The 72,089-nt window shown below is 36.9% G+C and overlaps 2 protein-coding genes across 2 annotated transcripts; one reads left to right on the top strand and one right to left on the bottom strand.

Annotated features, from left to right (window-relative positions):
- The first annotated feature begins 1,063 nt into the window (after positions 1 to 1,063).
- Positions 1,064 to 19,206, top strand: LOC113061653 (homeobox protein aristaless-like 4). Its single transcript, XM_026230963.1, has 4 exons — positions 1,064 to 1,697; positions 12,280 to 12,590; positions 17,727 to 17,855; positions 18,499 to 19,206. The coding sequence occupies exons 1-4, from the start codon at positions 1,370 to 1,372 to the stop codon at positions 18,814 to 18,816; spliced, it is 1,086 nt and encodes a 361-aa protein (XP_026086748.1). The 5' UTR covers positions 1,064 to 1,369; the 3' UTR covers positions 18,817 to 19,206.
- Positions 19,207 to 25,270: 6,064 nt separating this feature from the next.
- LOC113061652 (tetraspanin-18-like) lies at positions 25,271 to 70,843 on the bottom strand. The gene is made up of 9 exons (XM_026230961.1): positions 70,439 to 70,843; positions 41,874 to 41,953; positions 31,141 to 31,236; positions 28,607 to 28,801; positions 28,154 to 28,228; positions 27,963 to 28,061; positions 27,642 to 27,818; positions 26,517 to 26,600; positions 25,271 to 26,148 (listed from the first exon to the last, which is right to left on the bottom strand). Exons 2-9 carry the CDS (start codon positions 41,874 to 41,876, stop codon positions 26,101 to 26,103), a joined length of 777 nt encoding a protein of 258 aa, XP_026086746.1. The 5' UTR covers positions 41,877 to 41,953; positions 70,439 to 70,843; the 3' UTR covers positions 25,271 to 26,100.
- Positions 70,844 to 72,089: the final 1,246 nt, after the last annotated feature.

Genomic DNA, 72,089 nt, shown 5'->3' with positions numbered 1-72,089 from the left:
AAATCAAAAAGATCTTAATCTATTATAATAAATGGTCATGGGAGTCGTTTTGCCTTTGTCAAATAAGTTTAGCAAAAAAAAAAAATAAATAAAAAAATAAACTCATAAACTGATTAGAAAAGACATTTTCCAGAATGTTTGTGAAAACAATATATTGTAATGGTTAAATCTGTTGTTGTTGTTGTTCTGACAATGTCTGTGTGCTTGTATGGTCTAATTTTAATAAAGTAAAAAAAAAAAATTACAGACTTACAAAATAAATATAGGATAAATATTGCTGAAAGTAATAAATATTGGTGCACACTTTCTTTTAAAATACAATGGTTCTTGTAGTTCAAATAATGCATAGCAAAAGCAATGCAAAAAATCACAGGTTCAATTCAATAATATGGTCTCACATATTATGGCTTTCTTATTCTAAAATTTGCCACTTCATTAGAGAAAAAACTGGTCATATCACTCATTATTTTCAGTAATTTGGGCACTTGTAATATTAAAACAGAAAAATACAGAAAAATGTTTACATTTGATTAAAACATGCAAATACATCAATGCAAAAAAAAAAAAATAAAATAAACAAATAAATAAAAAATAAAAAAAATAAAGTCTTACAACTTAAGTGACCTCAGGAAGGTGGTCATCATGTATGATTTCACCCTTTTAACTTACTCTTACAACTCACCTGCACAACTCTTCCCTCTAACATCCAATAGTAACTCTCATTTAATTGAAATAGTAAACTTGTAATTGCAAAATATTACAAAAAAATTATAACTTTTTCATCCTTATAGGACTTATAATCTTATAATATATATATATATATATATATATATATATATATATATATATATATATATATATATATATATATATATATATATATATTCTACCTTACAACATTACTGTAAAGCATTTTGATTGAGTAATAATGGAATTGTTACAAATATTTTCGTTTAAAATGTTTGTGCATGACATTTACTTGATCCTTTTATTCGTATACACTGTCAGTCAAGTCAAGGCCTTAATTGCATTACTGTCATGCGTTGTTTTCCTCACGTGCTTGTTAGAGGCAAAAGCTCATGTTCTCAACGGTCTGACCTCTTATCATGACGGGACCAGCAGACACCAGGACAACATCCTCCGTCCAGAGCTCTCTCTCTCTCTCCTCCAAAGCCTAAAGACGCTTTCTAGCATTCTCTTTTGACTAGTTTCTGGAAAACATCTGAATCATTTTAACCAACTCCAGCTGTCGCCCCGGTGTGGGTGTGTGAGAGAGTGCATGGCCGTCTGTGAATGAGAGGAGACTCGAGCGAGAGTGACGTTTAGATTTACAAAAAAAGTTAGGATATTTTGCCTATTTTTTGTCGGTATGAACGCAGATACGTGCGTCTCATACTGCGATATGACCTCCATGGATTCATATTATTCTCCATCATCAGGACAAGGAAGAGTCCAACAGGCCAGTCCTTACAGGACGTTCCAGCCGAGCGACTCCAAATACAGTCCCACGTTCCTGCCCGTTAAAGGTCAAACTTACGGGGACAAGCCGAGAAGTCCTTTCCACCAGGAGTGTCCTTCACTGGACGATAGCTCACCCGAGAGCGCCTACAGCAAGTATCTTTTCATGCAGAGACCCACATGCAAAACTCCCCCTGAAGACGACAAACTGGAGGACGGCGAGCTCATCTCCTGCTACGGTGAGTGGCGTCTACATTTATCAGGCTATATCTTCAGACATGACAGTCAGTTTGCTTCAGTTTCAACCTGATGAGTGTCAGTGCAATTTAATAATTATGATAAAATCAGAACATCTCCACGTTAAGGGGGAAAAGAAGGCCTTTTACAATGTGAGTATAGCGTATAAACTTTAATTTGTTCGCACATTTGTTCCATAGTTTACATTAACTGTTGAACCCTCTGTAAAAAAAAAAAAATAATAATAATAATAAAAAAAAACGTGTGTGCTTTAAATATTTAGTTAAAATCAAAAAGATTTGCTGAAGTCACAAACTTCTATTTTTTATTTTTAACCGCTTTATTAGGATATAGTAAGGAGATAATGAGAGTTAATTTGAAACTATGAATGTTAACAATATTTTTTACTTTGTAATGGGCTGAAAATAATTAAGCTCGTCAGAAGAAAAAAAAAAACTTATAATAGACCTGCTTGTCCGCAAAATCTAAAATCCCTGTAATTGACATAATCGCAAAACTGTAAAGGAGTTTTCTACATGAAACCTTTTGTATTTATTAAATCGAATAAAGGTGTTTTTATTTCGCTCAAATTTTTGTGTTTTGTGACTGACTAGGATTTAAGAAATTTAACTCTTCTGTTTAATGCAATGAGCTGCAATTGAGGAAGCGTAAATTCACTAAATACATGTTAAACATAATTAGGCCTGATTAATTTATTTAGTCACATATTAAAAAATAGACTTTGCCTCGTGAGTGATTTATCTGGTAATTAGGCCACACACAGTTCTGAAGCCTGCAATTAGCCAAATGCACATTCATGATTGCCTGAAATTTGTCGCATCTAACATTTTTTTTTTTTTTTTTCATAAAAATATATACCTAGTTCGTCTGGTGGTCTCATAAACAATCAAAGCAGAAGTCATGAAAATACAAAAATGTATACAGTATCTAAAAGTCAGATTATCATCATTTTCTTACAAACAGTGGTGGAAATCCATCTCTGTGGTTGTAAATCACTATTTAGTATGTGTTGACCGCAGGCCAGTGAAAAAAGACACCGACTGTATCATCAACGCATAGTGTGCTAGGTAAGGCAGGTTTTTTTATTGGCCTTAGAAAAATTACCATGTAGTCTGAATTGTTTATTATGACATCTTAAGACAGTTTAAATTAAATGATGGCTTTTCTGACAACAGTTAATACAAATAAATAAACATAAACATGAATAAACAATTAATTAAATATTCATCTTGTATTTGTATCTTGCATTTGTATTTGTCTGCACAGGACCTTTAAATATTGCTTATATTTGGTTACAACTGCTATTTGAACAATTACACTGATTAATTATATCGAAAACATTTGTAACATCCAAACCTTTCGGGTCATTGGGAAATTATAATGTATCCAGGTTGTTATTAGAAATGCCTCTACTTTCAAAGCAAAACAATCAGACAAATCACACACACACACACACACACACACACACACACACACACACACACACACACACACACACACACACACACACACACACACACACACACACAATACTATCAACAGCCTGGGTTTTTCTGCTCTTTTATTAAACATATTATAATAAAATATAAACAAATAATATTCTCTATTTTCTGCAACCACATTTGAAGAGACATAAACACACAGTTAACAAATTGTTAAACTCTTATTTGGCATATAGTTGACTATATTTTGAAGCCAATAATTCCATCCCATAGAAGTAATTTAAAGTAAATATATATATATATATATATATATATATATATATATATATATATATTTTGTACATAAAAATCTGTGATATTTGGGGATATTTGTAAATAAATAAATGAATAAATAATTTTTTTTTTTGTAAAAGTACTTTTACAGGATAACTGGACACGGATGTAAAACATATTGTAAAATTTTCAGAAAAATAGCTTGTCAAATTGTTAGTAATACCAAATTCCTGGGTAAGCATGAAGATATGAGATAATCACTAGCATCTCTTTCATGAAGATATTATTGTTAGATGATGCACAGACAGTGCTGTACTTATAGCGTTTTTCCTGTCTGCGGTTTGAGGAGAATGAACACTGTGTGGTTCCTACACCATTCTTGGAGCGTATTGTGGTTTGTGCTGTAGATGTCAAGGGTAAGCTCCAGCCTTAAGCATTGAGGAACTGATTGACCAGTTGGAGAAAATTGCGAAGCTGAGAATCTAGACAAACTTTTGTTCAACATAGAGAAAAGGGAAGATGTGTGTCCACTGACTCAAGATAGCATGCCTTCAAGTGCGGGTTGTAAACTTATCTTGTGATCATGCCACCTAGATCCGAAATATGAGAAGGTGTTCAGCTCTTTCCAGCCAATCAGAGTCCTGTAAAATACAGTAACAGTAACACTGTTTGTCATGGTTAAGAACAATTATACATGGCCAAAACTGGTTTAAGGAACTTTTGTAATTGTACATAAGAACTGACTTGAGTATCTAGTAGTTTAATATCATCAGTCTTATTGTAGCAATACTTCCAAAAGAAGGTTAATCCTCAACTAATGCTGTAATCAGACAGTGCTTTTAAAATCAGTTCAAAATGTTATACATTTTTGGAAATATTAATGAAGTACCACACCAAAGCAAGAAACCTGCTGTGATTCATGGCTTGCAGCAGTAAAGCATTATTCAGAGGTAGATGTGTGCTATGGACTCCTAAAGATTTCATTCATGCTGTTTTGCTCAGCACAGTCAGTTCCACTGGGAGGCCTAAAACGACAATCCCTGACTGGTTTACATAACCTTTCCATACAAAATGACATTTGCAAATAAACCAGCATTCAACGATAGATGGGATATTAAGTTGGCTATTAAACATCTGCTGTAGCGAGACAGTCTCTGCAGAGCTTGGATCCTGAAGGTTGAACACATTGCACTTTTTCTTGTTATGTTGTTTGATTGTGTGGATAACAGTTTTCAAAGTTGTGACATCATGGATAAAATATTTCAATTAAATTAGGCATTGTATAAAGGAGAATGAAGTTCTTGCTTTCTGTCATTGCTGTAACCCTAAGCTGTAATCATTCGACATGAAGTTACATCCTTACAACTGGTGTTTCACATACGAGTTAAGCTTCTTTTTTGTGTGTGTATTTGAAGAGGAAAAGGGAAAAAACAATAGAGGTTTTACTCATTATTTATTATTCTTTAAGTGCGGGCATTCATTTCTTCATTTGCCTTATAATAATGTAAATGTCTACAGCATTCTTCAGCAGACACAATGGTATCAAAGATGATTGTAATTTTAATGGTAAAAGACTGTAAAAATGTAACAACCTGTTCCTATTTGAACGGTCTCTCCCCATTGCGTTAATCATGCTATGGGGAAACTTTAGTCTGATACCGAAGCCTGATTTGATCATGTTCGTTAAGCTGCATGAACCAATGCTGCTTCAACCCACCAAATGGAGTGGAGCCGACTGCTAGTATAAGTTGTCTCTGAGTGCCATTTCATCAGAATTTTCTTCTTCAGTGATGAAGATCATCTCCTCGCTGACTCTGCATCGGCCTTGGGGTTAAAAGCCTATGCAGCGCATTCATCTAAGCCCTGCAGGACCGTAGCCCTAGCAAACATGTCTTATTGACATTCACTGACAAGGTTGCCTTTTTAGACTCCACTCAGTCTCTCACAAGGACTGTTTGGCCTGCCAAGCCAAGCCAAGCCAGTGCCGCCTCAGCCCCAGCTCAAGTCTGAGCCTGGGCTTTAGCAGCGCCCCAGGACAGCAAAACCCTACCTGTTTTCTAGACGTCAATGTGCCCAGTACAGACTGATCTGGAGCCTCAGAAGCCTGATCCAAATGCAGAGAGGTAGAGGAAAGGGTCAGTTCTCGCCGAGGATTGAACTCCTTTGAAGAAGTCTAACACCCGCTCTCCACTCCTCTTCTCAACACTGAGCAATGGAAGCTCCATTCAAGTTGGGCTCATCCTCCCCATTCAGCATATGCCCAAACAAACTAGTGCTGTGATAGTGGATCCACATACTCAAAAGGGCATTTCTCCTCTCCTCATATTAACACAAATGTCAGTTCCCCAGGCCTGTGCAGCAAACTGCCACTCGAAAAGCCATCCGTTCTTTAGGGTTGGAAAGCTTTGCCAGATGTGTCAAGTTGGGTTCTTAACATCATAGAACAAATGAACTACCTCACCTTGACCGCATCACCTCAGAGGTATTATTCAACCTACGATGCTTACGTTCTCGGGTCTGAAGTGCAATCACTGCTTGCAAAAAGGAGCCGTGGAAAAAATTCCTTTAGTGAACAGCTAGTCAGGATTTCACAGCTACTTCCTTGTTCCTTGTTATTGATATATCTATCTATCTATATATATATATATATATATATATATATATATATATATATATATATATATATATATATGCAAGATGTATATACCTGTATGTGCAAGATGCTATACTCAGTGCATGCAATGAAGACCATATTTACATCCTCTTCTTGGGCTATTTTAAGTTATAGTGAGCATCTGAGAGTGAAATCTTGGAGACAGAAAGCTGGCTCAGTTCTGTGGGATATGGGAGTCATGTGTGAGGTCTTTTATCAGGAGCTCAGATTTAACGGAAACACTGTCCTGCTTTCCCACAGAATCCACATTCCTGTGTGGCTCGCAGGCATTGATCTTCAAACAGGAACATCTGGAAGATTTGCTTCTGCATAGATACCTGTATTTACAACATTCAGTATTGTGAATTACCCTTTAATGAGATTAATGAGTTTTTTGAGGTCATATTTCTTTAGACAACTTAGATTAGAACTTTCATGTTTAAAATGAGAACCTTATAGAAAATAAAATTTCTTAATTGGTATTTATCATTTCATAATGAATCCATATGGATTTAATATCCACAGAACTTTTTCACTGAACAAATGGTTCTTTAGTGGACAAAGTTTCTTCAGAATATTAAAGTGTTCTTTACACTATAAAAACGGTTATTTTAAGAATATTTCACTGAAAGTTATAGTTTTTTTGCAATCACACTTTTGACGTTTTCTCCTTGTTTCTTGCAGTGATTAAATAGCCGCTCCTAGCAAACATCTGACCTCTGCTAATTCAAAGACAGACTTAATGTTCTCATGCGAGTGACTGCAACAAGCATGTACTCGAATAAAAAAATCTACCTGGGTGTGAATAGATTTTTTAAAAGTGGTATTGCTATAACAACCACTTCGCAGAAAGGAAATGAGGGCTTTTGCAATCAGTATTGAAGTTGACCTGTAATTTTTATTTATTTATTATTATTATTAGAGTTATTTCCAAAGGGGAAATTTGCTAGTATGTCTTTAGGAAAATGATTAGTGTATTTAGTTATATATCTTTTGTGTATTTAGTCATCTATTGTCACTTATAGTTAGAATTTGAGCTTGTAGGCAGGCATTTGGTAGTAGTAATATATACTTGTAGAGTTCTTGTGTTTCAAATAATAGTGTTAACAAAGCCAACATCATGGGATTGATTTGAATGCATGAACTTGATGAAATGTATACCTTGCATTGCAATGCAATTCACTTTGGATAAAAGCATTTGCCAAATGCATAAAAGTAATCTAATGTTAAATGGGCTGATTGCACAAAGGTTACAAGTTATATCCTCATAAAGTTGATACTGTATTTACAGAGATTCCCTTTCACTAGTGCACCCTTGAGCAAAATATTTCATCCCAAGCTACTACAAGGGAACAGTCTCTGTACAAAATGTGCTGAAAGTCACTGTAGCTAAAGGCACCTGCTATATAACGAGTAACCATTGTGCAAAGAAGCTAAGCCAAGGCACTGTTGAATTCTGTTGAAGTGCTGAGGTATTGTGTCAAAGAGTGCTGTTATATATAAGTGTAAATGGCCAGGTACAGACTATGTAATGCAAATGTAGGCTTTCTGCAATGTTTGGAATAACATTTTTTGCAACTTTGTAAAGAACAGTATATAATGAAATGTATATCTCCATGTCTTTAGTTAGATTCTGCGTTCTATATACTGTAGCAAACAGAAACAACAACACAGAGCATCTCTAAAATCCCCAAACATTTGGACAGTTACCAAGCCCAGACTATTGCTGTCAATGCAAAAATGGCTGCCAAAACCAAGGAGCTTTGGCTCTGAAATGCAAAACATGCAATGGCACTGCTTAAAAACTTTGGTGGTACGCAGACTCAGCATAACATGGGCTACAAAGCCAAGGAAAGACAGCAGGGTGGGACTCAAAGTGCTCACCACAGCAATTATGATGAGTTCTCTGCCAAACACAGAGAGACAGAGGAACAGAGTTATCACAAAATGGTATGGCAAAAAAAACAAAAAAACAAACAAAACAGAGATGCTTAAAGAGCCACACAGATGTGAACTCAAAAATTACCTGTATTACAGTGTATAATGTAACTGTCCATCGGTGTAAACAATGTGCAAAGTAATTAAACCAAAAAGTACACGATTTATAAAGTTATTGGCTTCTAAAGTAAAGGAGTCGACTCTGAATCGCTGAAACGAGTCGTTATAGATTTCAAATCTTTTGCACATCTCTATGTACGTCACTAGAACACTTTGCATAATAATCTCTGTCTACCGTCTTGGGAGAAACGGAACTCTTGGAATTGGAACAACCATTCAAAACTGACTATGTCAGTTGACCGATCAGAACACAGTATGCTACCGAAAGGTGGGTTTTAAGGAAACTGAATCTTTTGAACAGCTTCGCGCGAACCGTTTGGGGATCTCTGAGAATTGAGGTAATTTTAAAATGATATTTTGACAAAATGACAATGTTTTTTAACCTTGGATGGATTTAAACCTGTTGTACAGGACTTATAAACAGTGATAGGAAGCTTAGAATTTTCATCTTACTGGCTCTTTAAATCAGAGCCCACAGGACAAAGTCTGTTAGATCATGACCTTATTTTATTTTTATTTATTTGTTTTGCACTTAAATGTAAAAAAATCTATTTAAGTCAATTTAATTATATTAGAATATTTGTTTAATAATATATATTTCTATTGGATATATATTCAATATAGCATACAGTATTTGGATATAATGCCACAAGGCCTATGGCAATCCACAAATTAGCCTCTAATAAAGTTTTATCAAAAGCTATAAAGAATGCTTGGTTACCAAGACAACAGTGTCATATATGTATGAACACTATGTACTGTATTGTGTTCATTATATATTGCAAAATACTGTTGTTGAGATGGGATATGGATAAGATTATGGATAGTTTTCATGCTATGGTTGAGTTTAAAGGTGGGTTAAGTATGGAGCCAGAAGAGTCTCAATAAAGATAAATGCACACACTACAGTCACATATGCACACATAGGATTCATACATGCACACACATAATTCATAAATACACACACAGGATACACAAATGCACACAAAATTCACAAATGCACACACAAAATTTAAAAAGCACAGAAGATTTACAAATGCATACAAAATTCAGAAATGCACACAAAATTCTGAAATACACACACAATTTAGAAATGCAAACAACATTTACAAATGCACTCAAGATTCACAAATGCACAGGACAAGATTCAGAAATGTATTTCTGATGCACACACACACATATCTTGATTTACAAACTGCTTGCGGTCTGTGAACTTCACTGCATTTTAAACAGGGAATGATCTGCAACCAATCAGATATCTCCCTTGTTTTAGCCAATCACAAGAATGCACCCCACGTGGGGGATTGTTTACTTATAAGCCAATCACATGAACGTGTTCACACAGCAATTGTATTAAATTGTATGAAAATACAGATGTTTAGATTACAATTCAGGTTTATTTTTTAATATTTTTTACTAAATATAAATTTAAAAATGTCTCAATACATATAGCCCAGTGACTGCAGAAAAAAAGTTAACCATGGATTCATAAATTTGCAATAGGCAATTATTTCATTTTATTGAAATATTTTAATGAAAGTAAAAAAAAAAAAAAAAATGTTTAAACCTTTTTGAATATTTAAATATATCTAAATATTCTTTTGGATGCAATATAGAAGTCACTTTTATTATAATATTCAGTCCATACCTGTCAAGTATCCCGTTTTGGCCGGGAAAGTCACGTATTTTACCCTTCTTTCCCGCCGTCCTCCCGTATTAGTATTTTCCCGTAAATCTCCCGTATTTTAATTCTTTAATTTTAACCTGCGTTATTAATAAAATAATAATAAAAAAAACCCATTCCCAATCTGAGCTCTGTTATAGTCTCGCGATAACTGCCACCTGCAGTAGCCTGTCGCGAGGGGTGTGTGAGGTCAGATGACATGAGTTATAACTCGGGAAAAACAACAACAAAAGAAAAAACAGAGACGGATGATGGATGCTACGATAGAGAGTGAAGGCACACCTTCCAAAAAACCAAAACCCATGTGTAAATACCGTGATAAATGCGACAGCGAATTTACTTTTTTAAAGAATGCAAAGTCTGCAACAAATTTGTACAACAACTCACTAAAAGAGTAAAAGAAAAGTTATGTGAAATGAAAAGAAAAACTGTAAAAAAAAAAAAAAAAAAAAAGCAATATGAAATTAAAAGAATGTGTGGAATGAAAATAAAATGTAAATGTAAAGACAAGCAATGTAAAATTAACAGAAAATATGCAAATAAGCCTTTAAATAAATGCTCTTCATATATACCGTTTTGTGTTTTCATTTGGGCTATAACACCTGTCTTAAAATGTAAGGGATACTGGAGCTTTGTTGGGGTGGTGGGACTGCTCGCGGTGGGCGCCGGAAAATTTCCCTTATTTTCAAATTCAAAACTTGACAGGTATGATTCAGTCCCTACATGAAGAGAGAGTCAGTGGTCCGCTGCGAGAGGAAAGTGGCTCTCTGGCTGCGAAAAAGTGGGTCTCCGGCTGTCGTTCGCTTAGGAAAGTGAGTTGATCGCTGCGTGAGGAAAGTGAATCGTTCGCTCAACTTCGCTGCTTGAGGAAAGTGAATCGTTCGCTGAGGAAAGTGAGTCGCTCGCTGGGTGAGGAAAGTGAGTCGTTCGCTGCGTGACTCGTGAGGAAAGTGAATCGTTCGCTGAGGAAAGTGAGTCGCTCGCTGGGTGAGGAAAGTGAGTCGTTCGCTGCGTGACTCGTGAGGAAAGTGAATCGTTCGCTGAGGAAAGTGAGTCGCTCGCTGGGTGAGGAAAGTGAGTCGTTCGCTGCGTGACTCGTGAGGAAAGTGAATCGTTCGCTGAGGAAAGTGAGTCGCTCGCTGCGTGTCTCGTGAGGTAAGTGAGTCGCTCGCTGGGTGAGGAAAGTGAGTCGTTCGCTGCGTGACTCATGAGGATAGTGAGTCGTTCGCTGCGCTAAGTGGGTCGCTGGCTGCGCAAAGTGAGTCGCTGGCTGTGTGAGGTAAGTGAGTCGTTCGCTGAGGAAAGTGAGTCGTTCGCTGCGTGAGGAAAGTGAGTCGTTCGCTGATTGGCTTATAAGTAAACAATCCCCCACGTGGGGTGCATTCTTGTGATTGGCTAAAACAAGGGAGATATCTGATTGGTTGCAGATCATTCCCTGTTTAAAAAAAGGCATTTGTGTGTCGAGCCAAGTCAAGGGAGTCTCAAAATTCACACACAAATGCAGTGAAGTTCACAGACCGCAAGCAGTTTGTAAATCAAGATATGTGTGTGTGTGCATCAGAAATACATTTCTGAATCTTGTCCTGTGCATTTGTGAATCTTGAGTGCATTTGTAAATGTTGTTTGCATTTCTAAATTGTGTGTGTATTTCAGAATTTTGTGTGCATTTCTGAATTTTGTATGCATTTGTAAATCTTCTGTGCTTTTTAAATTTTGTGTGTGCATTTGTGAATTTTGTGTGCATTTGTGTATCCTGTGTGTGTATTTATGAATTATGTGTGTGCATGTATGAATCCTATGTGTGCATATGTGACTGTAGTGTGTGCATTTATCTTTATTGAGACTCTTCTGGCTCCATAGTTAAGGGGTAAGGGAAGGGTCAGTATTGTAATAATAAATGCAGTAACAGTATTTTATTTAAATATACAATATGTGCTATTAAAAACATGTATATACACAATGTTTGCATTATATCAAGTAATATATTTCAAGTAATTGAAATGGTAGTACATAGAACTAATAATTACTATACTATTATACTACTATATTCATGGACCAGAGAGCCTCAGTAGAGTGTGATTAGAATAGGCATGTTTTGATTATTTACTTACAACCCTGGAATGTTTGGATACAGATTCAGACATCCAACACGGAGAACATAATTTCAACTCAGCAAGGCTTGTTATACATTAGAGGTCCTTGAAACTGAAGGACGACAACAGAACCCTCTTTATGAAGAAATAAAGAATATTTGTATAGGGAGTAGTTTTTGTAAATGTGGTTTCAATTTTAATTTGCCTCCGCACTTCAGACACATGATCGACACAGCTTCAGTTTTCTGTAAAGATGGTAATGGGTTGAGAGAAGCAGGACAACATAAACACTCGTTCTTCTCTATTAAAGAGCCAAACACAAAATCCACAGTTAATGAATTGAAATATGTCCTTCCCCAGGTAAAGATGGCACTGGACTGACAGACACGGAGATGCCTCAGTCTGCTGATCCCACGGGTATTGATGGTAGTTACATCAGTGTGAAAGACCCCGGGGTCAAAGGTCAAGCAGAACAGGCTGTCTCTCAGCTCAGCAGTCTGGACAGACCTGAGGCCGAGAGCAACAAAGGCAAAAAGAGACGGAACCGCACCACCTTCACCAGCTATCAGCTGGAGGAGCTGGAGAAGGTTTTCCAGAAGACACATTACCCTGATGTCTACGCTCGAGAACAACTAGCCCTCAGGACAGACCTCACGGAAGCAAGGGTGCAGGTAGGCCTGGTCAGCGTATCCTTGTAAGAATTTGATATATTTGCTGTGTAAATTACAGTAAAATACAATATTATACAAAATAATAAAATATTATACTGAAATAACATTGAATACTTTTAATAATATTTCTAGTGACCGTACAGTGGTGAAGTGGTTTGGAGAATGGACGAATGGATAATATTTTATAATAATAAGTCTTATTATTATTAAAGCTGCAGTCGGTAACTTTTGACGCTCTAGCGGTTAATAAACAGAACTGCTTGCGTCTTGCGGAAGAACATTGTAGCCGGAACTACTTCTCTCTGTTTATGTCTATGAAGAATCACAAAGGTACTGGGTTACTCCGCCGCGGTACCCCCGAAGCAATCTAAAATAGTCCGAATATAAACACTTATTATAGGTGCACCCTAGTGATTCAGGACAAGCTAAAAACACGGTTTGGAAAATTCATTCATGGTGTACTCACTTATTATATACATTTTGTAAATTTTGAACACAAACAAAGTTACGGACGGCAGCTCTGATTGGTTGTTTCTTAACGGGAGCGATGGATTTCTGCAAATGGCAACAGGACCACTGGGAGGAGCCAGAGGAGCTTGATTTTTTCACAGATTATCTGTCTCATATTCTTCTATCAGGACATAATGACAGGTTTAACAAATATGTAAAAAATACATTTTTACAAAAGTTACCTACTGCAGCTTTAATGGTGGTGGTGGAATATTATTATTATTATTTGGTAATACTCTCATTAAATCAATAGAGTGTTTTCTAATAGCTCCATTTAATTCTAGCAGCTCCGTTTAAACATTTTTAAAATCTTTTCCTCAGAATTCTCCCCTAAAACATGCCACAAATCTGTAGATCCTGCTCTGCTGAGAAAAAAGGCTTTGCAAGACTCTCTTTGCAAGATCTCAACTCTCGCATCATGACAGAGAAGCTGGACCCAAATACTGTTTCCAAAAGTTCTAGTCCCTGTTTAATGTACCTCTCCACACCACAGTGTTTAAGGATGTTAAGAAGAGTTAGGGAAGAAAAAAAACACACAGTCTTTGCCAGGGGAAGAAAACACAGTTTGAGATGCCATAATCAATTTCCACGCAGGGAATGAGGCCTTGTCAGGAACCTGGGCTTGTTTTGAAGGTACAGTGCAGTAACTGCATTCATTCCGAGTCCAAACAGAACCAACTATCACAGACACATGAGTCTAATTACCTCTGTAGGCTGACAACACAGTGCAGACTCTGTTGAGTGACTACAGGGTTTGACCCGTATTTCAAAAACATACCTACAGACATACGTAATTGAGATGAGCCCCTCCTGCTTTCCTCCCCAGCGCTGTTGTTTAGTGCTGGCTGCTGCTCTGTCCTGCTCAGACACAACTTGTTCCCTCAACACTCTTTAAAGGAGGATGTTTTGGATGATATCATAGTTTCTGTCCTCGGGACATACTTTGAACATACATTTTGGAATATACTTTGCTTTCTTTTTATTTTCTAAACATGCATATTGAAATGCGAGCACATATGTGTAGTGAAGCATACAAAGTGTTCTTATACATGGCTGTGGATCCGCACGAAAGGTCCACTGCTCTAGTCTGTGGGTCTCTGAGAGGTCAGTGGGGGCAGCTCTGGAAAGCCGGGGGCTTAGGCGTCAGGAAATTAAACATGAAATGTAAACAAACTCCAGCCTCCAGCATTCTCCCCTTTCACTCTCTTACATCCTTATTTCCCTTCAGATTTTGAGTTTAAAGAAAAGAAAGAGCGAAGGAGAAAGTGCATCTGAGAACGAAACAAAACAAACAAAAACAAAATCTCAGTTACGAAAAAACTTGCCGTTCTGAAAAAAAAAAGACAGGGTTGCAAAACGTTACCTTAAAATTGCAAGATATGAACTCCCAGAAATAAAGGCAGGGTTTGCAAAATGTTAACTCTCAAGATATAAACTCACAATTGCGAGAAATAGTCCAAATTGTTATTTGTTAATTGTTACATTTTTTGAGAAAAAAGGTTAACTCAAAATCTCAAGATATAAAATAGCAACTTGGAATTCTTAGAAAAAAAAAGTCAGAATTGCAAGATGCATAATGGCAAGACGTATAAACAAAGTAAAAGTTGCAATGTGTTAACTCAAGATATAAACTGCCAACTGCACGAAATAGTCATTATTGTGTTATATATTTGTGTTATATGATTTTAGTAAGAAAGTCAGAATTGTAAGATGTTAACTCAGAATTGCAATTTTAAGGAATAAACTCTGAACTGTTATAAACGTGCATTTGAGAGAAAAAGTCAGAATTGCGAGATGTTAACTCAAAATTGAAAGATGAAATTGCGTTATAAACTTTTATTTGTGACCAAAAAAAAGAGAGTGAAAATAGCAAGATGTAAATACTTGGAGTTGTGAGAACTAAAGTCGGAATTGTGAAGTTAAATGTCACAATTACTTTTTTTATACTGTGTTCCAAAAAGTGGCTTCCTTACTTCTTTCTGTCTCATATAGGGCCTTACAGTCTTCTCAAGCTGGTTTAGTTTAGTCATGTTTAATGTAAAAAAGATTTACTTTGTAAAATATCATTCAATTCATCTTCAGCACATTTCCACCCTTGTAGAGGAAAGAGGAACAACATAAACTAAGAAAACGGATGCTGCTCGGGTCATTGACCTTTGGTCATTATCTCTGATTGCTCTGAACTTCGAAGACCAAGGAATAACAATATAAATGTCCAAAGAGACAGAGATTAAATGACAAAGATTCCCAAAACAGATGACACAATGATCATAATGGCACTGGATGTCAGGAGCAGGCCATGACTTCGGCCTGAAAGATCAAATTACTTTATATACAAACGGCTCCTAGAGGACAACTTAAGCTAATTCAAGCAATATATTTTGTTGCTTAAATAAAGAAAAGTGGCAATGCATTGTATCTTTTGTTACCTTTATGGTTCCTCATTCTTGTGATTGCAGCATGCTCTTGGGGCTTATGGAAACTGTAGTACTGCAGATACAGTATATCCCACAATCCAAGTTTAAGCTCAGTGGTATGGAGAGATTGATGCTTCCCTTTTGAAATAGTCAGTGAAAGCATACTGATGCATAAATGGAACAAATGGAAGCCATATTCCATCGATAAATGACATATATATATATATATATATATATATTTTTTACCTTTACTTACAAATCATACTATGTGGAAACATAAGTCTGAGGTCTGAGAGCACTCAGCTGTGGTTTGGGGTTGTTGGTCTGTGTCATGGCGCACTAACAGCGGATCAGAACTGGCCTCGTTGTGATTGATGAGGTGGACCTGCTCCAGACATAAGCGAGGCCGGACCCGCTGGCTGAGGGGAGACAGAGGAACAGCTATCAAAGAGCAGAGCCCCAACCTGTGCTGGCAGGGGAGAGTTCAAATCCATACATAAATAGTGCAGTGTGGACAGCACATTAAAGACGTCAGCTGAGGAGCCGTGGCATGGCTTTCATGTGCCTCACGATTTATGGCTTTGCATGTGTCCAGGTTTTCACTACAAGTCACTAGAGGGAGAATCCAGTTCTCAGTAGACAGTAGGGATGGGCATTCGATTAAATTTTCTTAGTCGATCGTCGGGAGAATTAACGATCGACTATCGATTAATCATTAATATTTTTATAATATAATTAATTATTTAATTTTTATAATAAAAAAATGCAATGAATAGAAAAATACAGCGTGTTTTTCCTCGGTGAGACCTTTATTACAAGATCAACTTGTGGCAGACAGTTAAACTACGTTCAGGCAAACCGAACATATATCCGCGTGCATATGCAGTGCTCTAAAGCAGCGGAACCTGCAGCTGCTAGCAGGCGTTCTTAACCCTTTCGAGTCGATTAACGCATATATGCGTTTTGAGTCTGAATAAAGTGCTTCATTCTTTTTTCTGAGGAAATCCATTTCTCAAATCAACAACCACATCACATCTTTTTGGGGTGAATTATGTCTTAGTCCTCTCATCGCGAAGCAAACAGTAAAATCAAATAAAAACTTGAAGAACAGTCTCGCTGCCTTTTCTTCTGTGTGGGCGTATTCAAGCCGCACGCTTCAGTTTGAATCTGAATAGCGCGTTCAGCGCGGGGGCGTGGTCACATTAAATATAATGAAGGAAGATATGAAAAACAGACATTGCGTTGTTTTCATATGGATTACTTTATCTCAGAACATTTGTTTTTCGGAAGCACTTGTTTAGTTTAAAAGTAGACATTCCAGGCTTTCTATAGATATATCTCTCATGTCTCTTCGTTGAGTATTCACGGAGTTACGGTTCATTTTAATGAAATGTTTGTACATGACGATCAGCGGAGACAAAGACTGTAGACAACGCACCTTGTTTGTTATCTTTATTTTATAAGTGCACAAAGGTTTTTTGTTATTATGTCTGTATCCAAAAAAAACTAGACCCTTTACAGATTCGATTGATGTATTGCTCTTATCTGTACGATTAAAACTGAGAGTGTAATTTATCAGGGGTTATCAGGAGAAAATGACTCAAAACGCATATATGCGTTAATCGACTCGAAAGGGTTAAAGCCTCATGAAAATTTGCTGGGATGCATAGGTACATCATTTGAGTCGTGGCCGTGTTGTACTTAAACACGGCATCGCAATGTTTGCAGTTAACTAGTTCGCTTTTTAAATCAAAATGGTCCCACGCCACACTTCGCCGTGACATCTTCATGATTATTCTTTGAAATCAAAACGGAAGATCACAGATAACCGAGTAGGGTGTCAAATATTGCCCCATGGTGGTAAAATATTTAATTGCTGCCACACAGTGAAATTCATTTAATTGCTTGAAGACTCGCACTACGCAACGCAACCTGCATTAGATTTAAAAAAAATGCTTTAGATTAATCGATAACAAATTAACATGATCGAGGAAAATCTTAACGATCAATTATCGATCGTCGATTAATCATGCCCATCCCTAGTAGACAGACTTTTTAATAATGCTAATGTTATAAGCAGCATCAATAATTAGCTTTTTCAGTACCAATACAGAAACAGCCTGAAGTTTATACAGTGTATTCACTCCAAATCCTGGGCTTTTGCAGACAGATATTTCAAATAATTATATATTTGGCTGATTTCCCGCAGGTGTGGTTTCAGAATCGCCGGGCCAAATGGAGAAAAAGAGAACGCTTTGGCCAGATGCAGCAGGTCCGAACACACTTCTCAACAGCATATGAGCTTCCTCTTCTTACACGACCGGAAAATTATGCACAGGTAAAAGGAAAATCTGTACTACCATTCATAGATTTCAATTTATATACAAATTTAAACACACACACACACAAATGTTTGTTTTTGTGAAAACTGGGGACATCCCCATAGGCGTAATGGTTTTTATACTGTACAAACTGTATATTCTATGACCCTTCACCAACCCTACCCCTAAACCTAACCCTCACAGGAAACTTTGTGCATTTTAACTTTCTCAAAAAAACCAATTCTGTATGATTTATAAGCATTTTGAAAAATGGGGACATGGGTTATGTCCTCATAAGTCACCCTCTCCTTGTAATACCTTGTGTCACACCCATTTCATTACACAGAGTTGTGTCCTGATATGTCACAAAAACATCCCCATATATATATATATATATATATATATATATATATATATATATATATATATATATATATATATATAGTAGGGAAGTATGTATATTGGACACTTTTGAATGAATCAGCATTATGAATGAATCGTTGTGACTAGTTCAAATAACGTACTTGTCGATCACCTTCTGTCACTGAAACAGTGCTGTTTGGATTGTATATGAGTGTTCTTGGAACTAACTGTTGTATATTTGTATTGTTTAATTCACATAAACTCAGGGATTTGAAATGTGTGTGTTGTTTTTTTTAGATTCAGAACTCATCTTGGCTAAGTGGCAGCAGTGCAGCCTCACCAGTGCCCGGCTGTGTGGTACCTTGTGATACTGTAGCTTCCTGTATGACCCCTCACCCTCACTCTGCTAGCGGTGTGTCTGATTTCCTTGGTATGCCAAGTCCTGGTGGGAACATGGGACAGACACATATGGGCAGTCTTTTCGGCAACTCAGGAGTGAGTGGATTCCTTAATGGATTTGATCTCAGCATTGAACCAGATCGCAAATCCTCCAGCATCGCCAGCCTGCGGATGAAGGCAAAGGAGCACAGCGCAGCAATCACATGGACCACATGATGCCTTCATCTGGGACACAGAAGACCAGATAACCTCAGCCCTAAGCTGTCAGCACTAATGAGGTGAACGTTTATGCCATCTGGAGCCAATATGAACATGAGAAATGGAGGCTAGAAGCTTTAAAACACTTGTCAGAGATTTAATTTTGAATTTTTTGAGGAAGTGGATTGTGCATTGGGAGTTTGAATGTGTGGATACCAGCAAGCCCTTTTCAAAATTAATATATGAATATACAGATTTCCCATGTTTTACCATTGAAAAAAATCAGTATGTACTATTTTTCCCCATTACCAGATATATACACAACTGTTCAAAATTTTGGGGTATGTAGGATTTCTTTGTTTTTTAAATAAGTCTCTTATGCACATTATTTGTTCATAAATACCATAAAAACAGTAATATTGTGAAATATAATTGAAATGTAAAATATTCCTATTTTAATAGATAAAAAAAGAATATGATCCTTCAGAAATCATTATAGCATGCATATTATCAGTATATATACATAATTTGTAAAATTATAAATGTCTTTAATGTCACTTCTGATAAACTGAATGGATCCTTTCTGAATAAAATTATTAATTTCTTTTTTTAAATATCTTACTGACCTCAAACTTTAAAATATAGGAACAAAATTGGTTTTTACACAAGATTCTGAAATTAATGGTGCCAGCAGTGAATCTCAGAGGGATAGTTTACCCACATAACACACACAGAAAATATATTCTGAAAGTGTGTGTGTGTGTGTGTGTGTGTGTGTGTGTGTGTGTGTGTGTGTGTGTGTGTGTGACAATGAAAGTCAGTGGGGTCCAATGTTGTTGTTTTGGGTCACACTGATTTCTTTGTGTGGACAAAAACAGAAACATCAGTTTAAAATGACAAAAGGTGTGCAAATTATAACAAAAGTTTCATTTTGGGGTGAATTACCCCTTTAAGCCTTTTAAATAAGTGGTAAATGTGCTCAACATAGAACAAAATTTTAGATAAAATAGGAAATTTGCACTTAGCTTCATGAAAGCTTGCTGGATGTTTAACATTTTGTCTGAATTATTTGAATTAAATACCGGAGCAGGACACATTGTTGTCAGTGCTTGTTTTTAGTAAGGCTTATGAAGATTTCTCATGCACTATTAGGCTTAAACAGCTCACTAAGAATAGGCCAGAATATAGCATCATAATAAAACAAGAAGAGCAAGTGCTTCCCATACTATGTGAGACATTTTACAGGGAGCAGAATTCTGTACCAGCCAAAGAGGACACTTAATAGATCCAGACGGTGTGAAAGCAACGCTGTATAAGCCAGTGAAGCATCAGGTTTTGTTCTCTTCATTCTTGATATGACAAACATTCAGATTCCGTCCAGCTCAAGCCCCCAAAATACTCCCTTTAATCACAGCCACATTCTCTAAAGCAGAGGTAATAGGGCACTGTTTCCAGACAAATGTTGGAATGTTCTGTTTGTTTTGTGTTTGAGGGACACAGCTCTATCAGCTGGAACATAAGCCTAACTTCATTAATTTCCTGGCTCCATGCAGCATTAGACCTTCACACCAGAGAAGTTTGAGGTGCTCCCGCTGCAGGGTGGCTCACCATCCAAAACCTAACATGGGATTCTGGTTATCATGAAGTGTGAGAAGAGACACTAGGTTTGGTGCCATTAGGGTTCACTAGCCAAAAATGTGCTGCAAAATGATTCTTTTTTGTAGTTTTTGGCTTTTTATTACATGCTGACAGAAGTACATTCAAGCTTTCCTTTATATTTATGATTAATTGACCCAGTTGACTCTTCTCAGTCACATTTTATGAGACTATGGGTAGTAAACGGTAGATATTAAAGTGTTCTGTATTCAGAGAGGGCACAACAATGTGGCTCCATTGTTCCTTTATTAGTTCCTCAGTTTAAATACTACTGAGATATGCAGTTAACTATTATCAGCGGTTCTTTGTGTTTGTACAGCGTGCACTTTGCATAATACAATAATTTGCTTCCTGTGTGTGTTTGGATTTAATTAATGCTATAGCTTTCCTGGTTTTGCTGTTATTTTCTTGATAACATAACTAATTTTCTTTTGTAAAATGATCATTAAATTCCAGCCTGAAAATATTGTACAAGTTTGTACTGTATGTGTCATGAAATTCAAGTCTGTGTAAAATATAAAGCATTTTATCCATTTGTGTTATGGTGTTGCTGTATAATACGGAGAATCTTGAAATGTATTAAATTAAAATGATATGGGAATACTTACAAACAACTGAACACATTTAAACACGCGCTACAAAAAGTTTTTACTTTATTCTACTTGAGAAGACATTTTAAACTAACAAAGAGTGAAAAAGGTTATTTTCAAGACATATACATATTTTGTGCTCTGTCTAGTTCATGGCCAATTGTTTTGGCTTTAATTTATAACCTAAAATGCATAAATAGTGGCAGTAAATCATTTGAATGCATGAATTTCTATATACAAACTTCTCTCATGGCAAAAAAAAAATGCATTAGTCAGCTGGACCAGAGAAAGGGTGTGGAAAGAGGAAGAGAATGATTTACATGCAAACTGCACCTCAGCAAAAGAACAGGCCACAACAACCAAGGATTGGACTTTATTCCAAAGAGTGTAAACTGCTTTTCAACAGGATCCTATTTTAATCCATTATTCTTCTAACACAAAATAGCGATAGAGAAATTCAACACATTGCACACGGAAATTTGCACCTGCATGTCATGTACGTCATCTACAGCCAAAAATTTTATAGATTGTAATTCTATTTATTTGTCCTGTTTAAAGCATGAAAAGGGAAGGTTATTCATTCCATTCTTAAAAGTTGTAAAAAATTAAAAATTTAAAAAAATACACTTTTAAGATAAAATGCACACACACTAGATAAAACGAGCATTTCACATACTGAGTTCCAGAGTTCAACATATTTCACAGGACTGAGAAGCAAACTTTGTCTTCTTCTGGGTTGAGCAACAGTTTTGGGCTGCATCCAGAGCTGTAAGGAGACAGCCAACACAATGCTTGTCACCCAATAAAACCTCTGCTGGGACCTGACAGCCTTCCAGATGAGGATGGAGCTCTCCCAAATGAATCCATCAGGGAGGAAGTCTGGCACTCACACAACCCAGTTTTACTTTCTCACTCCGATCCCTTCACTCTTCTTACATTTCTGGCAGAGTTTCAGTCCCTTGGGCCTTGCTAAACTCTCTCCATCTCACACGCACAGACAGAAAAACAAACGCACGTCAGGAGACAAAGATAAAGGAGTTTATTACTCAAGAAAAAGTGTTGGGTGATACAATGCAGAGGGTGGGAGAAAAATGCACCAAAAGACCCTCAGTAAAATATGGCAGGTTGGTTCTATAGCTGTAAAATACTGGCACCTTTATTAGCTGCTTATTCCACCAGATCACATGATTTAATTCTGCTTTGAACACAGAGAGAAAGACGTGTTTGTAACGACTTAGGGGTGTAAAATGACATATATATATAGAGAGAGAGAGAGAGAGAGAGAGAGAGAGAGAGAGAGAGAGAGAGACACACACACACAAATAGAAACCCACAGAATTTTCTTGATCTATTAACTTCAATTTTTTAATTTATATTACAGATTTGAGTTCTCTTGTGAATTTATTTGCTCATGGAGATTTTGTTTACTATCAATTTAATTTACGTCATGATCTTGCGCGTGCTGGGAAATTATCTCATCTCAAATTCATCGCAAATTCATGTCACAGCCACATGAGGGCGGCAGACATCTTTTCTCTGCCGATTTCATCTCAAAAACAAGTAGTTTACAAAAGCAGCAAACCTGGGCTGTATCTACACAGACATGCATTTGATCAGAAATGTATTATAATGTTAACCAAGTGTACATCTAAATGCTTACAATAACCACATTCAGTTATATAAATCTGCTTTAAGTACTACTCGCTCTAGCTACTAATCTATACACATTAACAATGCTTCATCTCAACCCAAAGATTTATTTCCATTTAGTAAACTAACTTTAAATAAAAAATCTAACAAAAAACAGAAACTCTGAGTTGTAAAAAGGATCACCCCCTCCTAAACTATTTGGTATTTGGTACACAGACCCTTCCTGGATCAGGAGGTCGCTAGACACTAAAAGAGCAGGAGGAAACTGCTCAGAGGCGACCAAGAGACCTACAGCAACTCTGAAGCAGATGCAAGAATTTATGAAAAGAGTGTTCACTGTGCGTGCTGCCCTCTGCCAGAAAGTTGTCAATGGGATAAAGTTTACCTTCTAACATGACAATGACCCAAAGCACACAGCAAAAGAGAGCACACAGTGGATGAAGGAGAAAAAGGTGAATGTCCTTGCATGGCCTAGTCAGAGCACACTGAAAATCTGTGGAATGACTTGAAGACTGCAGTCCACAAACAGTCACCATCAAATTGAACTGAACTTGAGCAGTTCTGCAAAGAGTTGGCAAATATTGCAAAATCTGTATGTGCAAAGTTAGTAGAGGCTAGTAGTTTGAAGCAAAAGGTGGTTCAACCAAACAGTGACACAAGGGGGTGATCGTTTTCCACTGGGGTGGTTCTGGACACTGGGCAGACTGGAGCTCTGTGACCATGTGGCCAAGAGAGGGAACTCAGTAACCACTAAACCAAGGTGTTACCCAAGATGTAAATGCCACTGCCATTTATTTAAAGGCAATGGCACTAACATATGTGGAGGCCATTTGGATCCTTTGTGACCGCGATGTCCTGAGAAGGAGAGAGATTTTGGACTGAGGTGATGTTGATCATTGGCTAGTTTCTCTGGGACCAGGACTCTGTGACTGGGAGGCTGAGATAGACAGCTCTAGGGCTGGTGCTGCTGAGACAGCAATTCGTGGAATAAACCAACAGTGACAAAGAACTCCTTAAAGGAGTTGCCCTAAATGTTAATGTCACTGCAATTTTGGCTCTGTGCCTGGTGCAGTTGAGATGGATGATCAGGCAGCAGCCATAAAATGAGCTCTTGGGCAGCCAACACAGCAACTTGGGGACTGTGACAGAGAACTCTGATGTTGGCCCAGATATTAATACCATTGCAATCTCTTTGGGGACAGTGGCATTAACATCTGGGGAGGCCAGATGGAACCTTTGGGATCTGGATGGCCAGAGAGAAAGCTGAGCATTTTGACTGGGGATGCAGTTGGCCACAGGAAGGCTGAGCTCTGTGGCTGGTGTAGTCGAGATGGCAAGTCAGCCAGACGGAGAGAGATCTCTTGAACTGGGTTAGGTGGCAAGTCTAGTCCTGAGGCAGCCAAGACAGCAACAAGGCGACCAAGCCAGCCATGATTAAGAACTCTGACATAACCCCAGATTTTAAAGCCTCTTTGGGGGCAGTATCATTAGCATCTGGGGAGTCCATGATTGGACCATCTGGGATCCAGACAGCTGGAAAGAGAAAGAGCGAGAGGACAGGGTTGCCTTTGGGTGTTGGCTGGCTATATCTGTGTCTCCACCTCTGTGGTGGGCATGAAAAGTGCTCTGGGACCGAGACAGTCTGAGGCTGAAATGGCCAAAGACAAAAACTCTGGAGTTTTCTCTAGGGGCATGAAAGGAACACGTGGGTGTCAGGATCACAGGGTGATGGCCGCTATGAGACCATGATGTAAACATTTGATTTCGGTTTCACAAATTCCAGGCAGGTTTACAAGCCAAGTGCCTTAATCTGTGGATATATAGTATGATTACACTAAGAGGGACTGTAGAGGATAGAGTAAGATATTACAGGGATGACGATGACACTGAACAATTTGCTATTGTTAATGTTAGTTTTAAAAAAAAAACAAAGAAAGGAAAAAATTAACTTTTGAGGCATCTTCCAAATGACTCCCATTATACACTGCTCCAAAAGGAAGATGTCGACTCTCCAATCTGGTGTAGAAGGAGCTGGAGTGAAGGGAATGTCAATGCACCAATCAGATGCAAAGCGGACTGTTGGCATGTCAGTCAGATGCAGATTGGTCGGGAGTCGGGGAGGACGCTGTTGCTTCAATCATGTTCAGAGCAGACTGGAACATGGAACATTCTTCTTTTTAATGGTATTCTTTTTTCTTCCTCTCTATTTTTACCATCCACAGCCCCCTCTCCATCACTAACTACAAGTGTTTTGTTTTCCACATTACTAGTGGAAGATTGTGGTGGTGTACCCTGAAGGTATTTTTTACATGCTGCCACAATCCTTTATTGATGGTTTGCAACTTGAATTGAGTGCAGAATGAGCAAAGTGATGATGCTTTCATGCTTTTGTTTATTATGATCACATTACCCTCCGAAAAATTCTGTGTCTTCCAGTTCATGTGTTTCTATGTTAATTTCGGAGTAATACATTTTCACTGTCAGTATACCCCATGACCCGCTCCACTGTGTAGCTGCAGTAGCCGTCCAGGGAGCACCAGCAAGCAGATGCTTGAAGGACAGATAAAAAAAAAAAGTCAGCTGACCTGGATTCTTTTATTTGGCAGTTCATAATGTCAACGTGGAAACAATTAAACTAAACCTTGGACTGTCAAAGATCTGATTTATGGAGACACTGAGCAAATGCTCAATCAGAGATTCTTTTAATGTCAGTCTTATCTTCAATACAAATGCATACACATCAATTTCAGCTAAAATCACAGAATTACTATAGCAATAAACATCACAATACGAAAAAAAAAATGCTGGTCTTCAAGCAAGAAAGAGGTACATTCACCCAGCACGCGCACACGCACACACACACACACACACACATCTCCAACATCCACACAGGAATAGATAAAAATGGAAATTCACATGACTATATAACACTAATATAATGGGCTTGTGAAAGTTTGCATTCAAGGACTGGTGATGTGTTGATGTTGGTGAACGAACAGTGGTTTGATCAATTTTTTTTTTTACTAAAAGCACAAATGCCTATACAAACAAGCCAGCATTACTCAGTATAAATATTCTTCATCCAAAAATCAGTGCAGCACCTTCTTCATCAGTTTTTCAGGCTTTATCTGGTCTATTTAACACCTGGTCAAAATTAAACATTGGGCTTTCTGACAAGAAGCCCAATAAATCTTCGCAGTATTCAAAGAATGTTCTATTTTTGTCTGTGTTTATTCTTTTGTTACCTTGTACCTCAAAGGTCCAGCTGTGAAGTACAGGTCAATGTTTCTTTTTTTGTTCTTTAATCATTTTAGAAATAAAAAATGGAGTACAACATTCTTTGACAAGTGGTTCAGTTTTCTTTTGTGGTGTTTCCTTTTTGAAAAAGTCTTTCGGTGAACTTGATCTATTGGATTCCCCTGAACAAACACATGGCGAACACCATTGCGAAAAGCTGTAGAGGAAAGAAACACAAACATCTTATGTAGATTCATATGAATATAAACAAACTTATTTTAGTTATTTAAAAAAAATCACAGAGAAGGATTCAATCTTTAGAGCCCCTCACATGTAAATAAAAATAAAATGGTTCCTTTGATTTAATTTGATTTCTACTTGAGTGAGGTAAAAAATTCTGCTGTCCACCTCCAACACATTACCACACGAGGGCAGCAGTGATTCAATTAACAGGACTGCCTTGGTTCCGTTCAACTCAAACTCATGTATCTGTGGTTATTCTCTCAAGATCTGTCCCATCTTTAGCAGTTTTAAATACATTTTTTGAAATAATATCTACGGAGAAGACATTATGTAATACCTTACCTCGATCGTGAGTACAACAATAGCAAGGGCACCAGCAACATAGATGTACATCTCAAAGTAGTCCACAACCGCTGAATAGCAACCCTATCGAGCCAAACAGAAAAGAAAAAGAAAGAAGAAAATGTAAATAATTATTAAAATAAAATAAAATTAATTAATTAATTCTGGAAAAAGTGACCTAGTGGTGCCGATGACTTGCGTAGCCTACTATATATTTTCCGCTGTGACCAGTTCATTGAGTTTGAAATGTGAATGAATCAGTTTTTTCTCTTATTATTATTATTTTTTTTAAGTTAGAGCTTTTTGTAGTTCTTTTCAAGTTTTCACTCTTTCCACAAGCAACAACTCTCGCTTAAAACAAAGCCAACCAATATCTCTTAATAGCACAATACAGCTGAACAAGCGGTATGTTGTTAAACAACAGTACAATCCATTGAACGGGCTCTACTTTTATCACAGTCTTATTTTCAATTTCAACCTTGACTATAGTTAGATCCAAATCCATAGGATCACTAAGGCATTAGACACTCAAGCATGACTTTTGATACAGCTGCTTTGAATCGATGCATTTTGTGAAAGGCGTTACACAAATAAATGTGACTTTGTGACTTGAATGATTTGAACTGGACTGGTCAATTTGATTAGGAATAAAACTGACTCAATGATCTGATCTCATCATTAAACAGTGATTCAACAATGAGCCTGTTCTTCACACAAAACTATAAAATGACTCCAGATGACTTTGAACACAAGTCATATGGACTTAATTATGAAGTTAAACAGCAGTGAAGTGTGTGAAAATTTCTCAAAACGACAATTTTTTTATTTCACACAATATTGTTCTTTTGAAAGTGCACTTGTAACTTTCTAATACAAGTATGCATGACTAGAGGACATCTGTGTAAAAAACCCATGCGGACTCTCACTTTAGTTTTACTGCCCCTCTCACATTCCCCAGACACTGAGAACATGGAAAAGCACTAGTCAGCACTGGGCCAGCTGAAGCAGAGTGGTAACACTCTGTGGTATTCCTCTTTTCCTGTTTTTCTGCTCTAGTTAAATTTGAGCTATGAGATTTTGAGCGGGCAGAGGGGATGTGACGTATACAACAGTGTGAGAGCCCACCTTGTTGTTCCGGTACAGCATGCTGCCTGACAGGCATTCCTCCCTGTTACTGAAGCCTACTTCTCCGAGATGATTATTCCTACGGCAGCAGGCCTCGGGCACCACTTCACCAGGGTTTATAATCCTGAAGATGCTTTCCTCAAAGTCTTCAGGACTGTTCACTCCACAGCAGTCAAACTAGAGGAACACAGAGACAGGATAATGTGAGTTCATATTAGCTCATTTTTGGCTTGGTGTACATAAAGGGGAACTGATGGGTCAAATAAGTTTGGTAAACACAGATTCACAGTAGCTGATGTTTGAGGAACAAATAAGACCTACTGTATTCATAATGGCATTCCACGTTGATGTGAAGACATCAGTGTTGTTGTAGCCTTGATAGTGCATCTTCAGTTCCTTAGTGAAGTATTCTCTGGTCAGCTGTACACACAACATGCACAGTTTTTTTTTAAGATATTAGCTGCACACTGAACACATAAATCTGTCTGAACATGTTGGACATGGTCACTCACATGTTCCCGGAAGATGAAGGCAAGAATGGCTGCCGCCAGCTCTGCCAGGAATATAATGAGGATCAGCATGAAGAACTGAAGAGAGATGAGGATTCTGTCAGAGTTTGGCTCGAACAACCGTATTTACTAATTTACCGAATGCTGTCTGTATGAATAACTGAAGCTGAATGTGGTTAGCACCATGAAAGGTTTTTTAAAAAATGGGTTTTCACAACAATGCCATAACCGAATCCTTTTGGTTTCACTAAAAAAACTTTCAGTGAAGAGTTCTTAAAAGAACTGTTCTTTTCTTACCATGAGAAACATTTACATTATGAAGAACCTTATGTCCATTGGAAAAGTTTTCAAGGTTCTTTATGGAACCTTAGAAGTCAGATATATGTAACCTATGTGACAGCAGCTTTACTAAGTGTTGTTGAAAAATAACATCCTCTCCAATATACTGTGACTCACAAAAAGCAGCAAACACTTGTTTTCTCGTATGGCTCCGCAGCAGCCCAGGAAGCCCAGCAGGAAAAGCATGCCCCCCATGGCCAGGATGATGTAGACGCCCGTGAAGAGAAGGGGGTTGGCGGCCACTATCTCCCTAAAACCTGTGGGGTCCACCACCACCCATACCCCAACACCAAGGAGGAAGGAGCCACCCAGCTGTGGAGATTAAGAGATCAAGAAAAAAAGCCATTTAAGATTACAACATTACAGTTTGTGTCATGTTTTACTTTTCAGCAATAATTTAAAAAGAAATCAATTTCTTCTGATTAGCCTGACAAGCAAAATTACATTTATTTAAACATATACAGTATATACAGTAAGATTAGGGAAGTTTACTAAGAGTAGATAAAGGAGCTAAAGTGATAGGGCAACATTATCACTGTAACAAACAAATCTCCATATTCATCGGGAAGAAGGAGGCGGGAACCGGCGCACAATCAAAACTCATTTTAATATTCAAAAGTAAATACAAAACGGCGCACCAGCCCCTCACGGACGACTGGTGCGCATAAATAAAAGCCAAACACATAAACTAATGTCCCAGGCCTGGTCCTCTCTCGTCCTTCACGGTCGTCACTCCAGTTTTATATCCTTCCATCTCCTACGTGGGACTCGATACTAGCGGTGGGGCTCAGGTGTAGCTCATCTCCAATCACTACACCTGGCCTCACTCCTCGTTCCCGCGCCTCTCGGCCCCGCCCCACTCGCCACAATCACCATATGCAAACAGGTTGATGCATTAAAAATGTAGGGAGTGACATTTAAAGGCATAGTTCACCCAAAAATGAAAATCACATTTACTTACCTTAGTGTCATTCTAAACCGGTATTGATTTTTCTTCTGTGGAACATATTATGAAAAATGTCTCAAAATGCTCTTTTTAACCATAACTTTTTGGTTACCAGTGTTGTTTAAAATATTTTCTTGTGTGTTCCAAACACTACTGGATTTGAAACATGAAGCCGAGGTAATGATGAATTTTGGGTGAACTATCCCTTTAGATAAATACTTAATAACTCGTTCAGTAAGTGATTCTAAAATGTTGGTCCAGGCATATGTATCTCAGATGAATCTTAATTGTAACTGGAACAGTTACACAACATCCAGAATAATCACCTATCAATTATAGGAACAGTGTATTACAGTATGTTGCATGGTTTTATGGGGTTTCATTTTTTTATTTACATAAAATATACATCAGTATTTTCCCTGTAAATGTCCAAAACACACATCATTTCCATGGAACGTATGTAGAAAAGCAAGGTATTTTTTGGTATTTGTTTCTTAGCTAATTTTTAAAGCAGCTCAAAATTCTACTAATGGCACATAATAAAATACACTCTTAAATTCAAGATGCATTTTGTGAAAGCAATATCCATCTTCTAATGAAACAACATCTTTTCTAAACTGAAAATCAAAAAGATAACGAAGGCTGATTATTTTGCAACTGCAGGATTAATGATTGTGATAAATATGAAAAATGAGTTGTACGCGCATTACTTGGTAAACTGAACACAAAAGTTAAAGCGCCACTGATATGAGAGAGAATAGTAATGGGTTGTACTGCTGAAAATAAATCATTTTTGGTAAACGGCTACTGAAAGTGAACGCTTCCAGAGAAGAGGGGGAAGGAGAATGAATAGAGGGGCATAAGGAGTTTTAACAGGCGAGTGGGGGCTGGGAAATGCTGCAGATTCTTTGCCAGTTCCCACAATCCTCTACCTGTCAAAGTGATACCCTTCCTCCATACAGTCGTTCATAGACACACGCACATGCACACACACACACACATAGATGAAGGTTTAAGCAGACACGAGACTGGTGATTAAGCAGCTCAAGATGCATGTGTGTGTGTGTGGGGGGGGGGGGGGGGGTTGTGTGGTGGGTTCTGAGATAAGAGCATAAAAACACAAAAAAACATGTTCCTCAGTCTCTCTCTCTCTCTCCTGTGAGCCAAACCTGGGATTCTTTTCATGGATGGCATTAGCAATGTGTCTGTCAAGCAGAGTCCCATAAACAGCTTGACTGTATCACTAAATTGGTGTTTTAATAGTTTTTAGGCTTGAATAAATATGAGCTATTTTATTGTTAGCATTGCACTTACGTGTGTACATCACATTACATTCTTGCTGTTGGGAGATAATTAATTCAGTCAAATAAAAAAATGAGTCCAAATCTTTCTGTCTATGCCAATCCCACAGTGGGCATTTTATGTTGTCAACCTAGATAGATGATCAAAGAAGCACTTTCTGTCTCTTCCCTCAATCTTTGCCTGTATCTAGTATTCACAAGCATTTACTGGTCCAGCTAATGCACATTCTTAAGGTGACTGGATCCTCAAAATAAAAAAGGCAAAACTTCTATTCCTTCATTCACCATATTAAGCATTGAAGTTTCTCACATTCAGTTCTGTACGAGTAATCCATTTGTTTCCCTTTATACTCTGGTAGATCGAATGTGAAGTGCATGTCAAGGTCGGACAGATAAATACTCACAAAGATAAGGAAGTTGAAGACAAACATTAGGTACTTGATGCAGCTGAGGCAATCTCCTTCCATGCTTGTCCCCCTCGCTGAAGCCTCCCCGAGCCCCTTGGAAGGAAAACAAACATAGCGTCATCTCTGAACTTAATCAGAAACACTCACAGTCGAGCCTTTCATCTACATATTGACACTCGGCACAAAAACATTTGTACTAAAGCACTCTTTAAAAACTTGTGAGGTTCATGCAGTTTTTACTACATTGAACGAAGAAACACTAGCATCAAAAAAGGCTTTTCAAGCTAAATCCTGTATTCAGAGTGCATTCAAACAAGGTGAATTCAGAGTTCCCATGTGCATAATAAAACGGCCATGCCATTTTTTTTTAAAGGCACAGCCTCCCTTTTAGTGTAATTAATGATGAGAGGCTCTTGTGTTTCAGCAGACCATCCCTCTACCTGAAAAAGCACTCTCTGGGATGAAGGCCTATTACAGCACCACTTTCCTTAAATGAAATGGGGCCTTTTTCATTAGTTCTAGGCGAGTGCAAACAGCCAGCACTAGCAGAGCTACCCTACCATTACTCAGACAGCACAGGGAAGGTGTATTACATGAGGGTGTCATCCTTAAATACATGTTTGAGTGCAACCTTATCTCGCTGTGCAGTGCTAACACCACAAGTCTTGGTGCAAACAACAATACACAATGGATCACAAGCATTATTCATAGATACAGTACTCATAGCAATGAGAGCTCTGTAGAGGAAAGAGGCTGGGGAAAATCACTTGTGTGTTGACTTGGAGCCAGAAATAAAATGTGGCTTGATGACAAGTACACTAACAATGACCTTTCTTTTTGTTTTGTTTTTCCCCACTTCCTTCTTGTTTTCTTTGTATTTTCCTATCTTGTCAGAAGCAATCCTATTATGCTCCAGCAGAACATTCTCAAAAGAGGTTTCAGGCTCGCCCAGTGTTGCTGTTTTTTTCTGGCTCACCCTGTATCACCCAAAGTGGTTTCCTAGAGCTCTGTGTATCTGTATTGAGGAGATGAGTCTCTATCTGCCAGAAAATGGAATCATATACAGCAGGGGTTTAAAAAACTGGACTGGAAGGGGTTCCAGGGAAAATTTAAGAGGTATAGAGAGAGAGAAAGGTATTTATACTGTACTTGTATGTATGTCTGTTTGTAAGTATATGTATATATATATATATATATATATATATATATATATATATATATATATATATATATATATATATATATATATATATATATATATATATATGTGTGTGTGTGTTTAATATATAAATAAGTTAATATATAATTTTTTTTTCCAATAATACACCTTCACATTTTATTTTCAGTTTTAAACTTGTATATGTATTACATTAGTCCAATGATGACCAAAGAAAAGAGAAAAAAGATACAGTACACTGTCTTACATAAAAAGTAAGTATTCTCTACATAATATTGTAATCATTTGATTCAGCATTAAAACAGTGACAATTTATAACCCAATCATTTAATTTAGGAAATAAAACAATCAATTTTTATTATAATATGACACTTAAGTACAGGTATTTAAACATTTTAAATACCTGTAATATGTATATATATATATTAGCTGTCATTGTATTTTAGGATGTGGGTATCTCACATGGGATCATCATATTTTGGGGTATCAAATATTTTGAAATGCCCTGATCTGGCAAACCTTGTTGCTCTTATACAGAACAATGGTTTTGGGAAATGATGATCTTACAGTCCTTCACTGCCCAAAGAAATAGACAGAGATACTGCCTGTGTTTAATGGATCCTTTCAATTAAATGGAGGGTCTTGGTATCAAAAGTGTCGGCAAAGTGCTTATAGCACCCTTAGGGCAATTGGTGTTTTAATTACCCTCATTCTTAATAAAGGCCAAACCAGGGGTTTTTAATTAGGGTTGCATAGATTAAAGCTTTCATTAGCAGCATCTGATGATCTCTCTTTTATAATTTGATATGTTCTTTGCAGGTGGGCAAAGCCATTAGTAGCTGGACGTGAGAGCATGGGCTGAGAACGGTGTAAAAGCTTTAAAAAAGTGGGCCTGCAAAATTTGGTTCCACATCTGAGAAGGCGTTTACTGGTTTTGTGTAAAAACTTCAGCTTGATGCTTAGCTTGCTGAGTGCAAGAGACCAAAACACACTCCCAGTTGGAGCGCACTGGTGTAAAGCTTCTTGGATCCCAGTATAAATCAAACTGCCTGCGGATCGGAGCTGGCTCTGGAGAAAGTGCAGAATAAACAGGGTATTTTTCCCAAGACTCCCACAGCACTGCAGTCATCATCAATCAAACACACATAGCTACATACAGTATAACCGGAAGGTCTGAAGTGAAACTACATGCTCAGTGCAGCACATTGATGCAGTCCCAAAGAGCTTCAGTGGTGAAACACGCAAATCTAACTACATGATCAAGACTGATTTGTGTTCAGCTCATTATTTCAAAGCCTGGGGTCTCTGATTATGAGACCAAAAGCACAGTGTGGTTGTTTAAGTTCCAAGAATCGTCTTTGTAGTCTCATACACTACAAAAGTAGAGACACATTCATCAAAAGTGCAGAAATATTATCGGAAGCAAAGCAAAAGTGATGCCAAATCAGCAGCATGTGTGAACACAGTCATCAGCACCCACAGAAAGAAACAAACACACCCTACCCACACTTACAAATAAAACTAAACACATACAACACTCTTCATGTGATACATTCACTGCTGTACAATAGCTAACATCACAAAATCTTCTAATCTACAGGAAAAGTTATATTTTGTTCTGTGAAAAACCACAGACATACCATCTCAAATTAACAGACAAAACGTAGATAAGAACCTTACGGTACATTTGGATGGGAATAATTTTCAGAAGAGGGTTTTAGATTCACAACTTTAATAATGGTCCCTTCACTGAAGGGTTTCTGTCCAGGAAATGTAGTAGTTACTGTAATGATTCCCAACTAGAGGTCAATTGTAAGACACTCATTAGTGCAATTGTTTTTCACCCATGTTAACTTCAGATTTCTGCAATACAGAGATTGAATGCTTATACAAATCAGTTTTTATGTACCAACAATATTTTTGTGTTCATTCTCCGTAAACTTTGCACTTCTGCAATACTTATGCAAATTAGATCTTCACTTTCTGCTAAGAATATTTTCTTAAATACAACAATGGCATATTACATTTATTTTTAATATTTATGCACTTTTCCTGTATTGAATGTTGTAATACTGTAGGTGTGCTATTATATTCCCACGCAGTTAAACATTTTTTAGCCTGTTTTAGTGTACTGTTTTTGTGTTGAAACAGGTTATGAGAAGGAGGCGTAGATCGACTCTAATAAAATACAAAATAATATGATACAGATGTAACTCATTAATACTCTTTAAATTTTCCTAGGATGCATTTGGTGATGCATTTCAGCATTTCAGCTTTTAAAGCATTTTTAAGAAAAAAAGGGAAAATGTATTTTTAAAATTGATTATGTATTTCATATTTTAAATGAAAGATCATCAAATTCTTATTCTTCTCTGACAGTAGAGTGAATTTGCCCCAAAACACATACAAATAAAAACCTCTATGGAATTTTTAAGTAATTCATAAATGGCCTATTTCAATACCAGAATGATGAATTTGTAGGTATACATGGGCCAGTAAGCAATTACCCTAGAAACTAGAAACTACACAGAACACCCTAGCAACCACATATCAACAACCACAAAGCAGCCCTAGCATTGTTGCAGAGAGTTTTACAAAGGCATTTAACACTCACATATCCTTCAGAAAAAAAAAAATGAATCTGCAAGCTAAAAGTCACTCATCCTCGCTAAGGTCTTCCTTTTGAAAACCACACTTTTTTAAACAAATAGGTTGAAGTGACTCTCCTTGAAGCTGACACTTAACTTGATTAATTCACTGTCCGCTTTAGTCATTCTTATACTGCTAACTGGGACAAGATCATTACTGAAGGGCAAGGACAGTGTGTGCTGGTCAGCCTTCCCCCATCAGCCATGAGCTTGCATACATAAAGAGCAATATAGCATGAAACACAGGATTCACAAGAGCACTGAACTTCCTCACCCTCAGTCAATTAGATGACTCCTAATTGTTCTTTTCAATGCACAGCTTGAACATCTAGTGACAATTACGCTATGTCTGTGTGAGTGTGTGTGTGTGTATCAATAGTGCTCCATTCAAGAAAACTCAGCAAATCTAATAAATGTGAAATTGGAAAACATTCTAGCTGTGTTAAGGGAAGGGATATGACAGCATGGTCTACCCAGCAGGCATCTATAGTCCCTTAATGAACCTCCAATTAGGGCAGCGTAAGTCACATGATTCTCAGCTTTGAAGTCTGCATAAGTTAAAGCAGTTACAGCATGTTCATGAAGAGAGCAGGTACCTCACATGTATCAGGGAACACTGTAATGACTAACTGCAATATATGGCTGTATAATTACAGAAAACTTCAGTGTAAAATGAGCCTAATGCTTTTAGTGATTCATCAGTGATCATTTGGATCATTTGTGTTAAGAACCAATGGACTTCTTGTCCTTCGAAGGAGAATGTTGAAACGGACACAAAAGGCCTGCTGTGCCAAAGCTCATTCATTAGACAAGCTGACTCAAGAGCAATGACCTGATTTAGATATTCAGAAAAAATACGACAATACGTTAGCATTGTGTAACTTACATTTTAAGCACAATGGGTCTCATTCACTAAATATGCGCAGGCACAGATTTTTGCGTGAAATGTGCGTACGGACGTTTTCACGAATAAATCATGATTCATCAAAAACTTTCGTACTAAAATAAATGTACGAAAAGATTCAAGAACAACTTATACCACACGTACGCAATAATCATGTACAACCAGGGCCTTATAAGCATGTGTTAAGAACCCTACATATAATTCGATTTTATTGATAAATTATAATTACAGTTCCAATTTTATATATATATATATATATTAGAGGTCCAAACGACAATCACCTGATCTATCCTTATATAAACGGTGATTAATGTGTCTCATCTTGTGTTTAGGGGCATGGCACACTTGATACAGCTTGAAGACATCGCGGCGTGTGCTCTAAGGAGAGAGCGCGTCTTTAGAGAGCGCACAGATATGTTCGCTGAGAGTGACGAATGGCTGTTCAGTTGCTTTAGGTTGCCCAGAGAAGTCCTCATTGTTTTATGCAACTCACTGGAACCACACCTAAGCCACATCACTAACCGCTCTCACCCTATACCACCTTATCTCCAAGCCTGAGTTATAACCCATGCTTCTTTTTTACCTGTGCCCGTTATGCCAGGGGATACACTTTTAAATAATATTTTTTTTCTGGCTTCCACCTCCGACAGCAAAACCTCACGTTCATTATCGTTAAATTTATTTTTCTTTGTCTTTTGTTTCGGTGCCATAATTGTCTTTCTCTGTACAAGTGCCTCGTTGTGGAAAGCCCTTATATGGAGCTGGTTTGGGCGTGAATTTTGCTAATTACTGACCTTGTGCACGCGGGTGCTCATTTAGAAGACTCCAAATTCACTTACAGGAGAACGAGTTTAAGAACAAGCTCATGTGTGTACGCACGTTTTGTGAATTTAGGCGGAAAGTTCTCGTGAGAAGTTCAAATGTTCGTATAAATAAGAAAATTGTACACAAAAATTAGTGAATGAGACCCACTATTACTGGTGTCTATATCTGTTTTTGCTCAGCCAATGCAAATAGAGCCAAACAAAACACCTCCGAACAACACAGTTTCTGGATGAATAGGCATTTATGAATGACTTAGTTGAATGAATGATTCAATGACTTACTCATAAAGACCCAGGATGCATTAAAAACCGTACACTAAGTCCTTTGAATTAGTTCTTCATGACTGCATGTTCTATATAGTATGAATTTAATTCAGCAGTAGTTGTGTTGCTTCACTGCCATTCAAAAATACTCTCCTGTGGCCTCATGGGATAATAAAGTATATATGTGTATACTATGTAGACTGAATGTACTTTGTATGTATAACTGAACCCACCCCAGAATCCCAGAAAACAGCAGCGTTTTTTAACAATTGGGTTGAACGAATGAAACAATGACTCACTCATAAAGACAGTCCCTTGATTAGTTCCTGAATAAATCAGCCTTTTAGAACGAACTGGCTGGTTGAATAAACGATTCAATGACTCATAAAGACTTGTTTAATTCCGTAATAAATCAGCGTTTTTGAACAAATGGTTTAAATGATTGACTCAAGTGACTTTCTTATGAACACAATCACTTGTCAATTACTGTCACTTACTGGCATATCGAAGTAATATTCAGAAAGAGTAACTGTATATCCCACCACTTACAGATTGGCAATCTGTCTGAAACATGCAACCAAAAACAAGAAGAGCAATACAAATGAGAATAGTCCTGATTCAAAACTGTTGTAGAAGTACAGTATAATAATTAGCATTCAAGTGAAATTCCTTTTTCAATCGTACTGCTTATTGAACATCTGATGTGAAATTGTGTGTAATAAGCTTTTTTAAAATGTTCTGTAGTGAGAAATGGAGTTCATTACAGAGATCGTTGTTAAGATGCAGGTGCAGGTTTCAGCTGAATAAAGCCACTTCATCTTTGTCAGTGGTTCAATGAATGCCGCACTGTGAGAAATCCAGTGGACTTAGGAAATGGTCAGTGCGGGTCAAGTGATGGAAATTAAAGAGGAAATCTATAGAAAATTGTCAACCTGCAACTTCTTGTTTTAACTGCCAAGCTTTTCAACATAATACATTTACTACACAAATGCTGAATGAGGTTGCTACAAAACCTAATATCTTTACACACATACTAAGAAAACATATTTTCTGTTAGATAAATGCTTCTGCAATATATGCTTCTGCGATATATGCATGCATCTGCTGCTGTGTTGAAGTTATCAAGACCAGATGGAGAAGATCACAAGGTCAGCAAGATCGATAAGACATTGATTGGTTGAAGTGTCTTCACAGCCTCTTTCTGTCTTTCAGCAGTGTGGATTCCTCATCCCACAGTGAGTGTGAACACACCAACACTAGTTCATAAGTACAGTAGGGATTTCCCATTGCACTGGACTTTTCCTTCTTATTAAATTAAACCTTAAGTCACTTGTACCATGCTACTGGTTATTTATTTGACACTTTTTTAGCATTTCTCAAGATTATTAAATCTGCGAAGAAGTGATGCACTTAGAAAACAATTTTGTGTTCCTACATGTTACCCTTTAAAAATAACATCATATTTTTAGTCTTGAAAGAGCAGTTGCACAATAATTTTTGCTTGGTAATCAAAAACATCCCACATTGCATGAGAAACTAATATAAGCTGGGCAATGAATGTCCAAAAGTGAATGAATTTCCATTTAGGAATGTTCCCAGGAACCCTGAACCTCAAAACCACAAATAAACTGAAAAAAAAAAAACTTTTCCACAATGACAAAGGATCTCTGTCCTCATCAGCTGGCAAAAGATACAGCATTGACTACCAGCACAGGAATAGAAAATTAAAACATTTCACTGTTTGCGACTATCACTTTCACTGGTGACACGAACAACAGCAACTGATTGTGGTGCAACAAAATTTCAATGGTATGCAAATGAGCTCTGTGGGAATTCAGTGATTTGCCAACTGATACAGCAACCAATCAAAAAAAACTGCTTCCAGCAACCAACAGTACGAACTTGTCAACTTTAAGCTATTTAATCGCTGTCCATGTCAATGGGTTCTAGTGATTTATTGTAGGTCAGTTTGTTTCCTGCAAACATTTGTGGTCAAGCTGATCTGACCTAAAGAGTGAGGTTTGCATTTGTGCTGAGCTGTTATGTGAAGGGAGAAACACATATGGACAGTTGGACCACAATCACTATGTTCAGCATGTCAACGCAAAGTAAGTCCAGAAAAGTCCACAAGCCCTACAGGGCAAATATCCTCCCCATTCCCTCTTACCTCTTTCCAAACATCACATAAACTCAGGAACGTGAAATTCAAACAGTTCACTCCCACAAAATTGAGCTCTGATGTTCAAGTCTTACATCTTAGCTGATGTTGGAAACAGGACAAAAATATTTTTTGCCAAGAAGATAAATATGGAAGCACAAAGCAAAAGTTTGACTTCAAAAAGGTAGGGACTTCAGCATATTTTTATGATGGCTTGCCTTCTACAGGCTGGTTTGGTGGGTGTGGGATAGGTGGACAGCCCTTTGTTTCTAAATGGGTGTCTGGCGTATCCACTTAACACCAGTTCCTGTCAGAGCAAACGCGGAAGCAGCAGCCTTCTGCAGATGGAGCACAGCTTGCACCAGCATTTGTCTAATGAGTGATCACTCACTGGCCTGTCAAATATGCCATCTGGAGGAGGACCTCTGGTCTACCATGAAATATGGAGTTTGTTGACACTCCATGTTGAATCAGTCCTGTAGTGCATATGTTTGGTGATGACAGTCATAAACATAAATGTAGACAGATGTCAGTGATAGTTATTAGAAAATACATGGGAATTTAGTCCTGGTCTGCACAGTGGATTGGAGTAGTGATGTACAATTACTCAATTGGAAAGATGCATTCCTTCAAGCAACATTAGATTTCTGAAGAATTTGTGCTACAATAAATATATTAAATCAAATCATGTGCTTCTCCAGTGACAAAGAGCTCAAAGAACAGACTGTTCATTTTTCTAACAGCCTTATGTTGAAAGATGTCCTAAAATAAGGAAAATCTGCCAGGATCTCTAGGGTACACAACAAGGTTAACTATGTCTTATTAATCCACTGACTCAAATCCAAGCAATGTTAGGTTTTTTTTTTTTTACTTGGAAACCATGTATGAATGCATATTTGTCATTTTAACTAAACTTAGGGCTGTTGGTGGTGCTAAAGATATTGTCGGTCATTCATTTCTTGAATATTAATCACAATGTCTGCATTCGCTTGAAATGATTTGCTGAAATCAAAACGGGACAATCATAGGTGAGCGCAAGCCAATGAGATTGCCATTTACTGCGTATTAGTTCCGCCCACTACGGCAGAGACCGGGATATCTTCAGCTTGTTCTTAAAAGCTGAAGTATTCCAAATGAACAAAGAATATCATTTACATGTAGCGCGTCAGTTCTGCATGGTGTGTAAGACTCTATATCTCTCTCTCTTTCTTTGCGTGTGTGCTCTCAGTCTTCACACTAGAGTTTACAGTACATCAAATACAGGTATGCTGGCCATCCATTGAGATGAACTGAAAAATAGCACAGATTGCTTAATGGAGCATGAAACTCTGAAACGCTCAGTAAGAGTGTTGTGAAAATACATCTAGGCTAAACTTAGCCTCCAACTCACACATTGGCGAGTAAAATCTAAGAATTTATTAGCCATTGTCTAATGTGAGACATCATTTAGTCACACAGAGTGAAGATTTAGTCACATATGCCAATGATTTTCTCGCAATGTAGAAGGTGGAGATGGATGGAGATGATTATTATGGAGAATTACCATCTGTAATAAAGTGCAATCAGTTTAACTTTCGAAACTGTCTGCGGCATCTACAAACGACAGCTTCCACTGTAAATACATGATGGCTGATTTACATTTCCATCTGTGCTTTCTTTGCCAAATAAGCCTAAAAACACAAAGGGCAAAAATAAGTCAAACCACAAATCTTCATCAACATAGCATTTTGCTTATTTGGCATTTGAGGGTTGGTTTTCCGGGGGTGAACGGAGCAGTTGATGCATCCCTGTCAGCAGGACCTTTAACTTTGAGCACCACGTATGTGTATTGCTGGTATGTGTGTGGAATTTTAATGCACTGAGTTTTAATGCAAATCAGTTCCCCACAAAGACCGGCTCCCAGCCATGACAGAGAGAAATAATAGATGCCGCTTCAGTATAAGACAATCACCTCCCTGCTGTTGGCAGTGTCACAATGGCTTTGTGCACCAACAGCCCTCCACCAGCCAAACAATGCTGTCAACATGATGATTTCACTGCATTTCCACTCAGTTCATTTTTGTGTTACATTTCCTTTTTAATGAAGCTATCTGCTGCATCCGGTGCATGAAAAGTGCACTGTGTGGAACTGGCAAAAATGACTTGCAGGGATTGGATGTTGTATAAATTGATGAATTTACGAAGCAAATAATATGTATAGCAAACTCACTGCCCTGAATTGATGAAATCCCATATATACAGAATAAATGCAAAGAGGTACAGATAATGATTATCATAGCTGTGAAGAGAAATGCATTCCTAATCACAAATAGATGACAGATGTAATGCACAATACAAGAAATGCCAAATTATCATTCACAATTTTTTTCCAAACAATGTGACAATGTCTGTCACACTCTAAAAATAATGATGTAAAAACACCATTAAAGTGGCTTATGTGAGACTTCTGAAGTCATATGTTATCGAGTTTTTCACAGAAAATGTTCCCTTCTGCCAAAACTCTGAAACTTTCTGAAACACTTTGACCTTCTTGATACCAAATAGAGTTAGGAGTCAAACTCTCTCATACAGTAATATTCCGTGTGGTATTTATGGTAAAATATCTGAGCAATAGTGGGTGAAGTTAAAATAACCTTCGCAAACAAAGTTGGCTACAGAATGTTAAAACAGAATGAGGGTCTTTTTCAGTTGAACTGCCCCTTTAAGAACATCCATTTAAGATGGTCTGTTTTTGTTAATAAGCAAAAGCACCTACCATGAGTTCTTTGATGTAGTTCAGGATTCAGGTCAAAAGATGTTATGCCTCTGGTCTATCTTTCCGTCTGTTCTTATTAGCTGTGAAAAGAAACATAACCAGAGGTCACGGTACATATTTAACCACACCAAACAAACAGCAAAGCAAATTCATATCCACAAAAGCACAATAAAACATGCAAGACGGAGGGAAAACAGCACTCCTCCACACTGAAAACTCAGAGGAGAGCTTGGCACAGGGCAGGTAGTAAGTATGAATCTTGGAGTGCGATGAGATTGAGGATTCATTATTGATGACATTCCCTGTGGTGCACTACTCTGAAACAGCATGAGCGTGAATATTTCACTTTGGCAGCTTGAGTAAAGAAATGAACTGGGACAGAATGAGCATCACACTACACAATATTAATGTCTACCATTACTTATCAGATCCGTAGCCCGTTAAATTGCTCTACATTGTTCGACGCCAAACTGATTGCATTTTGGCTGTTTTGCTCAGTGTTACTACTCTTGATTAGTGTCGGAGGTCATGAATAATTTATTAGAAACAGCATTCCTAGTTAATTACCTGTAGCCAATTCTCCTTGTTGGAGAGGATCACCAACCGTGTGCAGCTTACAAGCATAAATGCTTTAACTTTCTGTGTCTCCCAGTTTAATATGCTACTAACCAATTAAAATTCAGATGTTCTAGGCACACTTAAAAATAAAGGGTCTTTACTTCTCTTCAGTGGTTCCATGAAGAACCTTAACATCCATGGAATGGTTCCACTCCACAAAATAGTTTTTTTTTTATAGTGGAAAAGGGCTCTTTAGAAAAGTCTTTAAGAAATGGTTCTTTTAAGACCTGTACATTGATAGATTATTTGGGATAACCTAAATTGTTCTTTTATGGCATCACTGTAAAAACTTCTTTTGAAACCTTTAGTTTTAAGAGTGTGGCCACAAAAGCATTACTCATGATAGCACTGAAAGCTTTGTGAAGACTGCAGCAGATTTTTCCTAAATAAAGATGTAGGGAGAAGAATAAACATAAAAGAGGTATAATAAAATCCAAGATGTTCATGTTTTAACTTAAGTAAACACAGTGAACCCATTTCTTAAGAAGTGTTTTGTAGACAAATTCTGTTTCAACTTTGACCTGACAGACCAGAATTTCCCTTGTTCTCCAAGCACGCTACATCCCCTACAAATTCATGTTCAGAATTACATCAGTTTATACAACTGTTGTTTCTATAGCGACACACAAGAGGAGAAAGTAATGCAGCAAAATAGTACAACAGTCCATTTCCAAGAAGTTTAAGGGTTTTCCACTGAAATACAATACCCACATTTTGAAGCAAGATTGCATTTACAAAGAAAAAAAGAAAAGAAAAAAGATACAAGTACTTATATTCTTTTATCTTTTGAACTTTGAACTATCAATCAAACAAACCTGTATTACATTTTCCACAAGCATAGGAAAAATGTTGTCAACATTGATAAAAATAAGAAATGTATCTTCAGCAACAGACATGATTGCAAAGATACCAGTTAAACAGAACTGAGATCATGACATCACTGAATTCAATGATGAACTGCCTTTAACTGTCATTATGCATTATTGACACACTGTTTACCCTAATTAATGTTGTTCAGTTGCTTTGATGCAATGTTTTTGCTATCAGGATTAAATTATTTTAAAATATATTAATTTTGAAAATGGTCATTTTAAATTGTTATCATTTTTTACAGTATTCAAATAAATGTATTCTTGCTGAGTACAAGATACAAAAACATCTAAAAAATCTCATCAACCCCAAACCTTCAGATCAGACACTCGGCACTCTCAATCAATTTACATATTTGAATATTTTGTAATACACTTTTAATGTGTCATCTTATATACTTACTATATATTTATTATATGCATATTTTTTAATCTATGAAATAAATGGGAGAAATAAAAAAAAAACAATACGTACAAAGTTGCTCGAGGTGTCCTTTACTCAACCCTCTTTTACAAACCTCTTTCACTCCAAAATCAATGGCATTCAATGGCATTTAAGATCGACCACAGTGTACACTGATTGGTCATTCCCTGGTAAATTGATATGTTTCTTCTGACCTTACAGTCTGAGGGGACCGTGTGCTCTTTAATTGTGTTCTCTATACTCGCAAACATTGTTTCCTCCATCTAGAATCAACAAGGGGTTTGAACAAAAGATCTCAAAGGGCATCTGCATTAAGTTTATCTGCCTCAATGCTAATTGTGCCTTTTCAGTCTGTGATACATTTGAAAAATGCAGGACTTAAAGTTCAATGCTAATAGAGGACCATAAAGGTTGGGTAATAAAGGATGTGCTTGTTGTTATTTGTCTTTATACACTCCCACTGCCCTATAACTCTTCCCTTCTCCGGTTATGAATAGCTACGCTATTCACATACACGAAGAATGACACATCCTACTAGGATTCCTACAGGATGTCTGTCCCGCTGGAAGGATATGATGGCCGGGCTTGCCAACTGTCTATAGTCATTCAAAGCATATGCCACTTTTAATCTCGTTATTCAACTAATGGATTACAGTATACTCCTAAATTAAATTATTATTATTAAAATACTGACATATTGTACTTCAGTTCAAGTGTTTGGGGTTGGTTTGATTTTCAATGTTTTGAAAGAAGTCTCACTAAGGCTGCGTTTATTAAATCAATAATGCAGTAAACCAGTAATCTTAAATATTATTTCAATTTAAAATAACTATTTTTTTTTTTTATTACACAAATTCTTCCCAGAAGCAGCCGTTGTACTTATAAAGAACCTTAAATCACCTGGGGAATAAATGACAAAACTATCAGAAGTGTAAATTGGTTCCTGGACTATGGAAAGCCGAAAGGGTCAAAAACAAATTTGTATTATTTTGGACATTACTTTTTAGGTTTATCAGATCCAGCAGTAATACTGAAAGACTGACTTCATAAACAATGAAACACAGCAGATGTAATGTTTCAACACTTATTTAAGTGTATCATATATATTGCAATATTTTTTTCAATTGATAGGCTTTTGCAGATGTCTCGAGGTTGCCCCCAAACACTTTCTGATACTCTATATGGTCTCTGAATTATATTGATAAAACATTAGGTATGAACTCAGCACATATTTAAGTGACTTCTCTGCTTCAGACACTTGATCGATACATCTGATTGAAACATGGCAGGATTTGCTTCGTCCAGGTATCCTCTGACCTTGTGTCAGACAGGGCCTTTAAATGCAATCCCTTGAGGAAAAGGAGGCTGTCAAAGCGTTGAGAGAGTCATATGGTACGGCTCCTGCCACAACACTCTGTGCTGTGATAATGACCAGCTCTGTACACACTAACTTAGTGTTTTCTCTATGCAGTCTGTTCTTGTCTTTCATTATAACCTCCCTCTCCTTTTTCAGGCCCCAAGGCCGAATAGACCTCAGTCTCTGGGGAGAGACAAGGTTCAGGGTATCAAAACAAGCCTTTGAAGCCAAGTGATTAAACCTGTTGGAATGGGCCAAAAGGGCTTAAAGGTGTTGGGGAGTCAGCTTCTCCAATTAGGCACAAGAAAGGTTGTTAACATGGAAGCCAAGCAGTCTATGAAGCTCTGTTTTCTCTCAGAAAGGGTTATGCAAACAACATGCACACAGGATAAATAATTAGCTAATGATTGACTACATTGATTCATTATAATGAAAGATGTTAGATGAATATGAATTAGTTCAGTCAAATGATTAATCATGATTTATTACATCCAGAAAAAAAAGTTTTTGTTTGCATAATATATGCGAGCATACTGTGTACGTATACACACACACACACACACACACACACACACACGTAAATACTTTTAAATGATAAACATTCATGTTTGTGTATTTATATATACATAAATGCACACAGTACACATGCATATACAGGTGCTGGTTATATGATTAGAATATCATCAAAAAGTTGATTTATTTCATTAATTCCATTCAAAAAGTGAAACTTGTATATTATATTCATTCATTACACAGACTGATATATTTCAAATGTTTATTTCTTTAATTTTGATTATAACTGACAACTAAGGAAAATCCCAAATTCAGTATATCAGATAATTAGAATATAACTTAAGACCAATACAAAGAAGGGATTTTTTAAAATCTTGGCCAACTAAAAAGTATGAAAATGTAAAGTATGAGCATGTACAGCACTCAATACTTAGTTGGGGCTCTTTTGCCTGAATTACTACAGCAATAAGGCGTGGCATGGAGTCGATCAGTCTATGGCACTGCTCAGGTGTTATGAGAGCACAGTTTGCTCTGATAGTGACCTTCAGCTCTTCTGCATTGTTGGGTCTGACATATCGCATCTTCCTCTTCACAATAACCCATAGATTTTCGATGGGGTTATGGTCAGGCAAGTTTGCTGGCCAATTAAGAACAGGGATACCATGGTCCTTAAACCAGGTACTGGTGGCTTTGGCACTGTGTGCAGGTGCCAAGTCCTGTTAGAAAATGAAATTTGCATCTCCATAAAGTTGGTCAGCAGCAGGAAGCATGAAGTGCTCTAAAATGTCCTGGTGTACACCTTGGACCTTAGAAAACACAGTGGACCCACACCAGCAGATGACATGGCACCGCAAACTATCACTGACTGTGGAAACTTTACACTGGACCTCAAGCAACGTGGATTGTGTGCCTCTCCTCTCTTCCTCCAGACTCTGGGACCCTGATATCCAAAGGAAATGGAAAATTTACTTTCATCAGAGAACATAACTTGGGACCACTCAGCAACAGTCCAGTCCTTTTTGTCTTTAGATGCTTCCGACGCTGTCTGTTGTTCAAGAGTGGCTTGACACAAGAAATGCAACAGCTGAAACCCATGTCTTGCATTCGTCTGTGCATAGTGGTTCTTGAAGCACCGACTCCAGCTGCAGTCCACTCTTTGTGAATCTCCCCCACATTTTTTAATGGGTTTTGTTTCACAATCCTCTCCAGGGTGCAGTTATCTCTATTGCTTGTACACTTTTTTTCTACCACATCTTTTCCTTCCATTGCCTCTTTATTAATGTGCTTGGACACAGAGATCTGTGAACAACCAGCCTGTTTTGCAATGACCTTTTGTGTCTTCCACTACTTGTGCAAGGTGTCAATGGTCGTCTTTTGGACAACTGTCAAGTCAGCAGTCTTCCCCATGATTGTGTAGCCTACAGAACTAGACTGAGAGACCATTTAAAAGCATTGCAGGTGTTTTGAGTTAATTAGCTGATTAGAGTGTGGCACCAGGTGTCTTCAATATTGAACCTTTTCACAATATTCTAATTTTCTGAGATACTGAATTTGGGATTTTCCTTGGTTGTCAGTTATAAACATCAAAATTAAAAGAAATAATCATTTGAAATATATCAGTCTGTGTGTAATGAATTTATATAATATACAAGTTTCACTTTTTGAATGGAATTACCGAAATAAATCAACTTTTTGATGATAATCTAATTATATGACCATCACCTGTACAATATAAACAAAATATTTTATTTTGGATTTGCTTAATCATGATTAATCATTTGAAAGCACTAATATAAATCTCTCATTTTATCAATAGATAGCAAGTTAGTTTAAAATGGTTTCAAACAACCATAAAACAATTGTTGCACTGTTACAAAGTCAGCTATACTACTCATTTGCAGCATTAACTGTTATAAGCACATTTAGTCCCTGCTAAATGTAAAAACTTTTATGGGAAGCAAAAAAAATTACAGTGTTATTACAGCTATGAGGAGAGGATTTCACAGTGGGTGAGGCACCTTACCATATATGGTGAAATTTTTTAAATTGTTGAGCATTGCATTATATGTAATTTTACTGTAAAATAATGTGGAAATTGGAAGTAAAAATATGAATTACCATATAATTTGCAGTGAAATACTGACATTTACAGATGTTCATATAAGACACATCACATATATGATTGTACTTTAAATAATTTTGTTTCTTGTTTTTTATTAGTAGTAGTGCACATTAACATTTTGCTATTTCATGCTTATTGCAATATTTTAGTGTCATGTTTCTTACACTGATTGTGTGTTGTTTTGTGTGTTTGACTCTATTTACAATTGACTATATGTACTAGAACAAAAGGTACAACAGCGGTCACTAGGGCAGTACCTTTGAAAGTACCCCTAAAGAGTGCTTAGTTCATAAAATGTGCATTTTACTACCTAAAATGTACATACTGTATTACTGCCTAAATGGTACATTTAAGTATCTTTAGTTTAAGTAGTGAACATTTCCACTTTTTTTCTGAGAGTTTATTTGTTGTGTTTTATGAACAGGCCACTGATTATGAACTGATGAGCTCTGTATTATTATGGTGGTTATCAGTAGAATTTAATGTACAAAGTAAATTTGGCAATTCATGTAGTTAAGTATATTAACATTGTATCATGTTTTGGAATATACAATAATAATGGAATACCACATTTTTAATCCACTGTCCCTCATAAATTTAACAGGATATTGTTAAGCAACCCAAACATTTAAATCACCATCCTCCACAAGAGAAGATTCTTAAGTATGTGCCCTCATATGTTTTAAATTTCAGGTCCTTGTTAAAAGACGTGCCAACCGTCATAGCTGTTGTGGATGTTGTGTTTGTACTTTTATTCCACCTTTTTTCATTAAGTCAAAACTATACATGTTTATCGTCAAAAGCAGCGGTGTGTATTCGATAAAATGTAGTGCAGTCTTCATCCATCTCTTGTTTAATCTTTATAGGGTGTACATTGTTTATTTAGTTGTGCTGACAAAACCTGTCATAAAATTTCAAAGCACAATCTGTCGGACAGGGAGCACTTGGTTCACCAACTGTTTTTTAATTAAAACCAGAGGAAGAACTATTTAGTCCCTTACACAAACACAGGACTTTCCTCTAACCAGTTCATATTCCCAAAGCAATTGGTTTGAAAAATGAGCAGATTTTGCTGTTTGGTCTCAGGAACAGCAGGGGATTTGGAGGACTAACGAAGCTGCATGCTGTGTCAACACCAAACATTCTCTGCTGTCAGTGTAATCTCATTCACCATGGGAAAACAGCATGGCAATTCACTATGACATGAATGAGAGTGGGACATGGTCAAAACGGGGCAACAGGATCTCAAATGAAACCATGAGCTGAGGGTTCCCTTGGTAACTTGATTTGAAATTAATTTAAAAGGTACACGTGAACTTAAAAACAAAAATTATAAATGTACAGCATGGAAAAAAATTTATTAACATCCTTTTATGATTTTTCTAAATAATTATGTGTTGGCTCCCATTTTGTTTTTATTATTATTTTCTTGAGTATTATCTACAGATACTGAAAAACTGGAAATTACCTGGTAGAGGTAATTTCTATATTTTTTATTTAAAAAATGACAGATAATACTGCCGCTCCCCCCGACTAAAGATTTTTCTAGCCACATTTATATAAATTTAAATACTTATATACGTAAACACCCTATTCTGTGCTCAAGCACACACATACAGCTTGCTGCAAAGCAACTGCAAAAATAAATAACTATGAATGTGTTGGGGAAAAAGGCAAGGAGATATTTTAATTGTCTATTACTAAACTAGTGTTTTCTGAGTCATCTCAGCAGTACAGTGATGCACCTCCAGAGAGAAATGCGTCTGTCATACGGATTTCATAACCAGAGAGTATTTATTTGATTTGAATGGGTTTGTTTAAAAGTAGAAATTTCAAGCTTTCTATAGACATATTTCTCACAACTGTGAGGCAAGCAGTCTATATATGCTGAGTTTCAGTTCGTTTTTGTGTAGCACTTTAGTTTAGCCCTATATTTTATAGTAAATATACATATAATGCAATGTTGAACTATTTTTTTTTTTTTTATCATTATATATGGGGTCACTAAGATTTTTTGTTTTTGAAAGATGTCTATTATGCTCACTAAGGCAGCATTTAATTTATCAAAATACAGTAAAAAAGCTAACATTGAGAAATATTATCACAACACTTTTCTTTATATATTTTAATATGTAATTTATTCTTGTGATGGCAAAGCTACATTTTCATTACTCTGGTCTTTAGTATCAGATGATCATTCAGAAATCATTTTAACATCCTGATTTACAACTCAAACAAAATTTCTTATTTCTGTTAAAACTGTTAAAAAAGTCTTGACACTTTTGATAAAATTCCTTTGCTGAAAAAAGTATTTATTTATTTATAAAAAAACAACAACTTACAAATCCCAAAATTAAAATAAGCATCTATCTATATCTATCTGTTCATCTCAAAATATCCCAAACAAATGACAGAAACACCAGACTGCAATCCTCCTCTCAAGACAGCTGGTCAGTGAATTTCACGTGTATGAATGTGTAATTCTGATACATGCATATAAAACCGCAGAGTTTTTCGGAAGAGAAGCTGGATGCTATAATCTAGACTGAGATTTGACTTAGCTGGAGGCTTGACTGATAATGCTGGACTACGCTGATTTTACAGACACAACTGGAGGAGTAAAGAGAGCAGAAAGTCATGCTTGGATATAAGCACATCAAGCCTTAGAACAGAATTGGGATCTCTCATAAACGGCCACATTTTGTTTAACCCCTACACCTCTATGTGCTTTGCTAAAGTTATGGCTGTGTCCGAAGGCTGAAAAAAAAAACACTGATATCATTAACATGTTATTTTTATATCTGGTGTTTCAAAATAATTAAGACATTAAACTTAACTTTGCATTCTTAGCCTTTGATACAAGATGATAAATTATGGGCAAAATGGGATTCACTGAGGTTCTTCTAACATCAATAAGGCCTGTTGTATTAGGATCTATAATATGTTAATAAAATGTTTCTGCTTTGCAATTTCCCAAATTCGCTCAGGAAGTAAAGAAAAAGAAATCCAAGGGTAGATATCCTACAGGATCACAGGAGGAGACTATGTGGGAGGGGTTGGTGTTAAAACGACCAGACATTTTTCCACAGTAAGATCTCGTAAAAAAAATCTCAGTGCTTTTAGCAACATTGCTCCCCCTGGCCATGGGAGCAGAAGACCAGAGATGTCAAGAGGGATAATGCTCAACACAAATGCAAATAAACTCACAATATCAGATGTAATTTTCAGGGACAAATGCAAAAATCAGACATAAAGGTGTTAAAGGGTTACTCCACCCCAAAATGAACATTTTGTCATTATCCATGTCATTCCAAATCCTTAAAAGCTTTGTTCATCTTCGGGACCACAATTTAAGATATTTTGGATGACTATCCAGTTCCAGAAAAGTATGAAAGACATCGTAAGAAGTCCATCTGCCATCAGTGGTTCAACCGTAACGTTATGAAGCGACTAGAATACTTTTTGTACTCGAAGAAAACAAAAATAATGACTTTAATCAACAATTTGTCTCCTCTGTGTCTCTCAGAATTTTTTTCTTTTAATGACGGAAAAACGGTTGGCGCGCCCAACATATAATATTATATTTATATTATATAATATTTATATTATACATAAAAATAATATTATATTTAATTAGCATACAAAAAATTATTTTGCATTGCATTCCTTACATTTTTGGATTGTTTGTGTGCTGCTGTGCACCCCTGTGTTTAATAAGCAGCGTGTACGCACAGTGTTGACCCGCCAATACTAACACGCTCTTTAAATAACAAAGGAAAAATGTTGGACGGGAAAATGCGAACAGCACCAGACTGAAACTAGCAAACACACTTGCACTGCGCCTTACGTCGCATTGCGCCGGGTCTATTATAGGGCACTAAGTTTGTCAATTTTACATTATGTAATGCTTATCACTGTAAAAATGTGTACACAAGTTTACTTCCTTTGCAAAATTTGCACTCATATATATTGAGTAAAACTCAGACAATAAAGTAAATAAAATCTGTGAGTTTATACAATTTTCTTTAACAAGGTAACACTGGAAAACCACAATTCTATTCAGAATGTGTTTCACTTGCAACATGCAAGCAAGCATGTAAACAGGTTGTTATCCTTTTAAGATAATATGCCCACTCAATAAAATGAATAGCTACATGAACACAGACCTCAATACTTGGTACACCACACACAATGACAGTGACAATCAGTGAATAGCGTTTGGGTCATTTTGAGTAGAAAATAAACTCCAGGTGTCACAAAACAGTAATGTTACTACTATAAACAGCAACTAACAACTAACAACAAAAGGAACCATAAAACAGTCTACATTTTTATTTATTCATGCCCCATTGCATGATGGGAAATATGGGATCATAACTTTGATATTTACTTAAAAAATCCCTGTAAACATTCCCACATTCCATTCCTGTAAACGGTTCCAAGTAAAATATACTTTTATATTTTAGTTTTAGTTTTTTTAAGTATTTTAGTTTTTTAACTTTAATTTCTACTTATACATTTAAATAAAATAAATAAAAATGAAACCTTAAGTAGCTTATTGAATTAAACGTGAAAATTTGTTTGTAAAATTTACTTAACTGATGCTATCTTTATTTACAAGTTCAAAAAATCTCTTTTTACAGTGCATGCTGCCTGCATTCAGTTCATATTCTCCAAAATAATCTTAGACTGTGTTCCGAAGACAAATGAAGCTTTTACGGGTTTGGAACGACATGGGGGTAAGTGATTAATGACAACATTTTCTTTCTGGGATGGAGTATCATTTTAAGACTCTCAAAATGTGTTCAGTCTTATTCACCTGGATAAACACTGCAAAAACAGTTCATAACCTTAAAGACCCCGTGTGGAATACATGGACATTTCAGAAATAAAGGCAGTGTGTGTCTATCAGGGGAATATGAGAGGTCAATCCAGTCATTCTTTGGGGTGTAAAACCTGAGGTTAACTGGTCACTATGCAACCTCCTCTACAAGAACAAGCGCTTCAGCTCACCAGCTGTGGGACTACAGTGTAATAGATTACATCACTATGATTTATGGCACATGTGGAGGAGTCAGAGAAACTATGGAACATGAGATCATTTGGAGGGTATCCAAGAAGAGTTCTCAATAAGAACACAAGTCAATTGGTTTCCACCACAGAAAATGATGGAACACCAGTGGGACAATAAATGAATGTGCTGAAAAAGTTAAGAGAACATCTAACGACACACATGCTGTAATTTAGAGCTTTTTAAGGAAATGGCATCTGTAATTGGGAAATAAAGAAGAAGTAAATAATTATCTGGAAGGGTCTTGGACCATTGTCAAATTAATGAAACTTTATATTAGGGCTGCACAATTAACTAAATATCTTATCACGATTAAAATTATGAATGAGACAATTATGTAATCATTCAAAGTGGCAATTAATCGTTCAAAGTCCAACTATGTTATTCTGCAAGATTAAGATATGTATTTTTCTCTTTACATTATTTTAAGGTTTTTTCCCATTCTCTTAGTTTTAGTATAACATTATAATACTATTCATATTTGCATATAATTTAAAGAAGAGATCAATCCGATGTATATTTGACATTTGAGGCTTAATACTATAGAAAAGCACTGAAGGTTTTTCAGTTAGTGTTTTCAGCTTGTTTATTTTCATATAAAAATACAGTTGCATCAAACAATGGTATAAACATCATACATCGTAAATTGTGATAATCATAATTACAATTTCAAGAGAATAATCGACAATTATGATTTTTTTTTCATAATTGTGCAGCCCTACTTTATATGGATAAAACAGGTAAAAAAAAAAAAAAGAAAGAAGCTGAAACAGGATTCCAGAGTTGTTTCTTGAAACCATATTCAGGGCTCGCAAAATCGCTGTTTTCCAGTCTACCAAAAAGTATCACCACCCTGCCTGACGGGCTATCTTAAAGGGACAATAAGTAACTTTTTAGGTATTTTATTATCTAAAATCAATATTTTTATTCATAAATATGCCCTCAATGGTGTACAAATACCTATGCCAATGTTTAAACTAATCCTTGTAAATGAAGAATTTATTATCTTTATATACATGGGACGGGTAGGTCGACGGAGGCTTCCATGTAGTTCCGCCATCTTGCAAAACTATAATAGCAGAGAGGGACAAAAAGTACTAAGCCAACGCGTTTCCACAGCGCGTTTTCGGTCAGAGCCAGAAACGCAGGTGCAGAGCAGTGAGAGGCGCTTGAAACTGCACCAGCAAGTTTAAAAGTCTGGATTGCATTCTTATTATGTACCATACATATGCCGCGCCACAGGAGAAGAAAACATCGTCGCCGAAACAGTCAAAAATAGAACGTAAAAGGAAACGTGACCGTAGATTACAGAAAACAAGAGTTAATGTCGGGGAAGCTTTTTCTAGGTGGAAAGAGCTAATGCTTGATAAAGATTTCAAAAGAGACACTGAAGTGGCCAGTTTTCTTCTCGACAGGTAAGTCAGTGTTACAGTCTATATTATAATATTTTTTTTATATCTAACAATGCATATAATTCAGAAAATATAACGAATAAATTAGACATAACTACTAATTACAATATTTCATGTTTTCCACAGTCAGTAATTCATACTGTAACATTCGTTTGTTAGTTGTCATGTTGCAGTTTGTTTGAAATAACACACCTGTTCACCTGAAGGAAAACTCGACGAAGTGCTATTAGAAGACATCCTGTCAAAGCTTTTTGGTACATATCGCCTACCGTAGATGCAACGCGCATTTGAAAAAGCGAGGCACTGGCGAGCAAAATTAGTTTGAATGCAAAATACAATTTCACCACTAGATGGGAGTAATTCCTGCTTAGTGTCCCTTTAAATAGTGATCTTGATTTCCTAATTTGCTTTGCGTTGTTCACTCGTGAGTTCACATTGATTCTTGCGTCTGAATAAACAAAATATCTCAAAATAATTGTCTCCGCAAGTATTCTCATAAACACAGCAGGTTATGTCTAAAGTGAACATGTACAGTGGAGAAAGAAATTTCATCATTATATTGGATCTTTGCATTCGCTCTTAAAGGTGCAGCAGTCAATAAATACCTGCTGTTCCATTAGTGCCACCTGCTGTCAGAGAGTGACATTTGCGTCTCATTCACAAAATTAAGACCATGTTGCTTTTGCTTTAAATTTTGAAATTATACAATCTAAATAACATGTATTAAGCACCTTTTTTGGATAGTAATTCAAATGCAGCGTTTGCCTCTGATTTTAAATAGAGCACGGACAAAGCTTTTGTTTATATGAAGAGATTTCTTTTAATTGTATAATTTTTTTTTTGATTTGGGATTTTTTTTTTTCAAGTTAGTTTTATTTTTTAACATTTCAATTTCACAAAGAAATATGTATGGAGCCAAAAGAAAACATACAGAGTCCTTTCCGACTCTGTATGTTTATTAGGAAGGTTGTAGAACTTAAATTCATAATTTGTTAGTTTATTGGAGGGACAGAAAACGACACAGCAACTCTTCGGCGTGATTGTCCCGTTTATTTAAATTTTGTGTGTGCATTTGTAAATTTTGTGCGCATTTGTGTATCCTGTGTGTGTATTTATGAATCATGCGTGTGCATGTATGAATCCTGTGTGTGCATATGTGAATGTAGTGTGTGAATTTATCTTTATTGATACTCTTTTGGCTCCATAAATATGCAGCATTTTATCAAAAAAAAAAAAGAAATATAGGAAAACCTTTTAATTTAGAATTTGACTCAAAACTCATTTTGTATCATGTAATCTGTATCCTGGATTTTATTGTATTGTAAGTTTAGTGAATCGTTAAATGCCTATATGACATCAGTTTTTGCTAATCATTCTGATTTGTCCACAGTAAAGTTCAACCAATGTCTTTTTTTTAATCAGGCTAGTTAAATTAATTTTGGGCTACCAAAACCTGAAGAATGCCTGCCCGAAGGACTACCAGGGACTTTGAAAATTTGCAAGCCCTGGTATTACATAATCAGTTAATTAATATTTTATGTCTGTATTTCAGTTTTCAAAATAGCACATGGATTTCCTATTTAAGTTGTATTCTGCTGTGGCATAACTCCAGGTGGTTCGCTGCTGCAGATGTTCATTAGATGAAAGGTAAAACATGCCGTTTACAACTGATCTTGTAAGCTGACGCTTGTTCCATATGTCTTCAATTGCCTCTGAAATCCCTCTAGCCAATTCTCAAAATTATTTTTCTTCCCTCCAAAACAATCATAAACAGGGCCACACAGACATCATTGTGTCTCAGTTTAGATTTCTTTTTGGACTGCTTTCTGCTGCTGACTGAAACTTCTCATGGACATCAATGATTTGCTTGGTGGGAAAAAGGCAGAAAAGAACCTAAAATTTCACACAATTATATAAGTTGTATAAAACCTATGATTAATGCAAATCTCAAACCTTTGGGATGTGGAAGAAAGTCAATGACACAAGGAAAATTAACGGTATCAAAAGTGATGCATACAACACATGCTCAAAAGAATATTTCAAATAAAAAATATCCAAATGATCCAAATCTGTTGTAGCTCCCAAATATGGCCTGCCAGACACTTCACAGCAGGATAGTCTTTAAAATGAGGCTGAGCAGGCATAAAAGATGACAGGATTTTCATTTTTGGGTTAACTGTGCTTTTAAATGCTTCAAATCACATTTCATAAGGTATTTTAAAAGACACTGAATCTAATACTTCAAAGGCCAGGTGAGTTATTTAAGCACAAAATGTAAGGGCTTATGAGACAGAACTGAAAAGGATCTTTATAATTCTATCAACTTCAAACTATAAAATAAAGCTTTGATCAGTGTGGTGTAACAAAGATAGGAGTGAATAATGAGATATGAGTGAACCATTTCATGCATGTTCAGTACTATATTGTCTATCACCCACTGAAATCAATCAGTCAATCAATAAATGAATACATTTAAATTACATTTTGATGGCTGTTTGATCATTAGGGTCACACAACATTATCATAAGGTACTTATGAAAAGGACCCTAGAAATGAAGTACGAGAATAAAAATGTTTTTACTCTGCATATTGTATGAATTTTTATAAAAATAAAAGATAATATTTAAGAAGTACAATTACATGGTTTTCAATTTAATAAAGAAAAAGTTCTCACAACTAAACAAGTTGACATTTCTTCAAGACTAATGATGGACGATGCACATTATTTCACAAAAAAATTAATAAAAAAAAATATAATAATAATTAAGTATTAGCATAAAGCAAACAGAAATCTTTTACTTTCCAAATTATTAATTACATCTCAATTCCAAATGTTAGACAAACAATGAAGCCAGTGAGTTCCATTTCCATTGTTCTATGTTAATGGAGTTGTATTGGACTATTTTAGGTCTATGTATTGCTGAGGGTACATCTAATATTCTACATGTTGGCAGGCAAAGAAGTGCACTGAAATATCCTTTTTTGGTTGATTTACACCATCTCAGATGCCGTGGTCTCTCAGGACCCAAGAAAAACATTACAACTTGCCAATCATAAGATTATCCCGAAAGAGCAACCAGCTGGAGACTTGCCTCAACTGCTGGGTCTGATGTTTTCAGTCTTACTGTCTCGAGCAGGTGGTTGTAATTAAGTCAGCATAATGTGGCCACTAGCTGGCAAAAGAACATGCCCAGACACAAGCCCAGATTCATACTTTCATGAAACTCTCCTTCTTTGACCTGCATGAGGACTTAAGTCGCGATTCAAAGCCCAAAAATGCAGCACCAACTCAGAATTAACACCATGTAACCCTCAGTACTGAACGATCCTGTGCTCTCCATCAACAAAAATGCAAGCTGGCACATTCAAATTATGTTAAAATAATCAGTAACATGCAAATTATGCTCACACAAAGCATTAACTACCTTTGAAGGGTGCTCAGTCGTCTCCTCCAGCAGTTTCCAAAATACAAGCAGAGATTAGAAGAGGAAGAGATTAGACTTCATGGTCTATTTCATCCATTCTCCAGCCTAATCAGTGGGGAATGATATCACTGCCCTAAATATTTCCCCAGAAGCTTGAATGGAGAAACGTGTAGTTTCCTCATTAATGACCACACAATGAGACAATCCACCACCTTCATGTGATCACGTTATCTCATGATTAAAGAAGGCAGTTTTCTTCATGGCCCTGCAATGAACCGAGAAAGCTGACTGACAATCGCTGTCTTGCAGAATGATGCCTGGGGCTTCACAATGTGCTCCCTAAAAGCCACAAGATGACTTTAACTGTAGTGACCCAACAAATCTGTTGAAAGCCACATATGGGTAAAGAAGCCTGGTTGAAACATTTATAGCATCTCATAAAAAAATCATGAGGAGTAAAAAAAAAAAAATACAGAACATGTGAACTTAATCCACTATGAATCACCAGGCATATATAGTGTCATCTGATGTGGCAGACTTGTAGGAGGAAGTTCTCTAATACATTAAGAGGAACTGCAGAAATGTGCTGGATGTATTGTACCTAGCATGAACTGACATACAAATGTTTTTGTCAGTGAAGTTGTGGTTTTGTCACTTTAACTGAAAGCATTGTGGTTAGTCTAGCTGACAGGAATGTTTATTTTTACACAACCGGTTACATGTTAGGACAGAATTAGTTTTGTGGCATGTTTTTGGTTGTTTGTCCTATATGCACCTATCAATCATCTGCAGGTGTGCAAGGGTAATTGTTGATTGAACCTAATAGGCTAAATTACAAATATACAGTATTGTTCAAAATAATAGCAGTACAATGTGACTAACCAGAATAATCAAGGTTTTTCGTATATTTTTTTATTGCTACGTGGCAAACAAGTTACCAGTAGGTTCAGTAGATTCTCAGAAAACAAACAAGACCCAGCATTCATGATATGCACGCTCTTAAGGCTGTGCAATTGGGCAATTAGTTGAATTAGTTGAAAGGGGTGTGTTCAAAAAAATAGCAGCGTGGCATTCAATCACTGAGGTCATCAATTTTGTGAAGAAATAGGTGTGAATCAGGTGGCCCCTATTTAAGGATGAAGCCAACACTTGTTGAACATGCATTTGAAAGCTGAGGAAAATGGGTCGTTCAAGACATTGTTCAGAAGAACAGCGTACTTTGATTAAAAAGTTGATTAGAGAGGGGAAAACCTATAAAGAGGTGCAAAAAATGATAGGCTGTTCAGCTAAAATGATCTCCAATGCCTTAAAATGGAGAGCAAAACCAGAGAGACGTGGAAGAAAACGGAAGACAACCATCAAAATGGATAGAAGAATAACCAGAATGGCAAAGGCTCAGCCAATGATCACCTCCAGGATGATCAAAGACAGTCTGGAGTTACCTGTAAGTACTGTGACAGTTAGAAGACGTCTGTGTGAAGCTAATCTATTTTCAAGAATCCCCCGCAAAGTCCCTCTGTTAAAAAAAAGGCATGTGCAGAAGAGGTTACAATTTGCCAAAGAACACATCAACTGGCCTAAAGAGAAATGGAGGAACATTTTGTGGACCGATGAGAGTAAAATTGTTCTTTTTGGGTCCAAGGGCCACAGGCAGTTTGTGAGACGACCCCCAAACTCTGAATTCAAGCCACAGTACACAGTGAAGACAGTGAAGCATGGAGGTGCAAGCATCATGATATGGGCATGTTTCTCCTACTATGGTGTTGGGCCTATTTATCGCATACCAGGGATCATGGATCAGTTTGCATATGTTAAAATACTTGAAGAGGTCATGTTGCCCTATGCTGAAGAGGACATGCCCTTGAAATGGTTGTTTCAACAAGACAATGACCCAAAACACACTAGTAAACGGGCAAAGTCTTGGTTCCAAACCAACAAAATTAATGTTATGGAGTGGCCAGCCCAATCTCCAGACCTTAATCCAATTGAGAACTTGTGGGGTGATAACAAAAATGCTGTTTCTGAAGCAAAACCAAGAAATGTGAATGAATTGTGGAATGTTGTTAAAGAATCATGGAGTGGAATAACAGCTGAGAGGTGCCACAAGTTGGTTGACTCCATGCCACACAGATGTCAAGCAGTTTTAAAAAACTGTGGTCATACAACTAAATATTAGTTTAGTGATTCACAGGATTGCTAAATCCCAGAAGAAAAAAAAATGTTTGTACAAAATAGTTTTGAGTTTGTACAAGCAAAGGTAGACACTGCTATTTTTTTGAACACACCCCTTTCAACTAATTGCCCAATTGCACAGCCTCAAGAGCGTGCATATCATGAATGCTGGGTCTTGTTTGTTTTCTGAGAATCTACTGAACCTACTGGTAACTTGTTTGCCACGTAGCAATAAAAAATATACTAAAAACCTTGATTATTCTGGTTAGTCACATTGTACTGCTATTATTTTGAACAATACTGTATTACAAAATTGAAATTTTACCTAAAGTAAAGGTTCTGGATAAGTCTGGCCAGACTGTGAAGGAAAAGCATTCCATAAGTCTCCAGCATGCATGTGAACCCCTTCAGTACAAATCATTCAAGTCTGCACTTCATGAAGATAGTTAAGAAGAGAATGTCCAGAGTCTATAGAGCTGGAATCATGTTTAACATTTTTTTTATCAATAATTCCCATATTGCACTACCATTTAAGGGTTTGGGGCCTTTATTTTATTTTATTCAGTAAGGATTTATTACATTTGTCAAAAGTGACAGACATCATGCATAACATTACAAAAGATTTATATTCAAATAAATGCTGTTCTTCTGGGCTTTTTCGTCATCAAAGAATATACAATTTTAAAATATATTAAAATAGAAAACTGTTGACTGACTTTGAACTGTAGTGTAGTTTTGATTATCATTCTAAAATGTGGAAAATAGTCGTAAGATTATGACTTTGTGTGTAAAAACGTTTGATTCATAATGTGTACTTGCACATAAAATATACTTAGCAGTTCACATTGTGTGTCTGCATTACTCTTTTTTCATTAAACTTGTATTGTTAGCTGTTTTTGACACCAGCCTAATGTACTGTGAAATTTAAGACAAAATGAATAAAAACATAAATAAATTTGAATGCAGAAACATTTGGCTTCTGCAGAAGCATATTATGATGCACTAATGCATAATGCATAAAATCTGTGAATCAAGTGAATAATGGAGATAAAATCTAGGGGGAAAAAACACATAACACATTTATGTCCAAATGGTTCATGCTGTAATACTCATCATGTTTGTATTGTAAGGAAAGCTTATCTCAGCATATTGAGAAAAAAAAGTGCTTAGACCAAAGTATCATACTTTTTTGCAATTAAACCATATACAGTTACATTTCAGGGAAATACTTTACCTCTAAACTTCATTCAGCTTCAGCTATATAAATTACAGGTCATCAGTACAATGACCAGAATTCAAGCCTTGATCCTAAACAGAACAGTCTTTTTAATAAATATCTTCACAGAGGAAAGACCTAAAACACACAAACCTAATGGACTTGAGCAAGCTGTGCTCATTTCACTCTCCTGCGAGTGTTTGTTTGTGTAAATGCATGCTAATATCCTTGCATGTGTGGGTGGTATTGAAAGACAGAACAACGTGTTTCTTGATCATCTCAAAACACCACAAAACAGTAGTGAGCACATCTTAACACCACTGAACACAGAAAGAGACTAAAATCGACCAAACACTTTCCACAAAGGAATGTCTGTGTGTAGAGTAATGGCTTTTGAGTTTGCTATGTGCACTTGAGTGACCGCAGAACTGTTACCAAAACCCAAAACCCAGAAGAAGGGGGAAACAGAGGTGGGGAGTACAGGGGAAAAGTCTGGGGAATAAACTTCTACTGGAATGTATAAGAAGAAAGGAGAAAAGATCAGAAGCACACAAATATGCCTGAGTCAGGACTAGTGAGGAGTTTAACTGTGTCAAAGGCAGAAACAGGCCTTTCCTATAGACAGTGTGAGCTCATAAAAAGAGAAACAACTGTCTGTTTTCAGACTGTACAAATGTCATAAAAAGAGCAACTCAGATCAACAGAGCTCTTTTACTCAACAGCTGAGGATACACAAGGATAACTGTGTGAACCTCTATAGCAAACAGCCCATGGTTTTAATAATGGTTCTTATTTTACAGAAACCTTCAATTTACCAAAACCTTAAAGGGATACAGTAGTTCTCCCAAAAACAAGAATGTTATGTTATGTTTATCTGCTTACCGCCAGGGCATCCAAGATGTACAGTAGGTGACTTCGTTTCTTTAGTAGAACACAAACCAAGATTTTTAACTCAAACCGTTGCAGTCTGTCAGTCATATAATGGAAGTGAATGGGAATCATGGCTTTGATAGTCAAAAAAACATACACAAACAAAACTAAATTAAACCCTAAGGCTCATGACGATACACAGATGTGTCTGTCACTGATGTGATGCGTCTTCTTCTTCTTGCTTTATGGTGGAGATTTATGAGTGCATTACCGCCACCTATCTCTCAAACGGACCACTGAAACTCTATCTACAATCTCAATTAGGAGTGTCAATGGTCAGTCTGAGAGATAAGTGGTGTTAATGCACTTATAAGTCTGCGATCCGATTCTGATAAATACTGTTCAGTTTTTTGCACAGATCAATCATTTTGTGTCTTTACACATCAGTGTATCTTCACGAGCCGCAGGTTTTAATTTGTTTATGTTTGTGTATGTTTTTTTTCACTCTCAAAGCTGTGATTCCCATTCACTTCCATTATATGACTGACATACTGCAGCAGTTAAAAATCTTTGTTTGGTTTAAATTGGAGAAATAAAGTCACCTACTGTACATCTTGGATACCCTGGTGGTAAGCAGATAAAAATCTTTTTTTTTTTTTTTTTTTTTTTGAACTATCCCTTTGATTTCAGCTAAATGCAGTGTTATTATGACAAAGAAATTATAATTCTAAATTAGGGGTGTGCCGGTTTCAGAATTGGTGATGACGGTTATGACGCGAGTCAAATGTGACGGTGCATAACATAACCGTCGGGGGGTTTGGGGGGGGGGATAGCGTGTTTCATTTTGTTTCATATTGTCTCGCCACCATGCTAGTGGATCTGCCGTAGAGTCAATTGGTTGATCTTGGAGATACCGGGTTAACTCCATGTCAGCGCGCGCTCTGATCGGTAAAGGGGCAGAGATTTCAGACCTCCGTTTATTAAGGAGATCTGTAACAAAACTCATCATCCGCGCCAAAGTTTTTTGAGCAAATTTCAAAGCCGCACCCGCCCGCCATCCGCTGATTGTTTTGCCATCTATGCTTTGCTGATGCGAGCCGCAAAAAAAAAAAAAAAAAAGGCATTGTCTGTTCTAGAAAGGATGCAGCAAAGATATTTAATGCTAGAGTATGAGGCATAGGCCTACGCAGAGTTTCATTTACAATAGTTCACAGTGCAGTGCAAGTGAACGCGGCGCGCTGGTGCTTCCATGTCACGGTTATCATTGTCTGCTATATTTGCTTTTTATTTATTAAAATACATGCAATTGGTTGATGAAACATCTATTAAAATTAAGATAACATTTGTTCAAAACGAAATTAGTTTTTTAAGAAAGGTTTTCTACAAAGCAAAATTTAATGAAGTGGTAAATATCATGTCTGACGATTTACAAAACTTCATTAAGTGGTAAAAACCATGTCTCCCGATATATTGCGCATCTGATGATCCTATCTAAAAAATGAAAATAATTTTTGATAAAAAATGTTTGTAAAAAATATTTTAGTGACACGGTTTTGGCGGTTATATACTAACCGTCACACCCCTAATTCTAATGTAAAATGAATGTGAGATACTACAGGTAAAACTATTAAGTGTTTGTTCCCTTACCATATACAGTGAGATACTGTATTACATTTGACAGGACCATAGATGTTATTTTACTGTAACTTACTGATAATTTGTTTTGAATTACCATATTCCAAATACCATAATTTATAGTAAAATCTATTTTATATTCAAATTTAGCAGTAAAATGCTGATAAAATATATTTTTTGCAAACAGTGTTTTCTCAATGTGATGTCATTGTGTGTATTTTTATGTAAAGTTTAATAAAGTTTATTAACATATTGCCAATCAAATCAATTGAAACATACACAACATACATTTTTTTGAAAATAAGCTTTGAGATTTTATAGTTAATTGAAACAGCTAGCAAATGTGGCAGTTATATATATAAAAATATATATATATCCCTCCTCATTCCTCTCTCAAAAAAAATAAATAATAATTAATAAAATCAAGCCCACTTGATGTCTACTGCTTCAGCTAATCTACAGGCTCTTAAAAATAAGCCACCTTAATCGCTGAATTTAAAAACCAGGCCTTAAGGAGGCATTGACTTATCCTGCTTAATCACTGTCCCTGTAGCAAAATTTCTATCTGTTACTAAAATCCAGATATTTAGGGAACACACCATCAAAACAGGGCTCCTTCCATATAAAACCTACACTTAAAGTGTAGTGTGGAAAAGTCTTTTGTAATACATCTAAAATCTGCATTTCATTTTGGGTAAAGATTAAATAATGAATGTGAGACCCTCAGCTATCTGTAGGACCCAGCTTATTATATGCTTACTTGCACCTCATTTTGTCCTGGCACACTAATATTGAAGGAAATTGCCTAAATAATAGATAAGCATTACACATAACACAAACAAGCAGTCTGTTTCCTCTTGATAAAGAGGTCTTGTCATTTACCAGGGTCAATGGACAGCTCTGTCTTGAATGAACTTTGGAGCCCTCAGCTGCATCCTCTGAAGTTTCTCAAAGACTTCCAGGACAAAAGCATCTTTGCCAGCACTGGCATAAAAAAAAAATCTATGTATTCACAATGGACATTCTACAGTGGCAGGTCATACTTGACAAGCCTCTTAATTTTTTTACACATACTGTATTCTTGATGGTACTTAATCTACACAGCTCCTTTGCAAATTTCATATGTCTCAGAGGCAATGAAGACCCAAAACCCATTACCGAGTGAAGCACCCCATGTCACACGCATTAGATGAGAGTCCTCCAGCAAATATGGGGGAAAAGCAATTTTCTTTTCAATGCAATAGATACTCTATCTCATTCCAGATCCTCTGCAGACTACAAACTGCCAGCTCGTGTAGTTCTGATGCCTGAAACTTGGAAGAAAGTGATGACTTGACCTCGTTTTCTCCCAGGGCCTTCGCTCTGCTGTCAATAAGGGCATTTCACTGGAGGCTGTATAAGAGCTCAGGGTGGAATGAATCACCTGCGCCGATTAGAGATTTGGGAACTGCAGATCAAACCAAGATCAAACCAGCCCTGACGACCAGTTCATTTGCCGCCATGTCAACTGATATTAATACTACAGCCTGTAGACAGGCCAATTGCTCTCAACAGGGACTTCCCGCCACAAAGAACCAAATATTCATTTCCAGCAGCTCAATGCTTTAGTGACTGAACGATTCCGTGTCTGCTCAAGCAGAACAAAACAGACTCCCATCTCCATAATGATGCCACATCAGTCCACTACTTTAGTTCTTGTTAGTTTGATACACTTCAAAACAATAAATCATGAAAAAAACATCAAGGTCCCTCTTTAACACCACCCTTAAACATAAGCAGATTGTATGAAAATGTACAAATGAATTCATACAAATTAGCCTAATTCAACAAAGCGTTATATATTAACATACTGCCACCACTTATATTATGCTGGTTCTTCTCACATATCTAACAATAGCTGAGAGGAATGTAAAGGTTAAGGCTCTAGACTTACCTCTGAGCCTGTGTTGAGACGTGTGAGTGAAGTCTTTGAGTGCTTCTGACATCAGCATTTAGCTAAACTACAAAGCCACCCGAGGCTGGCTTTAATGGATCCCTCAGAGCCAATATCTTCATGCACAAGTGCCTGACTAATTGAAAACTGGTCTGAGTTTGAATCGTGGAACAAGTGCAGCAAACCTTTATGTCAGACTACAAAAATAAGATACAGAAATAGGTGGACAAATGCACCAAAACCCACTAATGGAGTTACAGAACACAGTGCTGAAGTTAGACAGTTGGAATGTAAGATTTAAGACATGTTTACTTCCAAATCATTCCATAACCATTTGAGAATGGCAGGGCTTTTTTAAATAATAACCTTTGTCTCAAAGATATACAGCACAATTTTCAATAAGAAAGGTTTTCAAGTTCTTCTCAATAACACCTGATTCGATTTGATTGCATGACATATCTGGTTACAGTATACCCCCATATTTTATGTAGTTTGACAGCTGTGAAGATCATGTATAGGCTGGGAAAAAAAATCTTCTAATATCACTGGTTAAGTGCATTTAAAAATTTAAAGATTTCTGAAATGCAGGACACATTAACCTAAACCAGCACTGTTTGTGCTGCTTCTGGAATATGGCCAAAGATAATACTCATACTCATAAGCGGAGGGTGAACTCCAGGGTAAGGCTAAAAGCCGGCAAATGTATTCAACATCATAAAAAGTCTTTTTAGACAAGAACCAGACATGGGTGTCATGTAGGGTAAATATTTTTTTTTTTTAATTGGAACGAATCTGTATTTAATGAGATTACAATTTAATAATAACGTCAGAAATGTATAATTATATAATGTTTTACTTTCCATGATTATTCAAACAGCGAATAAATTATAGGCTATATTGAGAGTGACATTATCACTACCAGTGATCTATCGCGAGTTTAAGAACGCTCCAAAAAAACAAAAAAATATATATTGTTATAATCTGTAGCTGTACAAATAAATCTCTCACTTATACATCCGCGCTTTGTTGTTCATGATGACGTAATTTAGAGTCCAGAATTCAGTCAGCGAACGCGCACGCGCTCAACAAAACTGATGAGTTTCAGCGAGGACCCGTCTGTTATGTCATTGCATTCCTAAACTCAACAAATCTCTCTGGGCTCATGCGCTATAGATATTAATTATTTTAACACCTGAATTAAACGTTGTCAAAAGTTATCAACCAACCATATTTCAAAGATGGATCTGTAATTTCTTTACAATTTAATACTACTTAGTCATAATATTATAAATGTAAATTATTGTTGTTATTGTAAATAACCTTTAACAGTTTGGTCAAACCCTTCTGAACAATTTATCTAAACAAACAAAAAAGCATATGATTCTTAAAATGTATGTGGTCATATCAGAGCCGGACTATAACTAACAGGGGGCACATACAACTGGCACAAAATGTCAGCTAATTTCCCGTATAAAGCGGAGAAAATCACAAACTAAACAGTATTACCACAATCAGGTCGCAACAAAAACAAAACAGATTGACAGATTGACAAGTACATGCTGTTAACGTTCTAATAGCCACACTTCACATTTAAGCTTACGTAAATGAAATAAATGCATAACTTACATTTAAAAAAGATGGTGCGTGTAGATTTGAAAATTCCACCTCATTAGCCCTAATCTCCGAGTTTGAGCCGACCAGTGTTTGCGTGATGGCCTTGCAAAAGCAGAACCGACGAGCCATTTTCTAATATCCACATTTAACGCGTTCAATAAAATGCCATGAAAAAACACAACAATATGCTTAAGATGTAATGATGCTTGAGATGCCGCAATGCAACTATCCAGAGATAGTACAGGTCTATTTGAATAAAAAATAAAAAAATAAACTGATATCAACTATATTTTCTATATTTTACTACATTCAACCATGAAAGATATATATATATATATATATCTTTTCATTTAAGACAGAACTATTTAGATATGGGCCAGATGCACTATTCCATAAACCTATGGTTAAGATTTGGAGACAAAATATAACACTATAATGATTTTTTCATATTTGCCATAAAATTACTAATTATATTCTATGGATTTAATGCATTCATTACATCTACTATCATATTACTGTAGCCATTGAAGTGCCATTGAATTTATAGCTACTATTAAGTGGATTTTCATTAAAAAAAACATTGATGTTTTATATTAAGATTTTAGGGCCATAGGCTGTTATATGTTGTTTTTAGATAAACTGCTCAGAGACCAACCAGGTGGACAGAGGTTATGTACATGTCATCCAAGCACCTAATTCCTTGCCATTTCTATATCATTAACATTGCTAAATATTATTAAACTGGAAATAAATTAAAGATCCATCTTTGATTTTCAAAAGAATTCCAGGTTCATTTCACTCAGCCAATAATATTTCACGTAGTATTTTTATCGGTCAGTTGTGGAGGTCTGATTGGTTAAGCTTTATTTATAGTAGCCTACCTTTTAAAATAGTGTTAACAAAGTAGCCTATTTTACAGAGAGATCCATAGTTGCAAAGAAAATATCTAAATACAAGAGATATAGTAAAACAAAGTAGCTACAATAACCATTTTATGTTAAAACAAAATTACAACAATAAAAAAATCAAGGAAAGGCCCTGCACAAATCTGTTTTGAGACTACTTTTTAAAAGTGCATAATGATAACCTTTGACAACGTTTAATTCAGGTGCGAAAATAATTAATATCTATAGCGCATGAGCACAGAGAGATTTGAGGGTGCACAGGACATAGTCTGAGCGAGAGGAGAGACACGTTTTAAGTGCACGCACTCTTTCCGGGTGAGAGCAGCGTATATATGAGCGCACGTCCAGTTTTGTGCTAGCCATGCTGTATGAAAACATGGACGTAGTGTCCGTGACATCACCCGTAGATTTCTGAAGAGCGTTATTTGAAGCTTAAAGTTTGCAGAGGAAGCTGTCGCCATCTTGGCCGCGGTGAATTTAGCCAGGATGCCGAGGTCACACCTCTACTCTTTTTTGCACCAGGCTGTAAAAATTTTTTTTTTTTTTTTTTTTTTTCGCTGTAAAGTTGGGCATTTTAACATGGGGAGTCTATGGGATTGGCTCCCTTTTGCAGCCAGTCTCCAGCGACCAGCCGATGAATTACAGTTTTATTCACTTCCGTGTTGGCTTCACGAAAGAGAGTGGGAGGTTGATGCCAAGGGGCAAGGAATTCGACCGGAAGTTGAAGTCGGGTGGGGGCTGCCATCTTTTAGCAGAACTTCACTTGCGTTAGCATTCCCATTGACTCCCATTCATTTTGGCGTCACTTTGACAGCGAATAACTTTACATCTGAGGCGTTTAAAGACTCCGTTTGTCCATTATTTATTTCTAAAGATACACGACAATGTATAAAGGACTCCATTACCTTCTATGTTACATTATGGCCCCGTATAAACAGTTTTTGTAAAAAATAGGCTAACGATTGCGTCATAACCACTCGGCTCTCTGTCGCATTACCGTACAGACAGGTGGAGAAGCTCGCAGGCAATTAACTTAATACGGCGTACTGGCGTTACATTTTAAAATACGATACAAAATAATTAATCAGAATACTTACTCCTGCTCATTTACGACAAAGAACTCCCCGCTCAAGCTCGCCGTCTCTGCAAGATTAACGAGGGCAGTTTGCACGCACAGCTACTAGAAGATTTACATCTGGCAGACAGGTTGCTGACGTCGTCAAGCTTCGTTTGAGTCTGCGCGTCAGAAACGTAAGTGCTAAAAAACGCTAAAACTGGGCTTCATTTGTCTCAATTGAGTTCCAATGGGGTCGCTGTGTCCATTTTTTTTACTGTCTATGGTTGATGCTCGGTGCTAGCAAAGGAAATCCGCGCGCTAGCGGAGAGATTGTATTCATGTGCTTTCGCACTACTATAATGCATTCTCGACAGTTGTTTGTAAAATAATTCCATAATATTCACTTTGTTAGCAACAGACGTAATAGATTATATTTGTTTGTGCAGGGGCATTTTTTTCCAATTAAGTGGCATTTTTGCCTCAAGTCCCCTTGGCCAGGGGAAGGCTAAGCCTTACACACTCTCCGCCTATGCTCATACATGGTTTTGGTTTCAGGAAAACCACCATAATTTATGTCTAATGGAAAACCATTGTTTCAAAGCCTGAAGAATTTCACTCTTTATTAAAGGGGATGTCAAGGGTTAAATAATTTTATGATTAAATAGATAGATAGATAGATAGATAGATAGATAGATAGATAGATAGATAGATAGATAGATAGATAGGACTAGCTCCATCTGCGTCTGGTGGGGACAGACTACTTATGACGGGACCTCTTGGACAACACACGGACAACTCCAGCTGTCACACCCCGTGGGAAAACCGCCAGCTTGATGCCTCTTCATCCCACCCAGACTTTCCCCGAGCTTTACTCAACTAATTAGATTGAACAGAAACCGCCGGATGGTGACACGCGCCGTCATCGTTGAAATACGAGCGAGTTTAGCGTAAGGAAATTGTTTGTTTGTGGGGTGAGAGACGCGCGGCGTTAGCTGCATACATAAACGACTGGTTTCAATTCCGAGTGTTCTATACCTTCAAGCTTCTCGAAACTATTTGTTAGGCTTTGCTCAAATTACATTTACGCGTAAATGCCTCGCATCTCAATAAGGAATCTCTGTGATTTATCGCTACTAAACAATAACGTTACGCGTTTTGAGTGTTTATCTGTTTAGTTCTACCCTGCTTTAGTGATAACCACATATGACAGACTTTAAAAATGAAACACGATGTTTTTCTAGCTGATCTTAATTAAATGAGTAGATAAAGAGAGCTTCGTACCTCACTGACCAGCCATCATAAGTTTGTATTCACGTAAACACCAGCGGAGTTTAGTTTACCGAGAATCTCACCTCAAAAGCCCAATAGTGTCCTGAGTTCCAGAGATGGTCAAGTGTGATGGTCGTCTAGGTGAATGAATGCCGACTGAGAAACTGGTGGACCTGTAGATCTGCTCCGAATCCAGAAAAACACAACGAGCTTCAAGCGTCAGCTAATAAATTCCAGAGACCCCCAAACTGCTGCCGTGATCTCGCGTCCGTCTCGCGCGCTGCTGGAAGCCAGAGCAGACCCTTTCTACAGTTCAGCCTGGAGGGAAGGACACTCTCTGCTACAACTTCAACGCCCAGTTTACTTCTTTCACTCTGTTCCGTTCTGCTGCTGTTAATCAATGCTATTAGAAATGATATATTAGTGGTGTTTGGTGCATCCAGGGATTCTCTCTGACTCCTCCCAGAGCACCAATTTAGCGCGTTGCGCTTTCAACTCCTGGGCGGAGATTTAATGGTCAAATTGTTTTCACTTCCCTGGCCCCCCTCAACACCACCACAGATGGCGAGGCAGATAAGAAAAGTATCATGATCCCTTTGTCTACATGCCCACAAAGGTCGTGACACTGACATTCCCAGTGGCATACATGATATCCCACCGCAATTCACATCTAGACCACAACCTCAGTCATAACTTAACCCTCTACAACACATGTATTAAGGGAAGCCTCGCAAAGGGGTAGTATAAGTATAAAGTCTATTTTGATGAATGGTTGTACATTTTTATTGGGGGGAGTTGTTTTAAATGTTATAATTTGTTGACCATTATTTCTTTTGTTTAATGAATTGCTGTACTGTTTAAAATTGCCTAGTTTAATGGAATGTTCCACTGTGACAACTTGCCCCAAAGGGTCAATGTGTGTTAAATTATAAGGATTTTTTTCATGTGCACTTGAAAAAGGTTCTTCATCACTGGAATTGTAATATAACATAAATAGCAACATATCTTTATAGTTGATTCTTGGTGTGAACCGGCCTTGGAAGGTTCTTTGGGGAACCCAAAATGGGTCTTCAGTGGCATTGCTGCAAAACCCCCCTTTTCGAACCTTTATTTTTAATAAACTGACTTTGAAAACCGACCCTGAGAAATATTAACTCAAATAAAAAATAATAACAGCTAGCCCTGGCCTCCACTATATGTAAATCCTTACTGAGTTGGTACACACACCATTTCTTCAAAGAGAATGCATCTCTTAAAGTCTATGTTGTTTAAATGTATTGGACCTGTGACATGTGACACTCCATCTCTGAGATGTCTCTGTGTGTGTGTGTGTGTGTGTGTGTGTGTGTATGTCATTGGATGTTATAGAAATGTCAGCTCTCTGGTCTTGGTGTCGTGATTTGAGCAGCACGCATATGGAGGGGGTCTAGCATGGTTGGTGGGGGTGGGCAGTAAGGGTACTTCAGAGTCGTTTGTGCTTTCTTAAGAAAACACACTTCACCACACAACAGTGCCTAAAAAGGTCTAATTCATCTCCGCATGAAGATGAGTTAATAATCACAGAATCCTGGTGCCATTCAAAACCTGTATCACCTTTGGACGCAAAAGGTTACTTTTTGAATAATATCCTGTTCACTCTTTTCAGAAACACTCTTAAAAATAAAAGGTTCCAAAAGTAGGGCTTTGCAATAATGATGCCAAAGAAGAGCCATTTTGGGTTCCCCAAAGAACCTT

The sequence above is a fragment of the Carassius auratus genome, chromosome 43, assembly GCF_003368295.1.
Source record: "Carassius auratus strain Wakin chromosome 43, ASM336829v1, whole genome shotgun sequence".
Classification (NCBI taxonomy): Eukaryota; Metazoa; Chordata; class Actinopteri; order Cypriniformes; family Cyprinidae; genus Carassius; species Carassius auratus.
The sequence above is the reverse complement of the archived record's forward strand: the minus strand, read 5'-3'. Positions and strand labels throughout refer to the sequence as shown.

Bases quoted from the DNA above. Each gene is read 5' to 3' on its own strand.
- LOC113061653 (XM_026230963.1), top strand. From the start codon at position 1,370: ATGAACGCAGATACGTGCGTCTCATACTGCGATATGACCTCCATGGAT. The intron at 1,698-12,279 runs GTGAGTGGCGTC...GTCCTTCCCCAG, and splicing joins CGAGCTCATCTCCTGCTACG to GTAAAGATGGCACTGGACTG. The intron at 17,856-18,498 runs GTAAAAGGAAAA...TGTTTTTTTTAG, and splicing joins GACCGGAAAATTATGCACAG to ATTCAGAACTCATCTTGGCT.
- LOC113061652 (XM_026230961.1), bottom strand. The intron at 28,229-28,606 runs GTGAGTCACAGT...ATCTCTCTTCAG, and splicing joins ACAAGTGTTTGCTGCTTTTT to TTCTTCATGCTGATCCTCAT. The intron at 26,601-27,641 runs GTGGGCTCTCAC...TTGGCTCGATAG, and splicing joins TGCTGTACCGGAACAACAAG to GGTTGCTATTCAGCGGTTGT.